A 55,000-nucleotide genomic window follows, 5' to 3' on the forward strand; every position below is an offset into this window, starting at 1 on the left:
CAGTGGACCCTGTCCTATGACCCTTAGTTCACCAGATGTAGATAACTATAAGGATCTTGGGGTCAAGGTGGATTCCTCCCTAAAGTTTCATTTGCATGTAAGAGAAATCACTGGCAAGGCTGGAGGCATTAGTTACAGCATTTTAGAGGGTACCCTTTGCAGATCTCCTGATTTCATGAAGACAGTTTTATCTCGCATATTCCCCCTATCTTGGACTTTGCCTCTGTGGTTTGGTTCACTGGTTATACAGGAGACATTAGGCTTTTAGAAAATGTTCAGAGGAGGTGGACCAAGAAAATTACCGGTTTCCATGATCTGCCATACAGTGAACGTCTCGCTAGATTGAGTCTTTATTCCATTAAAGGAAGATTAATTAGAGCTGATCTTATTATGGTGTTCAACATTCTGAAAGGGTTTTGTCCGAATCAAGGTCACCTCTTTGTTAGAAATTTCAACAGAGACATGAGAGGCCACTCCTTTAAGCTTTTTGTTCCTCGTTACAATACTGATGTTCGAGCTCGTTTCTTCTCTGTGCGGGTCATTAGCATTTGGAATAATTTACCAGAATCAGTTGTTGTGGTGAATTCTGTTAATGCTTTCAAACGGCATCTCCACACTTCTCTCGGTTATTCTTTTGGGTATCAGGTGAAATCGGCGCACGGACGAAATCTTGGCTTAGTGAACAGGAATGAACTCGGCGCACGGCGCACGAACTCGTCGCAATCGGCGGACGAACTCGGAGCAAAAACTTTGGACTCCCATATCTCAAAAAGTACTGGTGCAATCTTACTCAGATTTTTGACAGTAGGTAGACAGACATAAGTAAGCTAAGTAAGAGGTGCCTCCATACCTGAGTCGGCCTCCTCCTCGCTCTCCTGACAACAATGTATCCCAGACGTTTCCAAAGTGTTTCGGGAAGCACTTGAGAAACAACTTGGATACATTCAGCAAATAATTGAGAAACATTGAGAGAGAATGTGTGTAATTCACAACGGATTGATCAAGTGTTGGACTCGTAATCACCAGCAGGTACCCTCCCGACATGAGCAAGTGCACTTTAGCGTCGATCTGTGTGTGTGTGTGTGTGTGTGTGTGTGTGTGTGTGTGTGTGTGTGTGTGTGTGTGTGTGTGTGTGTGTGTGTTCCTGTGTGTGTGTGTGTGTGTGTGTGATTTTCAAGTCTTGATAGTAAAGTATAAACTATTTTTATATTCCAGTCAAATTTCATTTATATATTTATGGATGAGAGAGAGAGAGAGAGAGAGAGAGAGAGAGAGAGAGAGAGAGAGAGAGAGAGAGAGAGAGGGGCACACCCTGACCGCTGGGAGTGACGTCCCTAAGGGGTGCGGGGAGAAAGACATATCCCACACTTCTCTCACGGGGAAAAGGGATTGGGATTATAATTATCATTCATTCACATACTTCAATATCTAGCTAATTATAGGTGTGTGTGTGTGTGTGTGTGTGTGTGTGTGTGTGTGTGTGTGTGTGTGTGTGTGTGTGTGTGTGTGTGTGTGTGTGTGTGTGACTCTCTCTCTCTCTCTCTCTCTCTCTCTCTCTCTCTCTCTCTCTCTCTCTCTCTCTCTCTCTCTCTCTCTCTCTCTATATATATATATATATATATATATATATATATACACCCACACCCACAGACACCCCCCCACACCCGCATATACGCGCGCGCGAGTGCAGGACCGCCCACACCAGGAAAGTTTGTATGGTAACTCAGCTTTGACATTTCGAAGGTGTTAATGAGGCTCGTAAAAGGATCTCTGCCTGTCAGATTATAGCTGCGGGCTGATGTCTCTCTCGTAGGCATTGGCTGATGGGAGCTGGAATGGCTTTTCTGTGCCTGGTATCGATTCGTTGTATTTTGGGAGCCACCGTTCGTAATAGTTCTTCAAAATCAGTGGTTGACCTTCCAAGAAAATTATTAATTAATTAAACCCTGCTCCATTAACTCTCGGCTCCGCCAAAAGTAAGTCATTCTGTAATGCTCAACTTTCTATAAACTACCGCACCCATACGCGTTTCCTTGTCTTCTTGCTCTCCAGTGAGTGCAATAATAAGTAAAACACCGACCACGACCACCACCACCACACAGAGAGAGAGAGAGAGAGAGAGAGAGAGAGAGAGAGTTCCTATCCATAATGATCTCCCCTCCTCTTCCTCCTCCTCCGCCTTCCAACAACGAATCGATACCAGGCACAAAAAAACCATTCCAGCTCCCATCAGCCAATGCCTACGAGAGAGACATCAGCCCGCAGCTATAATCTGACAGGCAGAGATCCTTTTACGAGCCTCAATAACCCCTTCGAAATGTCAAAGCTGAGTTACCATACAAACTTTCCTGGTGTGGGCGGTCCTGCACTCGCGCGTGCGCGTATATGCGGGTGTGGGGGGGTGGCTGTGGGTGTGGGTGTGTGTATATATATATATATATATATATATATATAGAGAGAGAGAGAGAGAGAGAGAGAGAGAGAGAGAGAGAGAGAGAGAGAGAGAGACACACACACACACATACACACACACCTATAATTAGCTAGATATTGAAGTATGTGAATGAATGATAATTATAATCCCAATCCCTTTTCCCCGTGAGTGAAGTGTGGGATATGTCTTTCTCCCCATACCCCTTAGGGAGGTCACTCCCAGCGGTCAGGGTGTGCCCCCCTCCCTTCTCTCTCTCTCTCTCTCTCTCTCTCTCTCTCATCCATAAATATATAAATGAAATTTGACAGGAATATAAAAATAGTTTATACTTTACTATCAAGACTTGAAAATCGCACACACACACAGGAACACACACACACACACACACACACACACAGATCAACGCTAAAGTGAACTTGCTCATGTTGGGAGGTACCTGCAGGTGATTACGATACGAATCCAACACTTGATCAGTCCGTTGTGAATTACACACATTCTCTCAATGTTTCTCAATTATTTGCTGAATGTATCCAAGTGCTTCCCGAAACACTTTGGAAACGTCTGGGATACTTTGTTGTCAGGAGAGCGAGGAGGAGGCCGACTCAGGTATGGAGGCACCTCTTACTTAGCTTACTTATGTCTGTCTACATACTGTCAAAAATCTGAGTAAGATTGAATTAGTACTTTTTGAGATATGGGAGTCCAAAGTTTTTGCTCCGAGTTCGTCCGCCGATTGCGACGAGTTCGTGCGCCGTGCGCCGAGTTCATTCCTGTTCACTAAGCCAAGATTGGGCTATTTGGGCTTCAGATAACACGGCATGGCAGAGCACAGGCTTGGTGGTGTCTCCCAACTTATCAAAATACTTGCAAATTAATATTTTTTCTCCTACTTTTTCCTCTTATTCCACCTCCTTTACCTCATGCAGAGGGTGAGGAGGGAACGGGGATCCAGGAGAGCGAGGAGGAGGCCAACTCATATATGGAGGCACCTCTTACTTAGTTTACTTATGCTACATTAAAAAAATCTGAGTAAGATTGAACCAATGCTTTTTTGAGATATGGGAATCCAAAGTTTTTGCACCGAGTTCGTACGCCGACTGCGATGAGTTCGTGCTCCGAGTGCGATGAGTTCATGCTCCGAGTGTGACGAGTTCGTCCGTGCGCCGATTTCGACTGTATTCAAATTTTGTATGATTTTGATTGACTTTGGGTTGTTGAGTATCTCTTTAACTTGTAAACTTGTGTCCTGACTATATTGTCTCGGCACTTACTCAAGAGTATTATGGAAGTTGTTTGTGTGGTCTTGGTGATGCCACATTAGCCAACCATCAGAACATCTAAAGGACAATCTACTTGCTGTCTTGGTTAGAGGCGTCACCTGATTCTAGATGGGGTTCTCCCTATCTAGGTAAGAAATCTAGGTAAGAAACCATCAGAATCTCTAAACAATAATTACCTCAAGTAACATTCTTAAAGTCGCGTTACCTATATTACTTGGACAGGTGATGATCCTGTGTGCGATAATGGTGCCTTATAACACTGGGTGAATAAACTACTAATTTTACTCTGTGGTTTAAATGATCAATAATTAATTCTACTTTGAGGTATAATGAACCTACATAATTAATTAAAAGAGTGCCCATGAACGGCACGACAAAATGGTGGCAGCGGTGGGATGATTTACTTTGATGGTGTGAACAACAGGCTCGGGACGGGCTTCACTTGTTGAGAATTGGTGTCAGTAGAAATTAAATTAAATTGTCAACATGTCTGGAGACAAGGTAAAACTTGAGTCCTCAGAGGCAACAGGAGGACCCCAAGAGCCAGAAGTGAGGATTGTAGAATTTGAGAACAAATTGAAAGAGCTGGGGGGTATTATTATTGCACAGGGGGAAATTCTTAGCCAACTAGGTAATGAGACCCTTGTCAAGACAGAAGTAGGAAGCTCACCTCCACCCAAAACTATTTCTTCTAAGCCCAGGGACATACCCATCCTGCAGTTACATGAACTGGATGATTTAGAGGCTGCAGGGAAACTCAGTCTCTGACCTTGTCGAACAATGTACCACCGAGGATGGGGATAGAATGAAGGTGGCTAAAACAAGAGTTAGTTTAGATCTTGCCATGCTCATTCATAATCAGCAGGGGAAAAATAGTTGCCAGTCTTGGGAGGACCTGAAACAGTTCCTAAAAACCCAGTTTGCTGCTGAGGTGACTCCATCATGCACATGTCCAGTCAGGTCACTTAGGTCAAAAGAAAACCCTCACCACTGCAGAGTCTCTATTTTTCTGGTGTAATATGAAGACTGATGTATGTAATTATGTTAAAACCTGTTCCACTTGTCAACAACTGAAACATTCTGCAGGCTTACAGCAGCAGTGGCAAGAAATGCCAGCAGTAGATAAGCCTCTTGAAAGAGTCAGTATGGATGTAGTTGATATGGTAGCAGGTACACAAGGCTTTAGGTATGTATTGACTGTATTAGATCACTACAGTAGGTACACTAAATTATTTCCCCTGAAGACTAAGGCCACAGAGGGAGTATGTGAAGCTTTCTCGAGTTATATTGCAGACTTTGGAGCTCCTAAGGCTGTCCTGGTGGATAATGGTGGCGAGTTCAGTTCGGCCTCCTTCCAAAACCTCTGCCGCACTAACCATATCACCCTGTGCCACACCACCCCATATACCATCCCCAAGGAAACAGCATCAGCGAGCGCTACCACCGAACGCTCAAGTCTGTGTTGGCCACCCTATGTCAAGGACACCCTCTTCGGTGGCCAAGGTTGCTCCCAGCATGCCAGAAGGTACTGAACATGGCAGTGCACACCACTACGGGTGAGCAGCCGTACTTTGCCTTCTTCTCGCGTCGTCCGCCATGCCAGGTGAGTGTTCGTCTCCCGGAAATTGAAGGTACAGAGGAGGGTATAGCAGAAGCTCATGCTATCCTCAGGGGGAGACACCAGAAAATGGCAAGGAAGTTTCGGGCAGTAGCTAACCGTGGGCGCAGAAATCAAAAGGTCGGTGTGCGTTCTCTGGTGTGGGTGAAAAGAGAGGGTAGCCTACCTGGTACTTGTAATAAACTTAATCTGAAATGGTTGGGCCCTTACAGAGTGGTTGAAGTGATCAGGGATGGTTCTGCTTATGTACTTGAGAATGTTTTTGATGGACGAATACTGCAAAGAGCTGCAGAGAAGGTGAAACCTTATTGTGGTAGTGAGGAGTGGATCACCGCTCCCAGAGAGATAATAATCCCTGAAGAAACTGAACCTGAACCTTTACCGCCCCGAGTGCGTCGACCACCAAGGCGATATGTGGAGGAATGTTGTGTCCATAGTTCATAAACTTGTATCTGTGTTAGCTCAGGATTTTTACAATGGTACTACAATGTATGTTTTTTTAGGATTTTGGGTTGTACAAGGTGTTAGCCGGATATGTCGAGGGGGAGGGGTTGTTCATTGAGGGACACCTAGGCAGGATGGGTTAAGCTCCACCTCTCCCTTACCCTTCTGCTGGTATTACACATTCCAGCTTGGTGTGGCTGGTGTCTATTCGTGGGGGATGATTTGTAATTGGTTGGGAAGGAATGCAGTATAATGTGGATATTTAGCAGAGGGGGAACACCTCACTTGAGATCAGGTTTTAAGTTGTGCCGGCGTGGATGCTAGTAGGCACGTATGACAGATCCCCGTGTGCAGGACCTGGTAGTATCTCTTCATGAGGCGTCAAGCAGGCTCTCGGTTATATACCTATGGGTGCATTTCCTGCTGCGGAAACGGATGAGTTGTGTGATTAGGAAGTATGTCTGGGGGTTGAACGATTCTGTTTCTTTTCTGGATTTTTTGGGGGCGGATGTTGCGTGCTAAGCAGGACCCCTTGGTGCCGTTTCCTGTCTCTGAGAGAGGCGAGTTTGTCCCTGTTGCGGACGCTCATCCAACCTGTTACCCAAGAGGGATACTGGGACTGGCAGCTCAAGTCGAGGAGGGGAGTAGTAAGGTCCGTAAGGGACGCTTTTAGCAGAGTCTAGGCAGAGAAACTGTTCTCACGCAGTGGGCGGAGGCAGTATTTGGAGTACACCCTGTAGGAGCCGATGTTGTTAATGACTCCTGTTTGTGGAAGTTTCCACGTCCTTTGTGTTTACCTGCCTACCCTAGATGATATGAATATTGAATACTGTGTTGTATTGCAGTTGTTGCTAGCCTTGTACTCCCATGGTAGGTGTGTCACCAATCTCCTGTACTTAGTATTATTTCTTATATCTATGTTCTAGATTTACTTATGGGAAAAAATACCAAATCGAAGAGGAAGGTCGTGTAATGGCCTGAAATGTACTACAATTGTAATGGTATTTTTCCCCATGTAAATAGAGTTAACCTGGGGTGTTTGCGCAACCAGTTATATATGTATGTGGGTTCCTCATGAGAGAGAGAGAGAGAGAGAGAGAGAGAGAGAGAGAGAGAGAGAGAGAGAGAGAGAGAGAGAGAGAGAGAGAGAGAGAGAGAGAGAGAGAGAGAGAGAGAGAAGGGAAATAAGGAAGTACACAAGAGAAGGAGAAAAGAATGACAAGTATGGGAGAGAGAGAAAGAGAGAAGCTTGAGAGAGAAGGGAGAGAGAGCGAGAGAGAGCGAGAGGGAAGAGATGGGTGTTGAAGCAAAGAGGCCTGTTGTGCTCCCATATCTCTCCTACAATCTGTCGTGTCAACAAAATTCAGAGGTGTCAGGGGTCAAAACAGGGTATCGCCAAAAGTGGTCAATCTGCATTCTTTTAACTATTAAGAACGTAAATATTTATTATGGAAATTTAATACCAGTGACCTTTTATTGATATTGGACTCCTCAAGGATATATATATATATATATATATATATATATATATATATATATATATATATATATATATATATATATATATATATATATATATATATATGGCTGGGTATATATATTTATATATATATGCATGCATGTATAGATGTATGTATGTATGTATGTATGTATGTAAGCATGTATGTATGAACAGTCTTCGCCTGCACAACCTAGGCCATCTCAGCTAGCTTTGCTTTTCAAATTTGCTGATAGGTGACATCTGCCACTTCCCACCCGATGACAGCTGTTCTCCTGCTGTGTTTGGGTAAATCTCCTCAAAACGCGACTTAAAAGCTCCGCCCGCGTGACCTGCCCCATGCCCTCTCCTTCCCCTACTCATGGCTTCTCTCTCTCTCTCTCTCTCTCTCTCTCACACACACACACACACACACACACGGCCCGGTAGCTCAGAGGTAGATCATCTGGCTCACAACCTGAAGGACTGAGGTTCGATTCCCCGGCCGGGTGAAGATAAGTTGGGTTTATCTTCTTTCACGCGTAGCCCCTTTTCACCTTGCAGTGAGTAGGTACGCGACGTCATGCGAGGAGTTGTGACCTCGTTGTAGCGGTGCGTTGCGTGTGAGTGGTTTCAGTCCTACCCAAAGATTAGTACTACGAGCTCTGTGCTCTTCTGTAGGGGAACGGCTGGCTGTCTCGAGAGAGACCCACAGCAGACCAAGAGGTGGATTACACACACACACACACACACACACACATATATTTTGATAATGCTGAGCTTCAAGTTCAGATCTGGCCATGTTTAGTAATACGTAACATTCCATCCCTATCTGCTCTGAGAACCCTACTTAACTCTCAGGCAATTTTTTTATAGTGGCGCCATTTATTCTTGGCTCATGCTGCCCCCCGGAGCTCATTCCTGATTCACTTGGATGGTTTCTTCTAGAGTCCGGTTTGATGAGTGGTCTTAGGCACTCGGCGGTGACTGAAAAATCCCAGGCGGTAGCGTGGGGATTCAAACCCGCATCGTTCAGCATGAGGTGAATGCAGGGCCTGCACGCTAACCATTCAGCCACTGCCTACCATAGCTGGGCACAATTACAGAAAACCTTATTCCCGATAACCGATAACTGATAATGGAAAACCTTATCGGTGATAACCGATATTCGTTAACTGGAGACACAAATATAGGCAATAACTGATAACCGATACCCGATATAAATCCACAATTCCGATAGGCGAAAACGATATTATTGATATTTCAAATAAAAAACATAGATGACTTCAAAATTTCATTATCTGTATTTTAGAAAACTTACAAAACCTGAAAACCACACATTGACACATACCTATGGACAGTAATACTAGAAATGCCTGAACCGGTGTTGTGTTATTTGGTGTCTCCACCGTTAAAAGCTGGCGCTTTTGTTTACAAACACTGGTCTCTCGTGAACTGCGCATGCTCAGACCAGCAAGCGTAGACCTGTACAGTCTCACAAAGCTTTTTAACCGTAATTAAGAGTTGCTGGAAGGCTGAATCAGACATACAGTACCACTACCACCATCCACGCTGTTACTAGAACGACACTCTGTACGAGTTGTATTTATATGTACAGAGTGTCATTCTAAAAACAGCGAGAATGGTGGTATTGTTTGTCAGATTTAGCCTTCCAGCAACTCTTAATGTGTTAAAAAGCTTTGTGAGACTGTACAGGGCTTCGCTTACTGGTCTGAACTTGCGCAGTTCACGAGAGACTAGTGTTTGTAAACAAAAGCGCCAGCTTTTGACGATGGGACACCAAATAACACAACACCGGGTGCCTTCAATACCATGGCATGCTCACAAACGAATATGGAATATCAAATTTGAGGCAGTGAATAATAATTTTTTGGGCAAAGTTAAATGATTTTTCTCTTTGATATATTGATTTTTGAGTCTAACATAAAAAAATAACCTAGTGTTTTAATGATGATCTAAGTATGAAATGAAGAAGTTAAAAGTAGGAAAGGCCCCTGGAACTGATGGCATAACAGCAGAAATGTTGAAGTATGGAGGTGTAGTTGTGGAATGGATATTATGAATATGTAGCCTAGCATGGGAACAGGGTGAGGTGCCAGAGGATTGGAGAAAGGCTATTGTTGTGCCACTGTACAAAGGGAAAGGGAGCAGAGGTGATTGTAATAGTTACAGGGGAATAAGTATAACTCAATGTGGCAGGACAAGTGTGTGGAAGTGTTTTAAATGAGAAGATGAAGAAAATGACTGAGATGAACAAGGGGGCTTTAGGAAAGGGAGGGGTTGTGTAGACCAAATATTTGCACTCAAAATGTTAGTTGAAAAATACCTAGAGAAGGATAGGAAGCTGTTTGTTGCTTTCATGGACCTGGAGAAGGCATATGACAGGGTTGACAGGAAGGGGTTGTGGGATGTTCTAAGGATATATGGTGTGGGAGGGTGTTTGCTGGAGGGAATCTGATTCTTCTATAAGGATGCGAGTGCCTTTGTATGCGTGAATGGCGAGTTGAGTGAGACTTTCCGTGTTGGTGTGGGTGTGAGACAGGGGTGTGTGATGTCACCATGGCTTTTTAATGTGTACATGGATGGTTGTATGAGAGAAATGAAAGCCAGAGTGGGGGAGCTTGGTTCAAGGCTGAAAGTGAGAGGTACTGAGGAGTCATTGGTTGTGGGCCTGTTTGCAGATAATACAGTGTTGTTGGCAGAGAATGAGGGGATGCTGCAGAGGATAATGGATGAGTTTGACAGGGTGTGTAAGAGGAGAAAGCTGCGAGTGAATGCTGGAAAGAGTAAGGCCATGGTATTTGAGAGGACAAGAGAGCAGGTCACTGATTTTACAAAGCCTTACAGAGTTAGAGCAGAGGGTACAACAAAGTGTAGGATAAGGTTAGGAGAGGAGAGAATGAAGGAGATGACTGAGTTTAAATATTTAGGGACAGTTTCATGTAAGCATGGCAGTATGGAAGGTGAGGTGAGGGAAAGAGCAATGAAGGGCAGACAGGTGGTGGGTGCATTGGAGAGTTATGAAAGGAAGAAGTGTGAGCATGGAGGTAAAGAGGGGAATAAGGAACAGTATTATCCTGCCAACTTTCGCATATGCATCAGAGACATGGACATGGAATGCAGCACAGCAATCGAGAATATGTGCAGTGGAAATGAGTTATATAAGAGGTGCATGTGGTGCGCAGTGGCAGTATCGTAACCAATGAGGTTCATCCGAGGTGCGTTTTGGCTGCCTATGCGTAGAGCTCCCTTGTTTAGGGTATTGGGAAAGGAGCAATACAGCTACCTTCTGACTGGGAAGGTAGCCTACCCCATCCTCACCTTCACGTGGTGCGCACTGTTAGTATACCCTGCAGGGTAGAACCAACGGGGAGGGGGGCAGTGACCATCAGCTGCTTTGTTTTAATCCTTTTAGCCTTGACAAGGAGCAAGTCTCCATAACACCACATTGGACTGGCCACCAATGATACTTTTATAGAGTTTTTAGAGGCAGGAGCAATGGCCAGAGGGCAGCAGAAAAGAAAGGAATGTATGAGACTGGTGTCTATTAATGTGAATGGTTTAGGTGGTGAGGAAAAGAGGAAAGTGATGATTGAAAATTTTGTAAATGGTAGAGTGGATGTGTTGGGAGTAAGTGAAACACATATTCGAGGAACTGGTGTGAGTGATGGTAGAGAGGGTACGTGGGAGGGTGTGCCTGTGGGGGTTGTATGGACGGGGATGGATGAGAAGTATAGAGGCAGGAGTAAGGAAGGATTGTGATGTCTGAAAGAGTGTGGAATGGTGTGACTGATTATGGTTGGAAGGGATCAAGAATTGTGTGGGTGAAAGGAAAAGTAGGTTTAGTAAAGTATGCATGAGTGTGTATTTATGCACCAGTAAATGTGAAAAGTAAAAAAGGACTGAGAGAAAGGGAAGCTTTTTGGGAGGAAGTGAATGCATGTTTGAAGAGTTTTGAGAAAGGAAACTTATTATGATGGGAGATATGAATGCTAAAGTGGGTGATGAATGTGTGATGGATGTGGTGGGAAAATGGGGGATACCTGGGAAGAATGAAAATGGAGAGTGCCTGGTGGATGTCTGTGCTGAGAGGGGAATGTTCCTAGCAAACACCTTCTTTCAGCACAAGAATATCCACCGATACACATGGAGGAGGGAAGAAGATAATGAGCAAAAAGGATTGATTGATTATGTGGCAGTAGATGAAAGGCTTAGTAAAGAAATTTGTGACGTAAAGGTAGTAAGAGGAATGTTCGATGGATCTGACCATCTTGCAGTGCTGGCAAAGTTAAAGATGAAAGAAAAGTGGGTGTTTGAAAAGAAAGGTGAAGTAAAAAAGGAAATACTGAAGATAGAAAAGTTACAGGAAAAAGATATAAAAGATGAGTATAACCATGAAATGGCAAAGGCCATAAGTGAAAAATGGGAAAGTGTAAAAGATAATACAAATATTGAAAAAGGTTTTGGAACATGTAAAGAAATAATGGTAACTACAACAAAAAAAGTGTTAGGGATGAAAGTGGTGAGAGATGGAAAAAGAAAAGGAAATTCATGGTGGACAGAAGAGATAAGGAGGAGAGTAAAAGAGAAAAGGGAACTTTTTAAGAAAACTCAAGAAAGAAATGTGTCTGAACAAGTAAAAAGGGAAAGGAAAAAGAAATATAGAGAATGAAAAATGAAATTAAAACAAGCAATAAAAGAAAGTAAGAAGAGAGTTGATGAAGACTTTGGAAAAAGACTAAGTGAAAAATATAAAGGGAACAGGAAATCATATTGGAAAGAAGTAAAAAACGACAGAAATGCAGAAAATATCTCCTCAAGTAAAATAAATGAAGTTATGGATGAGAATGGAAAGATTTTGAAAGATGGGGAAGCTGTGAAAGAGAGATGGAGAGAATATTTCAAAAACTTAATGAATTTTGAGGATGGACGTCCAGCAGCTGTAACAGCAACAGTTTTGAGTAGAGGTAGAGGAGGAGTTTATAAAGAAAGAAGTATAACATATGAAGAAGTAAATCAGGCAATAAAAAGATTAAAAAATGGAGAGGCAACAGGAATTGATGGAATCACAGCAGAAATGTTGAAGTGTGGAGGAGATGTAGTTGTTAAATGGATGGTCAAGATATGTGAAGTAGCATGGGAGGGGGGGAATTGGTGTCAGCAGACTGGACGAAAGCCATCATTGTCCCAGTTTACAAGGGGAAGGGTAGGAGAGGGGAATGTGGGAGCTATAGAGGTATAAGTCTCCTGAGTATACCTGGAAAGGTATATGGAAAAGTCATAATAGAGAGGGTGCAAAGACTTACAGAAGAGAAAATCAGTGAAGAACAAGGAGGCTTCAGGAAGGGAAGGGGATGTGTGCATCAGATATTTGCCTTCAGGATGGTAGTAGAAAAAATAATAGCAAAAGGAGAGAAAATATACGCTGCCTTCATGGATTTGGAAAAAGCTTATGACAGAGTCGATTGGATTGCATTGTGGGATGTTTTAAAGATTTAAGGTGTGGGAGGAAAACTGTTTAGTGCAATAAAGTCTTTCTATGAGGATGCATCTGCATGTGTCAAAATTACTGGAGAAACAGGTGAACATTTTGAGATAAAAGTGGGCTTAAGACAAGGGTGCATCATGTCATCATGGTTATTCAATATTTATATGGATGGTGTCATTAGAGAAATGAAGGGCAAAGTTGGAGAAGTTGGAATAAGACTATTCGATGAGGGAAGGAAGTGGATACTGAATTCGATACTGTTTGCTGATGACAAAGTGCTCATTGCAGAAAATGAAAGTGACCTACAAAATTTGGTCAGTGTTTTTGATAGTGTCTGTAATAGGAGAAAGCTGAAAGTAAATGTCAACAAAAGTCAAGTGATGGTTTGTGAGCGAAGTAGAAGTGAGGTTGTAGATTTGGCATGCCCATTTAGGGTGGGAATTGAATGTGAAAAAGAATGCAAAATAATTTTGAATGGTGAAGAAATGGAGGAAGTCAATGAGTTTAAGTACCTTGGATCAGTTATGTGTAAGCATGGTGGTATGGAGGGAGAGATAAGAGAAAGGGCATTGCGAGGAAGAAGGGTGGTAGGGTCTTTGGGACGAATCATGAATGGCAGAAGTGTGAGCATGGAGGTAAAGAGGGATTTGAAAAATACAATAATAGTACCAACCCTCACATATGCAAGTGAAACGTGGGCCTGGAATGAAAGTCAGAGGTTTAGAGTGCAGGTAGTGGAAATGAGTTATTTGAGGAGTGTTTGTGGTGTGAGTAGAATGGATGGAATGAGTAATGAAAGTGTGTACGAGCATTTTGGAATGTATCACAGGGGTGAAGGGAAGAAGTGTGGAGTGGTGGAAGAAGTGAAGCGACAGACCTTAAAGTGGTTTGGCCACATGGAGTGAATGGAGGAGAGTAAGATGACCAGAAGGGTGTAAGTGAGTGAGATAGAGGGAGGGAATGCTAGAGGATGACCTCCAGTGAAATGGAGGGATAGGGTGCAAGAGTATGTTGGGGAGAGGGGGGAAAGATCTTTGAGAAGCTTTGAGCAGGCAAGGAGGGAGTGTCTGGATAGAGAAAGTTGGAAGCTCTTCTGCTGTGGCCATCCCCTGGTGGGAGCTCCTAGGAGCAGGCGTCGATGAAATGATGATGATGATGCATGTGGTGTTTCAAGTTGGGATGGAGAAAGTAATGAAAGCGTGTACGAGCTGTTTGGTATGGGTGTGACAGCGAAAGGAGTGGATTGTGGAGTGATGGAGTAGGTGAAGATTGGTGCGCTGAGATGGTTTGGACATGTGATGAGAATGGGGGAGAATGAATTTGTGAAGAGAGTGTATGTGGGAAAGATTGAGGAAGGGGGAATGGGAAGACCACCTGTGATCAAAAGGGTAAGTAAGTATTGAAGTGAGAGATTTGGAAGTAGCAAGGTTGAATGTGCTGAGAGGGAGTGCCAGAACAGGGAAAGATGGAGACACTTTTGCCGTGGCCACCCCCTGGAGGGAAGTTCCTGTAAGGGAGCAAGGCGACGGAGATATAGATAGATAGAAGGGAGGAGAGACTTATTTACAGTTTTACATAATTGTATTTAATTAGAATCCTATAATTTCCAATTTGATTTCATAATCTGTAAGATCTAAAAAATCAACCATAAAAATCAGTGAATCCAGAGCAATTCCATAATAAATAAATAAAAAAATAAATCAACACAGAAATTATTGTACTTGTAACTAAAATATATGTATTCTGTTCAATAAGTTAGAATGTGAACTGACAGAAAATCTCACTCTCTATACACCAGAACAACACAAACCAGTCATCATGAAGTTGAAATTTAAAACCAGAATCCAAACTGAAATCCTAACACAAATAACCTATAACATGAACTAATAACATCAACAACTGATCATCTAACTACTGCGTGAAGAAGCTAACTAAAAACCTCAATTTATACACACAAATACAGCATAACATAAACCAATCTATCCTGAAGCTAAAATTCAAAACAGTCTGAACTTAAATAACATCAACTTCTAACACAAATGACAAATCAACATCTCATTACCTAACTCAATTCTAATCCAAACGAATCGATCTTATGAAGCAAAACTAAAACAATCTAAACTGAAATAACAACACTAACAAACACTAACATGAACTAACAACACACAAATGATCACCTAACTACCGCGAGGAGATGCCAAACTTGTTATTCCACTCCTCGTACATGTGAAGGTCCTTGTCCGACACACTGGCCTTGATGCAGCTCAGGGCCTTCACAAAGTCATCCACCGTTATCGGCCGAACCTGAGGAAGAATAAACAGGAAGGTGACCAGAACAGCAGAATAAGAAGAACCACCAACACCATCATCAACACCTTTATCCTCATCATCGTGACATCGTCCATACCTAAGCAAGTTCTGCACTAATAATAAAGTAGGTTTTAACATTTATCATCATCATTAGTTTCAATGCCTCTGTTATTTCCACTCCTTATCCTCCCATATCATCATCATCTTCTGTTCAATGTCAGGTATTCCTGTAATCTCTTATGACTTCAACCTCCTCACTCAGCACTGTATTCACCTCCTTCAATCCAATGATATTCACAACAATCTGAATATGTTGTGAGGGTGCCATAGCTCATCTACCCTCTTCAGAAAACAAGAAGGAGCAGGAAAGATTGGTTTTGCTGTGCAGTAATTACAGGAGCAGCACCAGCAGGCTTATTTTTGTTTCTTTTTTTCATTCAGCTGCCTTCTTTCCTGTACAATACATAATAAGTAAATGCTCAATGTCACTAACCTGTTCAACTGAGATATGATGGATGTCGTCGAAGCTGATGGAGCGGATGGGCCCAAGAGCAGCTTCCCGGCAGAGGTTGGCCATGTCAGCGCCGGAGTAGCCTTCCGTCATCCTGCACACACGCTGGATGTCGCCCAGCTCCAGCGTGTGGCTCTGCTTCACCATCAGCTTCTCAATGATTTGCTGCCGAGCCTGGAATAGAAGGGGTTTTGTTAATAAAAAAAAAATAAAAAATAAATAAAAATAAAGTTTGCTAACCATTGCTCCTGCAAAAGCAAATTGAATTGAATGGCCAAAAGAGAAGGTCAGTTTCGGATGGAGAAGTGTTTTGATGCTTCCCTCTTGAAAGGTATCAAACAAGAGGAATAATAAATAGAACATAACCTTTTCTATTATACAAAACACCAATAAGAGTACATGCTGAGATGACAGTATAGAAAAATCAACTCATAGTTTACCAGGGGGAATACACAATTACTAATTTCAAATGACAAATATCCATAAGAAAAAAGTAGACAAAAAATCTAAGTTCCCTTTAATATGAAAAACAATGTAGACTTTTTTATTTGATAAAGATATGTAAATCAGCAAATTGAAAGCTAATATTCATCAGGAAAAATAACATGTATGGATACTATTGATATATGTGCCAGAGTTAATTACTGTCATAGCAGAGCTACATATTTACCTGTTCATCAGGCAAGGGGATGTAGAGTTTCTTGACAAGCCGTCTTCGCGCAGCTTCATCTAGTTCTTGGGGTCGGTTGGTTGCCCCGACAACCAACAGCCTCTCCTCATTCTCGGTGGTGGCGCCATCCTGGAGAAAATAAAGATACTATAGTTAAATGTGCATATATGAACACAAGGGTTCCAGCATGACCTCTACTGGTATCACAGAGAATGGTGGAATCAGCTATTCTATGAACTGTAATTAAACTCTTATATTCTTATCGATACATGAGTAGTATCAACATGACATTCACCAGTTGTATGAGGAATTCTGTTTTGATGCGCCTGGAGCTCTCGTGGTCTGAGTCTGAGCGCTGCGTGAGAAGGGAGTCAATCTCATCGATGAAGATGACAGCCGGCTGGTGGCACCTGCAACATGAAGCATCAGATACAGGTCCACACCAAACAACATGAACTTCACAAGAACCTTCAAAATAAAATGGGTTTGTCTGTTGAACTACTACCACTAAGTAATGTTTTCATGTGTGCAAACTATACATGCTGACAGTGAGGATGAAAACAATACAAGCTGATCAATGAAGAAGAAAGAAATTGTTTTGTTACATAGAAATGGAGTACACTAACACCAGAAAGAGAGAGATGGAGAATATTGGTAAAGAACTAGTAATGGCTGAATAGAATAGGATTGGAGCAAAGTTTTATTAGATTAGATTGTACAGTTTTATTAGTAACACCAGAGAGAGAGATGGGGATGTTGGTAAAGGACTAGTAATGACTGAAGAGGATGATGATTCTTAAGAAGATGAAGCTGCTGAGTGACTTGCCTGGCCACAGCGAACATTGCTCGCACCATCTTCTCTCCCTCGCCCACCCACTTGGAGGTGAGGGAAGAGGCACTGATGCTGAAGAATGTCGACCCACTCTGAGAGGCGATACATTTACCTGTAATTAAAGAAGTATATATCCCTCTGAAAAGCTACAGCCAGCAATATTATCATGAGGGAGAGAGTAAGATCAAATAAACATAGACAAAAGAGAAACCAGGAGGGCAGAGTGCCGAGGATGGTGAGGGAAATGGAGGTACCCAGAAGGAGACCACCAGTTGGAATACCAAGAACACAGAGAGGAACGATGACACAAGACTTGGAAGAGTTGGAAATAGAGGAAGGATTAGCACTGGGCCGAGGAAGATGGAGGGTCATTGCAAGTCCGACCCCAAGAATGGGAGTTGATAGACTATAAACAAAAAAGAAGAAAAGAGAAACCAAACAACAAACAAAATCTCTTCACCAAACAAAACATTTCTACACACTATTTCTCAACCTTTTTTTTTTTTTTCCAGCACAGAGAGCAACTCAAGGGCAACAAAAAGATGTAAAAAAAAAAGCACGCTAACTGTTGCTCTCAAATAGTGATAAATATAGAGTGGGCAAAAGAGAGGTCAATTTCAGATGGAGAGGTGTCTTGATACACTCTTCTTGAAAGAGGTCAAGTCATAGGCAGGAGGAAATACAGACAAAGGAAGACTGTTCCAGAGTTTACCAGTGAAGGGGATGAAAAAATGGAGATCCTGGTTAACTCTTGCATAAGGGGTTTGGACAGTATAGGGATGAGCATGAGTAGAAAGTCGTGTGCAGCGGGGCTGCGGGAGGGGGGGAGGCATGCAGTTAGCAAGTTCAGAAGAGCAGTCAGCATGAAAATATCGATAGAAGATAGAAAGAGATGCAACATGGCGGCGAAATTTAAAAGGTAGAAGGCTGTCAGTAAGAGGATGAGAGCAGATGAGACGAAGAGCCTTAGCCTCCACTCTGTCCAGAAGAGCTGTGTGAGTGGAGCCCCCCCGACACGTGAGATGCATACTCCATATGAGGGCAGACAAGGCCCCTGTATATGGAGAGCATCTGTGCGGGGGAGAAGAACTGGCCGAGACGGTACAGAATACCCAACCTCGAGGAAGCTGATTTAGCAAGAAACATAAACATAAACTCACTAGCATAGCAGAATGGTATCACAAGCCTACCACAGTCACAGGTGGACAGAGACAGCACTAGCCTTTCCATTAGACCAGTGTGTTAGTAGGACCCCATGGAGATATTGGAGGGGTCCATCCCAAGGGTCAGTATAATTTAATTTTGATTCAAGTTTCATTCATTTTTCGCCAAAATATCTATTTTGTTTTACCATTTGATAGCTTGATTTATTTTGGCTTCACAACACATCTAATTGGAAGGAAGTTAAGTAAGTAATCCTCGCCTTCCCCTTGAAATCAAAAAATAAACAAAAAAACACAAAAACAACACAAAAAAACAAAAAAGAAGGCAGTGGTGTTTTTGGATTTTTGCAACTTTGTACCGATGGATGCTGGCAGCCATACACCGCCATATTCAGTTGTTGCTGCTGTAGCTTGTGAACAAACGGTTGTTGCTTCTGCTCCTCTTTTGTAGAAAATAAAATCATTATGACAACAAAAAAAACAAACAAAAAATTATCAATGTTCAAATTAGTATTAGCAAAATAAAAATAAACATTTATTTTGAAGATAATATAGTATAAAAATAATTAAATTTCAGTATATTATGACCTAACATGACCTGCAAACACAAAGAAAAAAAAATAATATAATAAAGGTCCTACATGAGTAATTTTAATAAAAGGGGTCCGCTGCACAAAAAAGTTTAAGAAACACTGCATTAGACCTACCAATCATTGTTTTCCCTGTTCCTGGTGGGCCGAAGAGCAATAGGCCCTTGGGTGGACCTCTCAGCCCTGTGAAGATGTCGGGACGCAGCATGGGCCAGACCACAATCTCCTGCAGAAGAAACATATATTCATCATTAACTTCCTTCCTCTTACCATTATTTTCACAATCTGTCCTAAGTGGAGTAGAATTTGGCAAAAGTTGTGAAGGAGAAATTGAAAAAATAATTTACCGTTTCTTTTTTTCAAAGTAGGAATAGCTATTAGTGGGGGGGCCAATGTAACAGATTTGGATTTCCGTTGGTTTTGCACGTTAATTTTTTGCAACTGTTATGAATGTGTTCTTAGCATTGCCAGGAAGTGGAAAAATGTTGTCGCCATTTTTTCCTTGGACCTTCAGTAACCTTGACACAGCGTCAAAGGTGAAAGGTCATTTTTTTACCCAACGCACTGTATTAATCACGCTTTGTTTCAGTCTGGAGTCCCAGAATGTCTCATTGTGTTTTATAAAGTGTTTCTGACAAATATTCAATCTGAACTAACAGTGTCTTCATTACAGAATGTCTGTTCATTCTGTTTATTATCATACAACTAACTTCTTGTTGAACTTTGCAGCCACGACCCATCCAAACCAGCATATAATACGGAGATCTCACTTTCTCCTCTTCAGAAAGATGCAATGATCCACATCAGCTAACTTTTGCAAGATAGTTAAGGCCTTAGAAATAAGAAATAAACATCTACATTCACCTTAAATGTTGTGCATGTGTTGCAGATTGAAATACATGAGCCATTAGGAGTAGTTACACAAGATGGAGGCCAATACCAGTGAGAAACCAAAATAAGAAACTGATTTCAAACTGTGTATTCAGTGTCAGGAGCCTGGCACTGGTGTCCTAGTGTGTGAACCATTCAACCATCAGAGGAAGCCTACTCAAAGTTCATCCAGTTTGTGCACGAAAGAGGACAGTATGGAGATGCTGATTATGCACAGGTCAGTGGGCGATTGCATGGGTACACTGCCTACAATCTAAAAGATATGAAAGCAAAGTGGCACAGAAAATGTTATGCCTACTTGTCATAGTGGTTGCCTTGAGCGTGCTAAGGCACGATACCAGAAGGCCTAACAACTCCTTTCAATGTAAAGCAGTGTTTCTTCTGCCAAGAAGACAGGAAGGAGCCAGTTCATGAGGTGTGTACATTCAGTGCAGGGAAACAACTGAAAAAGGCTGTTGATGAATGCAAGAATAAAACTTGGAAGGTGCAGCTAAGTGCTGCCATCACTGAGGACGATGCTCGTGCCATTGATGTAAAGTATCACCTCTCATGCTGGGTTCAGAATGTCCAGCGTGGTGTAGACAGCAGCAGTGAGGACAATGCGTATACACAGCAAGAAGTTAATGTTGGTAAAGTAGTCTCAGACACTGAGTTTGTCAGCCTAGTTCGCACTCTACTCCAGGCTGGAGAAGTTGTCACCATGACAGACCTCAAGTCTCTAATATGCTTGAATCCAACGGTGCACACATGAAGCCATCTACATGAGATATCAAGGAGAAGATCACCTCTCACATCGATGATGTTCATTTCAGAAAATCAAAATGGTGGAATGAGTCAGACCGTGTGTTCACAACAGCTGTCCGTGATAATACTATGGAGAATGCTACGGCAAAGACTACTGAAAGTGACATTGGGAAACTGTTCGAGAGTGCTTCTATACTTTGAGCTGCCATTCTTCTTGCTCTCTTAACTGACTCTTGGTCATCCTCTCTTAGCCGTTTCGGTGAAACTTTCTCTGTTGCGCTAAACATATTGAAAGCCTTCGATAGAGTCTGGCACCAGTCTTTGCTTTCTAAACTGCCCTCTTTCAGATTCTATCCCTCTCTCTGTTCCTTTATCTCCAGTTTCCTTTCCGGCCGTTCTATCTCTGCGGTGGTAGACGGTCACTGCTCATCCCCTAAACCTATCAACAGTGGCATTCCACAGGGCTCTGTCCTATCACCCACTCTCTTCCTGTTATTCATCAATGATCTTCTTTGTTATGTCCATAACAAACTGTCTTGTCCACTAATACACCAACGACTCCACTCTGCATTATTCAACTTCTTTCAATAGAAGGCCATCCCAACAGGAAGTACACGACTCCAGACTAGAGGCTGCAGAACGCTTAACTTCAGACCTTGCTATCATTTCCAATTGGGGCAGAAGGAACCTTGTGTCCTTCAATGCCTCAAAAACTCAATTTCTCCACCTATCAACTCGACACAATCTTCCAAACACCTATCCCCTATTCTTCGACAACACTCAGCTGTCACCATCTTCAACACTAAACATCCTCGGTCTATCCTTAACTCAAAATCTCAACTGGAAACTTCACATCTCCTCTCTCGCTAAATCAACTTCCTCGAGGTTGGGCGTTCTCTATCGTCTCCGCCAGTTCTTCTCCCCCGCGCAGTTGCTATCATATACAGGGGCCTTGTCCGCTCTCATAAATTATGGAGTATATGCATCTCACGTGTGGGGGGCTCCACTCACACAGCTCTGCTGGACAGAGTGGAGTCTAAGGCTCTTCGTCTCATCAGCTCTCCTCCTCCTACTGATAGTCTTCTACCTCTTAAATTTCATCGCGATGTTGCCTCTCTTTCTATCTTCTATCGATATTTCCACGCTGACTGCTCTTCTGAACTTGCTAACTGCATGCCTCCCCCCCTCCCGCGGCCCCGCTACATACAACTTTCTACTCATGCTCATCCCTATACTGTCCAAACCCCTTATGCAAGAGTTAACCAGCATCTTCACTCTTTCATCCCTCATGCTGGTAAACTCTGGAACAATCTTCCTTCATCTGTATTTCCTCCTGCCTACGACTTGAACTCTTTCAAGAGGAGGGTATCAGGACACCTCTCCTCCCGAAATTGACCTATCTTCCAGCCACCTCTTTTGATTCTTTATTTGGGAGCAGCGAGTAGTGGGCTTTTTTTTATTGTTTCCTTTTTTTGTGTGCCCTTGAGCTGTCTCCTTTGTTGTAAAAAAAAAAAAAAAATTAAAAAAAAATGTCCAGAACAAGCACCCATGGGAATTCAAAGGAGAACTGAGCAAGAGCAATGAAGATGCTGAACAACATGTTCCAAAAGCACTCTATGCCTTCATGCGCTGGTTGGTTGCAGGACCCGCTGCAAACATTGAAACAGACACAGTCCGTTCTGCCACCATTCATCGAGATGTTCTAACCATCAGTCAGAACATTGTGACTGCTTCAAGTCAAAGCGCCAAGTCACATACAAGCCAAAACAACCAGATGCTCCATTCCGCCATCGTGTGAAATGGCCACAACTGCTCTCTGTTGGCATTGCAGTTCATCAGTCCACTAGGAGCAAGAAGCTCCTTGAATTCCTGCATGGATTAGGCCTCTCAGTAGATTACACAAGGATCCTGAGGCTTGCAACCCAACTGGCCAATGCAGTCATAGAAGCAACTCAGGAACAAGGAGAATATTTGCCAGCAAAAATGTGCAAGGGGACATTCATTTTCTTTACCATCAACAACAGTGACTTCAATCAGGACACACCAGATGGGAAGCGGACCCTACATGCAACAGCCACCGCACTGTATCAATGCAAAAAAAACTTCTATTGACCCACAGAGCACAAAGAAGTTAAGGCTGATTGACCAAAAAAACAATGACCCAGATTTCATCTGCTGCCATGCACCTAATGCAAAGGCAGCTGAAGATACTATCTTCGCTGGATACCCTCCTGGAGGAAATGGGGGAGCAATTAAACCCTATTCTGCACGAGACTCTGTGTGGCTACTTTCTAGGGCAATCATGCGCACTACTGAAGCCAGGGACATTCAGGCCATGGATGTCGTCACACAAGACAATCAAAATGCGCCTCAGGATGTCCAGGCCATGGATGTCGTCACACAAGACAATCAAAATGCGCCTCAGGATGTCCAGGCCATGGATATCAGGCACTCTTAGGAATTGAAGAAGATGAAGAAGGAGATTCTTCCATCTAACTATGAACACAAACACTAAATGAACATTGAAGTTCATCCTACATTAGCTGACCAGAACCAGCCAGATGGCGGACCAAAAGAACTAAATAAAGCATGTTTGAGCTATGAGATTATCACTGGATGTACAATTTAGAAGTTAGGAATAAAAAAAGTTTGAGTTGTTGAATGAAGAGTTTTTTCTTAATTATTATGTTACTTTTAGGAATATATTGGGTGTTTGCTTTACAGACATACTTTATTTTGGGGTAATATAATCTAATTATTTAGCACAATTTGGGCTGAAATCTGAAACTGAGAGACAAGTATAAAGAAATCACCAAAAAAATGGCGACATCATTTTTTGGAAAGTTTAATCCTTCCAGAACACAGTCCAACCAGTGGCCAAAAATTAACATTTCAAATCAACGGGAAAACATTGGCCCCCCCCCCATTATATGTAGAGTGGTAAGGGAAGCAGTGTTTGAAGGAGCCCTTATGGTCTCATAAAAGACGACTATTTATAACTCCTGTCAACTGGCTAATAAATCACTAGCCTTTTATCAAACAATCATTACTTTGTCTACAGCATCTGACAGAGAGGATCCAAGAGAAACCATGTAAGGCACTGTTAGACTGATAGGTACATACTTAGCGGGTAAAAACAACTGGGTAAATACCCTGTAGTCAGAGGTTCCCAAACAGGGGTACTCAGACCCCTGGGGGTCCAGAAGGCCCTAAGGGGTCTGCAACACAAGGAAAGAAATTAATATTTTTCATCTTTCCAGAAAAATATATATACAGTAAACCCTCGATATAACGGACTAATTGGGGGGAGCTTAGTCCGTTAATGCTGAAAGTCTGTTGTAAGCGGGGGGAAAAAAATAAATAAATAATACCGACAACCTAATAAACGTTGGTATATATATTTTTTTATTGTGTATGTTGTCTGCATGTTACCTACATAGCCACACTTGACGATGGACTGCGGGGCACTCAGGCCACCAGAGGTTGGCAGTGGGGCCCTGCGGGGGGCTGCATTGTTACGGGTATACATAGGTAAAGTTGCGCCAATCTCGCACTGGTAGGCGAAACTTTTTTTTGTAGTTTTCGGGGCGTTATGATATAATCTGATAACTATTTCTGTCACAAATCATTAAATGATTGACTTTTCAATGCCTGTTGTACACCCGCCACAGCCCGCAGCTGTATCGCAAAATAACTCTCAGAGAGATGTTTAACTTGCTTACAGTTTCTACATTTCACTCACCGCTCACAAAGATCACAAGTGGAGAACAAAACCAGGCAAATCAATGTTTTTTCTGGCGTGTTTCCTCCTAGTGCGCATTTGTGGTGGAGAGCAGAGCAACTTATTTCTGCGAGGAAGTATTTCTTGTAAAATCGGCCGGCAAATAGGCGCACCTAACATCAACAAATGTGAGGTACAAACTTGGCGGAGGGACTGTCTTTGTGCCGCCATTGGCGGTAGTGGGCTAAAGAGTAGCCTATCCAGATATTTTGTTTATTTATTTATTAATGATCCAGATAACAAACATTCTAGAGTTAAATCAAAGTATGTGCTTATCTTTGAATTCATTCATACACACACTGGTAATATTTCTGAGGTGTCTGATTCACTTATTTGAGTGAAATTTCATTGTGATAAACAGCCACAAATTCGTGTCACAAGTAAAACTGAAACTAGTAACGTAAGTTTTGTCTCCATGACATATACACAAATAGATAAATGTGAAAGCTCACAAAGTCACAATAAGTGACATAACCTGCTTTGCGCAGTAAAAATATGCTTATTTAATGTAGCTGATACCCGCAAAATGTCATGCGCTGCTACCTCGGCCCACAGTTGTCGTATAAATTATGAACGTATTTTCATATTATTGTTCTGTTGTTTATTCAATGTTTTGTTCAAGAAAAAGAATACTCATAATTTTAGCTAGTTTTTGGTTATATAGTTAGTTTTTGGTTATAAGGATTCTTTACAAAATACAATTATAACATTACCACCTATAAGTTAGGAAACGTACTGAATCCTGGATCGGCTATGGTGATTTTAGGTGAGCCTACTGGACCACGCATGTCGCCGCAATGTACCCGTCCTGTGCTGCATATTTCCACGCCCCACACCGAGTTTCCTTTCTGACCGTTCTATTTCTGCCGTGGTAGACGGTCACTGTTCTTCCCCTAAATCTATTAACAGTGGTGTCCCACAGGGTTCTGTCCTATCTCCCACTCTTTTTCTGTTGTTCATTGATGATCTTCTTTCCAAAACGAACTGTCCTATCCATTCCTACGCCGATGATTCCACTCTGCATTACTCAACTTCTTTTAATAGAAGACCCACCCTACAGGAACTTAACGACTCAAGGCTGGAGGCTGCAGAACGCTTAGCCTCAGACCTTACTATTATTTCTGATAGGGGCAAGAAGAACCTGGTGTCCTTCAACGCCTCAAAAACACAGTTTCTCCACCTATCCACTCGACACAATCTTCCAAACAACTATCCCCTATTCTTTGATAACACCCAGCTATCACCTTCCTCAACACTAAACATCCTCAGTCTATCCTTAACTCAAAATCTCAACTGGAAACTTCATATCTCATCTCTTACTAAATCAGCTTCCTCGAGGCTGGGCGTTCTGTACCGTCTCCACCAGTTCTTCTACCCTGCACAGTTGCTGTCCATATACAGGGGCCTCGTCCGCTCTCGTATGGAGTATGCATCTCGTGTGGGGGGGCTCCACTCACACAGCTCTTCTGGACAGAGTGGAGGCTAAGGCTCTTCGTCTCATCCGCTCTCCTCCTCATACTGATAGTCTTCTACCTCTTAAATTCCGCCGCAATGTTGCCTCTCTTTCTATCTTCTATCAATATTTCCACGCTGACTGCTCTTCTGAACTTGCTAACTGCATGCCTCCCCCCCTCCCGCGGCCCCACTGCACTCGACTTTCTACTCATGCTCATCCCTATACTGTCCAAACCCCTTATGCAAGAGTTAACCCGCATCTTCACTCTTTCATCCCTCACGCTGGTAAACTCTGGAACAATCTTCCTTCATCTGTATTTCCTCCTGCCTACGACCTGAACTCTTTCAAGAGGAGGGTATCCAGACATCTCTCCTCCCGTATCTGATCTTGCTTTTGTCCACCTCTTTTGTTTCTTTTTTAGGAGCAGCGAGTAGCGGGCTATTTTTTATTATTGTTTTCTTTTTTTGTGTGCCCTTGAGCTGCCTCCTTTGGTGTAAAAAAAATAAAAAATAAATAAAAAATAAAAACTACCTAACTGGGGGGCTTAGCTGTCTCGACCCCCATAAGCTGAGTCAGTACCGACACTAAAAAACACTTGGCCATTTTTCCATTACCTTTACGTCCTGGATTGATGCATAAGATTTTCTTGTGGTATAAATACATTCTTCATTTGAATGAAAACCACGAGGAGGAAAATATTTCATCAGGTGGGATAAGAAAAGACAACAGAAAACAAAGGATAGGACACCAGATAAAGGGAGAAGGGAGAGGTGGCCAGCAGACGCTATTATAGTTACCGGGAGCGAATGGTTCAAAAACTATTCTCGGTCGGTCCCTGTGGATTTCTGACTGTCTGACCTTGTCCGTTATATCCAAAATCCGTTATAAGCGGGTCCGTTTTATCATGGGTTTACTGTATCACTAATTCTCCATCATCCTAGTGTTGGTAGTATCAATATTTTGGTGTGCTAGCAGCTAGCTTGCTGTATCATTATAATATCATTATTTATATCATAAGCTTATTATCAAGTTCAATATGATATAGCAATTCCCATCAGTCGCCACCCAAACCGTCACTCTCGTGAGTCTCATGACTCTGGTCCCAAGTCCAGTAAGATCTGGCTTGTCCATCTGTCTGGTTTCTACGTATCGTTCTTATTGACGGACGGTGCGTTTTTAGTATACCAACTGTAGCGCAGTCATACCAGTGGCAGGGCGGCAATAGCGGTTTGCCAGGCAGGGATTCATCAGCCTGCCTGTGTTGATGCTGTGCCTGTTCTTGTTTATATCTACCTCAGTATATAGACTTTACCTGACTTTGTGAGTCATTTTGTTATTGAAAAGATTTTATTTATTTATTTATACTTACTTTGTTCAGGAATAATTAAATATTAAATGTACTACGTTGTACTGGGTAGTACTGGGTATCCCGGTATGGTAATGATAAATTTTGTTTGGTTGGGAGTCCTCGGCTCAGACTCATCACGTCTGGGGGTCCTTGGTATGGTCAAGTTTGGAAACCTCTGCTGTAGCAGTAGCGGTAGCAACAACTAACAAAAGAATAATATAAGTAAAGGTAATAGAAATGCAGCAAGAGTAAAAAGATATGAGAAAAAAAACTAAACAGAGGCAGTAGTAGTAGAAGTAATAACAGTATTAGTAGAAAATTTGAGTATAGCTAGTTAGATAGAGATAGATGGACAGATATACATAGATAGAGAGATTAATAGATAGATAGATACAGATGGATGGACAGAAAGACAGACAATCTGATAAAAAGATAGAAAGGCAAATGGATAAAGAAAGACAGATACCTGAATGGTGGTCTTGGCAAGCTTGAGGCCAGCTATGTCATCCCACGTCACATCCAGCCCGCTGTCCATTATCTCATTCATGATCAGTTCCACCATCTTGCCGTCTATATTCTGTGGGGTGAAGGTGGAGTGAGTGTTACGTTTGAAATTTCCTAAAGTAGTAGTAATAGTAGCTAATGAAGGGATAATGTGTATTAGTGTGTGTATATAGAAAAAAGAGAGGTACATAGATAAGTTGAAAGATAAGTAGATAGGGACATAGATGGATAGATAGAAAAACAGATGGCTAGTAAGAGAGAAAGGTAGATAGATAAAGAAAGACAGAAAGAAGGATAAATAGATAGAAAGAAACAAGGTTAGAGATACATATAGATAGATGGATAGAGAGAAACAAAGATAAAAACAGAGGTAGACAGAAAGAAATGAACAGCACCAAAATAACTATTCACTGGACCAAGGCAGTTTCTAGCAACCATCAGTAGTACCAACACATACCACAAAACCCAACTCCACTGAAGCCTTTACGTACAACTATCAAACAAAAGATATAAACAGCAGTAATGAATTGCACGGTATTCTACTAGCCTTCTACTTTCAAATTAAAATGACCAATGATGACAAAGTCCCTCACCGCCAGTCTTGGGTCAGTCAGCAACTCTGCATAGGGACTGTCCTCGGCTTCTCCACCCCTTCCAGAGGCCCCTTGAGGAAGGCACCGTCGCATAATCTCGCCACTACCACCATATCTGAAGGGAGAGACAAGACATTACATTCATTACTCATCCTCATCTTTGTTTTCCATATAATTTTCTTATGAGGTTCAACAAATTAGAGTAAAAATAATAGAAGGAATTATCTCACCACTACAACATATAAAGGCAGAGGAAGGACATGATATTAAATTTTAATATTACTCATCAACTTCATCATTTCCTTTTGTTAAATGTCAGATTTTCCCATTATGCCACTTTTACAACTTTTACCAAACTCATAATATGTATGCCTGATTTGAAAAGATGTAATAATAAGTGATCTCTTCAATTTCCCTTACACAATTGTCACCAAACTCCCTAAATTCCTAATATGAAAAGAAAAAATATCCTTTCAATTTTCTCCTGCACAACCTTAACAAAATGCCACATATTACAAATTTCAAAAGAGAAAACATGGCCAGTGATTTCTTGTACTTTCTCGTATAATCTGAACAGAAAAAAATGCCACTGAACTGAAAAAAATGCCATTCATTTCTCATATGAGGCATCTAGAGCCAAAGGGGTGAGTGTGCCAAAACGTAGTTGTGAGTACAGGTAACTCTCTATTTACGCGAGTTTGGTTTACGCGTTTTTTTAAATAACACGGGGTCCAAAATCCAAATAAATGTTTAATTTACACCTTTTTTCACTTATACGCGATATTTTAAGGAGTGGCCACCAGATGTCTCACGCAACTGGACTCACATGGCGCCGCGGCCACACAGTTCTTCCCGCGCGCCATTTGAACAACAATACAGTACCCACGCTGCCACGCTACTCAACAATAGCGGTGGGAGTCACCGGTACCAGTACCGGTACTAACGGTACCAGCTATACGGTACGGTACTGGTACCAGACTGCTCGGTACCAGTACCAATACTAGCCAGTCGCTCATGGTGTCCCTCATTTCTTCCTCACACGAGTGAGGCTGAGACTGAGTGCCTGAGTGGATATCTCGGTGATATGGATACTCTCTCTCTCTCTCCACTGAATGAAGTGAATATTTATTTTTCGAAAGAAACCTACCTCTTGTTTGATCTACATTGTTTTGATTTACGCGACCTTTTCAAGGACACAATACTTGTGTAAATCGAGTTACCTGTAATGAGGCATTTAAGTTTAGCAACGATGCCGTTTTGTTATTAATAACTGTACTGATCCCTCTGTACACCAGTTATATGGTCGTTTTTTGCCAGAAAGACGATTTTGTCTTTTAGAGGAGGATTATGCCTATCTCGCACAAGCCATAACTCAAGAACGTTAAAAGGGCGCACTCGCCCCTTTGGCTCTAGACGCCTCACATATCCTCGTCAACCACCACTTACTCATCCTCTTTCCGCACGGGGGGCACAAACCTATTTCCAACACCCTTCCGGATCCCCAGTGAGCGGGTTCCCGAGCCATACGCTGCTGCTCCCACACCCACTCCACCTCCTCCTCCTCCACCTCCTCTGCCAAACTTCTTCTGCTGATCCAATAACTGCAAAGAGTGCAATGAAACTGTGTGTTGTAATGCAGCTTCTACAGATGGAAATGTTGTTTTAGCCACTATACAGACACTTATAAGATCTAGACAGGAAATCCTTACGATTAGATTCATATTGTTCCTGCAGTTTCCCTTCTCTACCACATAACAATCAATCGATCAGTGGGGGCATATGCCAGGGGGCACATCACATTGCCCACCCTATGACGGCAAGCTCAGGGGTTCCTCCGGGCAAGTCTTCATGCAGGCCCCATTCTCAACCTAAGTACCTCCTTATTTTACAAAAGAACACCATACTACATAACGCTTACAATTTCTTACTTTTACCTTGCTTGCTTTACCTTACCTTGCTAACTGAATGCCTTCCCCACTCCCGCAGCCCTGCTGCATTCTACTATCTGCTCTTGCTCACCCCTATACTGTCCATATCCCTTATGCAAGATTTAACCAGCATCTTCATTCTTGTATCCTTTCTGCTGGTAAACTCTGGAATAGCTTTCCTTTGTCTGTATTTCCTCCTGCCTATGACTAAACCTCTTTTAAGAGAGGAGTGTCAAGTCACCTCTTCTCCCGAAATTGACCTCTCTTTTGGCCCCTTGTTCTGTTTTCTTTTGTTGGAGCAGTGCTTGGCAGGCCTTTATGTTGCTACTTTGTTTTAGTGCCCACTTTACTATATACATGTGTGACAGATATGAGCACCAAGGCCATGCACAACTTTGCCTTATGCCCCCAACTTTACCTTTACCTCTATTTAGACACCAAGAGAGAAATTAGTAAAAGAAAAAGTACCATATTAAGAAAGACTGTATATATATTACCAGCTGGTGAGAAGCAGTCTTGAAGCAGGACGTTCTTGCATCTCCACCAACTTGTGCAGACTCCCCGGCAGAGTATTCCTCACCTCTGTTCCATGAACCGCCTCCTCGGCCTCAAAACAAACAGAGAAAATTAGATACAAATGTAATAATAAAAACAAAATGTAATATTAGCCTACTATTTGCACTACACATTCATCCTAAGAGTTACCAAAAGTTTCACTCACATAAATATTAACTTAATCATACCTGGCCAACTCACAACTCCTTCCTTTCAAAAGTGAAGAAAATCTATGATAGCTGCTACAAATTCATTCCCAGAGCAACCAAAACTTTCTTCACTCCATTATCCGAAGCACCATCATCATAACTATTACCATCTTCACATTGGCGGATCCAGGGGGGGGGGGGGGGGGGGCCTGGCCCCCCTCATGGTCCTGAGCAGATACAGGAAAGCTAGCTCAAAAGTGCGCTGCAGCTATAACAACAAAACTTGTGGGATATTCCACATTGTGTGTTGGGCAATTTCGTCGGACACTTCAACAACAAAATGGATACTCGTTCTTCAAGACCAAAGTGGCCAAGAAGAGTAGTGATGGTGACTGTGACGGCAATGAACCCGAGCAATAGCCAGGCACTTCGACATCGACAGCTAACGGACCTGACACCGAAGCCAAAGCCGTCGCTGAGGAGCAGGAGGGTAGGCGGTGGCTGAACAGATAGCAAGACGGCCCCGCGTTCAGGAGGACACAAGTTCAATCCCCGCCCGGTGCCACCAAGCTGGGATTTTTCAGCCGCCGCCGAGTGGCTTAAAACTACCCACATGCTGTCCAGAAGACCACCTATCAACCCGGACTCTAGATTCTAGGATTAAAGATGAGCTCTGGGAGGGCAGCATGAGCCAATGCAAGATGGCGCCACTATAAACACTCGCCTGCGCCAGAACGGGCTGAGCCGACCATCAGGACCCACCGGGAAGAAACCTTGGACCGACCATCAGGATCCACCGGGAAGAAGCCTACCGGTGCAATAGGCCAAGACGTAAAAAAAAAAAAAAAAAAAAAAAAAAAAATCTTCATCATTACCAACTCACCTCCTCTCCCTCTGTTGCCCCAGTTACCAGCTCTGCCACCATGCCTCTGACCCCTCTGCCACTCCCTGTTCACTTCCCAAGGCTTACTGGAGGGGGGGGCTGGTGCACTAACACTTCTCCTTCCACTGGCAAAATCACTGTTATTTGTGTTCTGTGGTTGTCCCAGTTCTCCTCCTCCTTGCCCGACTCTATTCCACGGGTATTTTCCTTCTCTTCCATTCATGACGCCTCTGCCCCTACTGCCTGAGGTGCCTTGTTTGGGTCTCCTGTGATGCTGATCTGTAAAGGAGAAGAAAAGAATATTTATACTATGTTAATAAATATTTGGAGTAGACATACAGATGGGTGGAGAGATACACTCATAATATAGACAGAGAGATAGGTAAATAGATATAGAGATAGATATTGACAAACTTGAAGGTAAAATTGCAATATGAATAAGAAAAAGTTACATAATCATTCTTACCATATGATTCTGGTGGCTGGGAGACAAAGGCTATTGATGGATGCTGGAAGAAAAATAAACTATGGGTAACATTTATCATCATCATTTCATCGACGCCTGCTCCTAGGAGCTCCCACCAGGGGATGGCCACAGCAGAAGAGCTTTCAACTTTCTCTATCCAGACACTCCCTCCTTGCCTGCTCAAAGTTTCTCAAAGATCTTTCACTCCTCTCCCCAACGTACTCTTGCACCCTATCCCTCCATTTTACTGGAGGTCGTCCTCTAGCATTCCCTCCCTCTATCTCACTCACATACACCCTTCTGGTCATCTTACTCTCCTCCATTCATTCCATGTGGCCAAACCAATTTAAAGTCTGACGTTTCACTTCTTCAACCACTCCACACTTCTTCCCTTCACCCCTGTGACACATTCCAAAATGCACGTACACACTTTCATTACTCATTCCATCCATTCTACTCACACCACAAACACTCCTCAAATAACTCATTTCCACTGCCTGCACTCTAGACCTCTGACTTTCATTCCAGGCCCATGTTTAACTTGCATATGTGAGGGTTGGTACTATTATTGTATTTCTCAAATCCCTCTTTACCTCCATGCTCACACTTCTGCCATTCATGATTCGTCCCAAAGACCCTCCAACCCTTCTTCCTTGCAATGCCCTTTCTCTTATCTCTCCCTCTGTACCACCATGTTTACACATAACTGATTCAAGATACTTAAACTCACTGACCTACATTTCTTCACCATTCAAAATTATTTTGCATTCTTTTTCACATTCAATTCCCACTCTATATGGGCATACAAAATCTACAACCTCACTTCTACTTCGCTCACAAACCATCACTTTACTTTTGTTGACATAAACTTTCAGCTTTCTCCTATTACAGACACTATCAAAAACACTGACTAGATTTTGTAGGTCACTTTCATTTTCTGCAATGAGCACTGTGTCATCAGCAAACAGCATCGAATTTTGTACAGGTAACTCTCGATTTACGCGAGTTTGGTTTACGCGTTTTTTTAAATAACACAGGGTACAAAATCCAAACAAATGTTTAATTTACACGTTTTTTCACTTATACATGATATTTTATGGAATGGCCACCAGATGTCTCACGCAACTGGACTCACACGGCGCCGCGGCCACACAGCTGAGCTCAGTTCTTCCCGCGCGCCACTTGAACAACAAACAGTACCCACGCTGCCACGTTACTCAACAATAGGGGTAGGCAGGTACCAGTACCAGCTATATGGTACAGTACCGGTACCAGACTGCTCGGTACCGGTACCAATATTAGCCAGTCACTCGTGGTGTCCCTCATTTCTTCCTCACACAAGTGAGGCTGAGACTGAGTGCCTGAGTGGATATCTCAGTGATATGGATATTTCTCTCTCTCTCTCTCTCTCTCTCTCTCTCTCTCTCTCTCCACTGAATGAAGTGAATATTTATTTTTCGATGGAAACCTACCTCTTGTTTGATTTACATTGTTTTTGGTTTACGCGACCTCTTCATGGACACAATACTCGCGTAAATCGAGTTACGTGTACCCACTTCCTTCCCTCATCGAACATTCTTACTCCAACTTCTCCAACTTTGCCCTTCATTTCTCTAATAACACCATCCATATAAATATTGCATAACCATGGTGACATTACACACCCTGTAACATTTACACACAAAAAAATAAATGTGTCATATAGAAAAGTTATTACTACAGGTAACTCTCGATTTACGCAAGTGTAAATCAAACAAGAGGTAGGTTTCTATCGAAAAATAAATATTCACTTCATTCAGTGGAGAGAGAGAGAGAGAGAGAGAGAGAGAGAGAGAGAGAGAGAGAGAGAGAGAGAGAGAGAGAGAGAGAGAGAGAGAGAGAGAGAGAGAGAGAGAATATCCATATCATCGAGATATCCACTCAGGCACTCAGTCTCAGCCTCACTCGTGTGAGGAAGAAATGAGGGACACCATGAGCGACTGGCTAGTATTGGTACCGGTACCGAGTTGTCTGGTACCGGTACCGTAAAGTATAGCTGGTACTGTTAGTACCGGTACCGGCCCACCCCTATTGTTGAGTAGCGTGGCAGCATGGGTACTGTATTGTTGTTCAAGTGGCGCGCGGGAAGAACTGAGCTCAGCTGTGTGGCCGCGGCGCCGTGTGAGTCCAGTTGCGTGAGACATCTGGTTACCACTCCATAAAATATCGCATATAAGTGAAAAAACGTGTAAATTAAACATTTATTTGGATTTTGGACCCCGTGTTATTTCAAAAACGCGTAAACCAAACTCGCATAAATCGAGAGTTACCTGTATACATTGCTACTCCAATACACATAATTGTGCCAAAGTACAACATTTTGAGACGCACTTAGAAATACATGTTTTACTAATATTAACCCGTAAAGCATCAGAGATGTAAGAGATACGTCGGCCGCACTCAGACACTTGGGTGTCGGGGACGTAAGAGATACATCACCCTCCTCCCATCCTTTTCCTGTTAAATTACATCCTCAAAATGTCTCCATTTACTGCTCTCATACATTACACGTACTATATATGCTGCCTCCTTGACCCTGCTAACATGAATATCGTCTTATTTTCCTTTTATTAGTTTTCAATTTTGTAGCGGTTTCTGCTCCATTATTTTTGTGGTACAGTAGTTGCCTTATGGCGCTTCGACCCCGCTAATAAGAAGACAGTCTAATCTCCATTACTTTCTCTCCCCATTTCTAGTGTTTTTTGGTGCGTGTTGTGTTGTGGTAGTGAAACCTTGTACAATATGAATTATGGTATGCCATTCGTTTTGTCGCATGGAAAAGAAATATATATTATTAAAAAAATATTTGCACTCTGAAAGACAACACTCAAGGAGTATCTGGTGGCTGCCATCAGTTTGATTTTTAAACACAAACACACACACACACTCTCTCTCTCTCTCTCACAGACACACACACACACACACACACACACACATTCTTCACCTGCACAAAAACAATTACTCAAAGCCAATCACATGGGAAAGGGCTTTTTTCATAACTGTATAATTTCTTGAAACTAAAGTATGACATGTTGTTTTCCTCTCAACACAGTAATGATGTTATGCATGTCTCCAACTCATTGCTTGAAGTGTGAGAAAATGAGGAAGCGAAAAAACTATATACATAAGGTTTCGCTAAGCCGCTAACTCTAGTGCGGAATATCTCGTGCGGCGTAATACCACTTCCACTCAGTTCTGGGCACAATGACTGTCATTTCCATTCCTTTCACATCATTTAAGACTGGTTTTGCCAAGAAAAAAAAAAATCTGAGATGTGGCCGGCACAGGCCTAACCACAAGGTTTCATATTTGTCGACGCTTTACGGGATGAACTGCATTGGAGAACACAATCACAATCTAACTATGTCTTCTGGAAATAGATAATGTTCAATGAGATTTATCAGCCTTTTCACCTGCCTTAGAAATATCCAATGCATAAATAAACAAGTACTTTAATATCTCTCATATTATATATGTATAACAAAAAAATATAAGGCTACTCCAATACCTGATTTCTATTGCTTCCTGGAGTCCACTTGGAAGCCTCCACATGATCTGGTCTCTCTTCCTTGTGTTCTGGCAATGCTTGGGATCCAGATCTCTTCCTACGAAGCCTCTCCCCCTTTACACTTTGCTCCTTCCTGTCCTCTGCCTTATTCAAGAGGTCTGCCAGATGCTTGTACTCTTCTTGTGGGACTTTCTTCACCTCTAACTGAGGCTTCAAGTACTTATTAATGACTTCCTCTGAGCTCAAACTTGACTTCCAGTATTTGCTCTCTGAAAGGTGATTTTCAGTATGTATAATGGGAGTCAATACCACAGTTATTAATGATAAACAAGTAAGATAAGGTAAAGTTGGGAGCATATGATGTAGCTGTGCATGCTAATAATAAAATATGACCGAACAGTAAATAGGTACAGGTTAGGCAAGTTTAAATTTCACATAAGTAAGAGGGAGCAACATGTACTTAGAAGAGCTGCAGAGGTGGAGGTAGAAGGGAGGAGACCAGCTGGAAGACCAAAGAAAACCTGGATATGGTGTGCAGAGGAACACATGAGAAGGAGGAACACCTGGGAGGAGAGAGAATACAATCGTCAGGAGTGGGAGAGACTCATAGCCCGGCCAACTCCATAAGGGAAAATGATAATGGTAAACTAAAAGAAGAGGAAGAAGAAAAAAGAAGAAAGAAAGACATGGAATATTCATTATTAAAAAAAATTATAAGTAATGAAGAAAAATAAGAACAAGAAGAAGAAAGACAGATATAGGACTAATAACTAACTAAATAACTAACTAACTAAAGTCTGTTCAGAGCATGAAGGCAGTTCAGGGTGGAGCTGGTATCGTCGTTTACCTCTAGCCATGGTGCCAAATCAGCCTTCGTACATGCATCTTTTTCTCTTATTTGCCATCCATGTGCTATTTGAAAGTGATATTTTATATATTCTGTATATAGTAAAGGAAGCTACATAGTACAATGAGTGTCGATGTTTAGGATTATAACAAGGATTTGTGTAAATTCTATGACATGTGGCAGAGATTTTTTCCCATGTTGCCATGTTGTGGTGGTGGTGGTTGGTGTGTCCCCCTAGGTCCCTCCCCCAGGTCGAGAGGGAGAGAGAGAGAGATAAACAGGTGGGTTGTGGGTGGGTAGGCCGGGAGAGAGTGTTAATCTGATAATTGGCGGTCGAACTGGCAGCGCTGCACTCATGGGAATTCTGGAATCTGCCACACCTTGAACCGCCTTCATGCTCTGAAAAGACTATAATGGGGAATATATGCTGAGGGCCTGTCACTTCACTCACCAAGTTTACAATAATCCTCACCATTTTTGCTCTTCCCAATGAGAGCAAGGATGGGCTCGCCATAATTGTTAAGCCCGCCTTCCTTCTCTGGCCTGTCCATCAGTTTTCCATACTCAGACAAGAGCTCCTGAGTCTTGCCAGCCACAGAGACGTCATTGATCTCACTGAAACGATATGAATATAGATAGAGAGACAGGCCAGCACCAGCATAGCTCCTCTCCCGTATACCACAACTAGGTAAATACACTCACCTGATGGGCTTCCTGACCCCACAATCCACACAATGAGGAGGGGGCAATGGGAAGCCAGCACTCTGCTGATGTGCCAGCTCACAATAAATAATTACATATACAAAAGCAGGTAGGTAATTGTGAAAAAGCTAGATAGTGCATCAAATGCAGTCAATTTGTAATGGAGATTATAAAATTAAATAAAGAGCAATAGGCCAATCAGTGGTATTCTAAGTTTGTCCCCAAGATAGATAAAGACTGGAGGGTGACTAGGGATTCTGGGAGGGAATTCCACAAAGATATTCCTCTGACACAAAAGGACCTCTTCCCTAGTTCCAACTGATCCCTAACAAGTGCTGTTTTATAATGGTGGTCTCTAGTGGGTAGATCAGGAGTTAAAACAAATAGGTCTGAAGGAGAGATTGCACATATATTATGAAAGATCTGCCAGTACTTGATTGTGTCGTGATGGAGAAAATGCCCGTGTACTGAGAAGTTCAGTGATTTTAACCTTTCAAGATAATTTGAATTTTCTAAACCCCTGATGTTCATTCTTCAACGCCTCTGAACTGACTCTAATAACCTCAAATCTCCAATACAGCCTGTGTTCCATGCAGCAGAGGAGTATTCCAACAGGGGGTGCACATGAGTAGTGAAAAAGGGGATCATAAATGAAGCATCACGATTAACTGTCGCTTTGAGATATTCAGCAAAACACCTTCAGCTTTGTTAGCTATATTAGCAACGTGTTGATGGAACTTTAAAGAGCATTCCACTGTTATCCCCAAATCAACAGCAATGTCTTTTATAGGAATAGGTGTGTTTTCCATGTAGTAAAGTCCTGAGAGGCCTAAGGCTTCCAAGTCTATCTGACATCATCATCATCATCATTTCATCGACGCCTGCTCCTAGGAGCTCCCACCAGGGGATGGCCACGGCAGAAGAGCTTCCAGTTTTCTCTATCCAGACACTCCCTCCATGCCTGCTCAAAGTTTCTCAAAGATCTTTCACCCCTCTCCCTAACGTACTCTTGCACCCTATCTCTCCATTTCACTGGAGGTCATCCTCTAGCATTCCCTCCCTCTATCTCACTTACATACACCCTTCTGGTCATCTTACTCTCCTCCATTCGTTCCATGTGGCCAAACCACTTTAAAGTCTGTCACTTCACTTCTTCCACCACTCCACACTTCTTCCCTTCACCCCTGTGATACATTCCAAAACACTCGTACACACTTTCATTATTCATTCCATCCATTCTACTCACACCACAAACACTCCTCAAATAACTCATTTCCACTGCCTGCACTCTAGACCTCTGACTTTCATTCCAAGCCCACGTTTCACTTGCATATGTGAGGGTTGGTACTATTATTGTATTTCTCAAATCCCTCTTTACCTCCATGCTCACACTTCTGCCATTCATGATTCGTCCCAAAGACCCTCCAACCTTTCTTCCTTGCAATGCCCTTTCTCTAATCTCTCCCTCCATGCCACCATGCTTACACATAACTGATCCAAGGTACTTAAATTCACTGACCTCCTACATTTCTTCACCATTCAAAATTATTTTGCATTCTTTTTCACATTCAATTCCCACTCTATATGGGCACATAAAATCAACAACCTCACTTCTACTTCGCTCACAAACCATCACTTTACTTTTGTTGACATTTACTTTCAGCTTTCTCCTATTACAGACACTATCAAAAACACTGACCAAATTTTGTAGGTCACTTTCATTTTCTGCAATGAGCACTTTGTCATCAGCAAACAGTATCGAATTCAGTATCCACTTCCTTCCCTCATCGAACATTCTACTCCAACTTCTCCAACTTTGCCCTTAATTTCTCAAATAACACCATCCATATAAATATTGAATAACCATGGTGACATGATGCACCCTTGTCTTAAGCCCACTTTTATCTCAAAATGTTCACCTGTTTCTCCAGTAATTTTGACACATACAGATGCATCTTCATAGAAAGACTTTATTGCACTAAGCAGTTTTCCTCCCACACCATAAATCTCTAAAACATCCCACAATGCAATCCAATCGACTCTGTCATAAGCTTTTTCCAAATCCACTGAATGTTGGTGGGGTGCTGGAAACTACGGAACAGATGTGGAATATACTGAGGCCAAAAGTTCTGACATATCCTCGGGGTCATGAATCTTCTCCATCAGCTGCCCTGAGGGGGCCAATGCTGGGTTTGCCAATTTTTTTTCTTACTTATATAAGAATTAAATGCTTTTGGGTTTTGAGTTAAGCTCTGAGTTAGGGATGCCTCGTATTCATATTGTTTTGATATTGAAAAATTTCTGGTAAATATGGAGTCACTACGTGCCTCCAATATTGCCCCCACAAGAAAAAAGGTCAACTCTGAAGAAAAATTTACACAGTGTTCCAAAGCACCACACAACAACAAGGGTTGGATTCAAGACCAGCTAGACTCCTTGGAACATCAACTGATAGAATCTCATGAGGAAGAGAGAACCAGAGATGAAAGAAGGGCAGTGTCAAACATCAAGGAGAACTCAAAATACTTCTTCACGTACGCCCGGAAAAAACTCAACGGACACGTCCCAGTAGGCCCTCTGATAACGGACGGTAATGAGACTGTGAGCTGCCCAAAGGAAATGGCCGAACTGCTCTGACAACAGTACGACAGTGTCTTCAGCACCCCACTGCCAAGCAAGATGGTAGCAGACCCTATCTCCTTCTTCCAAGCCCCAACACAAGAGGATCACCAGCTTCTCACCGATATAGACTTAGAAACCGGGTACATTGTAGCAGCCATCAACAGTATTGCACCGGACTCAACAGCAGGACCAGACGGCTTCCATGCCAAACTGCTAAGAAACTGCTGGAATGAACTGGCAAAACCACTCCAGCTACTGTGGCACAAATCACTAAGTGAAGCAACAGTCCCATCACTACTAAAGACTGGGATAGTAACTCCCATCCACAAAGGTGGCAGCAGAGGACAACCCAAGAATTGCCGTCCTGTGGTCTTAACATCACACCTCATTAAAATAACAGAGATGATCATCTGCTCAAAGCTCATCGACCATCTAGAAAAGAAGAATGCCTTAAACGAGGGACAGCAAGGATTTAGGAGAGGTTGTTCCTGTCTCTCACAGCTAATGAAGCACCATCAGGGAATACTTGAGGCAGTGAGGGAGGGTAGGAACACAGACGTCATCTACCTAGACTTCGCCAAAGCCTTCAATAAGGTGGACCATGGGCTACTGTTACACAAACTCAGGGCTCATGGTATCAGTGGTAACCTAGGAAAATGGATCCACAGTTTTCTCACAGGCCAAACTCAACAGGTGTCAGTCCAAGGCAGTTTATCTTGACCCAGCCCAGTCAACAGTGGCGTTCCTCAAGGCTCGGTGCTGGGACCACTACTGTTCCTGGTCATGATACAAGACATCGTCCAAGACCTCCAGCACGCCCAGGCCACATCCTTCACAGACGACAAGAGGACCCTTAAACATGTACAAGCCCACAGTGACACTGCCCTGCTACAAGCTGACCTAGACTGAGTGATAGCTTGGGCAGAGGAGAACAACATGCTGCTAAACAGTGACAAATTTGAGGCACTTAGATATGGCCCACTGCAGGAGCTGAAAACCACAACAAGTTACATCTGCAACCAGCAAACCATCGAAATCAAACACCACGTCAAGGATCTTGGTGTGTATGTGAGTGATGACACCACCTTCACATTGCACTACAACAAGATCACAGCAACAGCCCGAAGACTCACTGGTCCGTACCTTCAGAACCAGAAAACAGGAGTGTATGCTGACACTGTGGAAATCCTTGGTGCTCCCAAGGCTGGAGTACTACTGCCAGCTGTGGTCCCCACACAGAGTAGGAAATATATCAAGGATAGAGGCAGTGCAGAGAACATTTACTGGCCGTATTGAGGGTATGGAGCAACTCAACTACTGGGAAAGGCTACAACACTTGCATCTCTACTCATTACAGCAGCACCGAGACAGGTACACCATCATGTACGTGTGGAAAACTCTCGAGAAGCTGGTACCAAATGCCGGCCTCCAGGAGCACCATCACCCAAGGTGCGGAAGGCTGTGCTAAATCAAGAGGACTTAAGGTGTGTCCTCAAGAGTAAAAACCATCGTGCACAACAGCTTCGCCCACACTGGAGCATGCCTATTCAATGCAGTGCCTCCCAGCATAAGGAACCTGACTGCAGTAGCACTTGACACCTTTAAGTATCACCTGGACAAGTGGCTGTCAACAGTGCCTGACCAGCCACCAACGCCAGGTTATCCCAGTGGCAACGGAAATGGTCTCCAAGGCACAAGAGGAGAGGAGCCAGCGGGTAGCAATGGAGGTCCACCTCAGCTGTCTCCGTAGTCGACAAGATTCAACAAAGTAAACAAAGTAAATCAGGTGAGAAAACAAGAATATGTGGGGTCTAACAGGCAGAAAAGGAAGAGAGGAACTGCCTCACACACACACACACACACACACACAATTGAGGTGGTGGGAATTGGAGAAGGTGCATAAAATATATGAAGGAGAGACAGAAAGAGAAAACAGGGAGGTGTGATGTTGATGGTAAGGAAAGGCATTAAGGTGGAGAAGGTGACTGAGGGTGAAGGCTTGGCAGAGGTACTGAAAGTGGAAACTGTGGGTGCTGAAGGAAGGAGGCAGTATGTAGTAGGGTATGTGCCACCAAGAACCAATGCATGGAAGGCCCAAGAATATGAAGTAATGATACAAGACACAGTGAGTTGCTTGGATGGAATGTTAACCCGTGGGCTTCGGCTATGGGAAAGCCGAGAAGTGGCCGAGAATCGGCAATATTACACTACATTTTGAGACTAAAAAAATAGCATGGAACGTATATCAGCGTACTCCTCTCATAACCATAAAGCCGTTAAAAATATTTACTCATACTCAAACTCCATTCTTTTTGGGTGGTGTTTGTTACAAAATAAACAGTCTCGTGACACGTGGCATCTAGCCGAGAGTTGCTTGTTGTCTACTTTAGAGAATTTGACAAGTGATTACTGTATGGATAGCTAATTCAGTCTGCCATGACCTTACAGCACCACCTATGACAAATAAGCCCACCTCAAGATCAATCACCCACCACAATGATCCAGGGAATGCATGGTGGGTTGCTCTATGCCGCCACCGCCTACAATTAGCTCGAATAAGGCGTTTTGAGCCGAGCCCCATACGGGGTCCGCCGTTTCAGTGGACCGACTCGCGGGAGCCCAAAAATGGGTCCGTCGACGCTGCCGGGTTAAGGGAGAGTGAGAGAATAATTTTGATGGGTGATTTTAATTGCAAAAAGATAGAATGGGAGGATTGGCAAACGCAGGGAACAGAAGAGTCGTGGGGAGGAAGACTCCTGCAACTGGCAATGGAACATGTGCTGACGCAATGGATTAAGGAACATACTAGATTCGGGAAAGAAGGAGAGGCATCAAGATTAGATCTGGTTTTTAGCAAGGAACCGGAAGTAATAGAAAATATTAAAATAGACTGCCCAATAGCTAAGAGTGACCATGCGATTGTGGAATTTGAAGTAAAAGAAAAGAGAAGGATTGACCGAAAAGAGGATCATAAAATAGGGAGAAGAAACTACTCTAAGGCAGACTTTGTTAATATGAGAACTTTTTTTGAGAATGCAAATTGGAGTGGGCTGTACAAAGCCAGGAGTACGCAAGACAAGTGGGAGGAGTTTTTAAAGCTGTACAAAGAAGCCGAGAATAGATATCTCCCAAAGGTAACCAAAAAGGATGTTGGTAAAAAGGATTGGTTTAACAAAAGATGCGAGGCGGCTAGAAAAAGAAAGGAGGAAGCCTGGAAGGGATGCAGGAGAAGAGGAAGAATCAACGCGTGGAACAATTTCAAACAAGCAAGGAATGAATATACAAAGATTAGAAGAGAAGAAAAACAGAAATATGAAAAAGATATAATCGACAAATGCAAAGACCAACCTAAATTATTTTATAGACATATGAACGGCAAATTAAAGAATAGAGAAACAATCGATAAACTGAAAATGGATGGAACTACATATGAAGACCCAGCAGAGATGGCAGAAGTGATGAACAACAGCTTTCAAAAAGTTTTCACAAAGGTAGACGAATTCGTACAACCACCGGGCCAGGAAAGAGGAAGGGTTAGGCAGGAGATACAGTTAATGGTGCAGGAGGTCAAGGAAAGCTTGAACAAGCTGGATGTAAGAAAGGCAACAGGGCCGGATGAAGTATCAGGGTGGATCCTGAAAGAATGTAGTGAGCAACTTGCAGAGAAACTGTACTCCATAATGAGCGCCTCCCTGAGTGAAGGAAGGGTACCAGAAGATTGGAATAAAGCAAACATAGTACCAATATATAAAGGACGAAAGGGAGAGGACCCATTAAATTACAGACCGGTATCACTCACTAGTGTGGTTGTGAAGATATGTGAGAGGCTAGTTAAGAACAGGTGGTCGGATTTTTTAGAAAGGGAGAGAATTATCTCGGATTGCAAGTTTGGATTCAGGAGAGGGAGATCTTGTGTCACCAACTTGTTATGTTATTACTCAAATGTGACAGATTTAATACAAGAGAGAGAAGGCTGGGGGGATGGAGTGTACCTGGATTTGAAAAAGGCATTCGACAAAGTACCGCACAGAAGACTAATTTGGAAAACTGAAAATAGGGGCGGAGTGGGTGATGGACTTATTAAGTGGCTGGAGGACTTCCTAGCTAACAGGGAAATGAGGACAATAATCAAGGACAAAGTTTCCAACTGGTGCCCAATGAGGAGTGGGGTCCCACAAAGTTCAGTGCTGGCACCATTAATGTTTGCTGTTTATATAAATGATATGGTGGACAGAGTGACCAGCTATGTGAGTTTGTTTGCAGATGATGCAAAGCTATTGAAACGAGTCAATGATGTGAAAGACTGTGAGGCATTGCAGAGGGACCTGGACAAAACATGGGAGTGGAGTGGTACATGGTAGATAGAGTTCAACCTTGGGAAATGTAAAAAAATAGAGTTTGGCAGGAGTGGTAGAAGATGTGAATATGATTATAAGATGGGAAGTGAGATAATATGCAGAGGAGTGGAAGAAAAAGATTTGGGAGTGACTATCTCAGAGAACATGTCACCGGACAAACACATCAACAGGATAATGGGACAAACTATGAATTTGCTGAGGAACATAAGGACAGCATTTGTGTATTTGGACGAAGAGATGATGAAGAAAATAATAGTTACAATGATAAGGCCAAGGTTGGAGTATGCAGCAGTAGTCTGGTCTCCTCACAAAAAGAACATAAGAAAGCTGGAAAGAGTACAGAGAGCGGCAACCAAGATGGCACCGGAACTTAGGGATTGGACTTACGAGGGGAGACTCAATAGCATGAGTCTCACAACCCTGGAGAGAAGAAGAGAAAGAGGAGACCTGATAGTGGTGTACAGGGTGGCGAGCGGGGTGGAGAATCTGGACAGAGAGGACCTGTGTGTGTGAAGCGAGCGAGAAACGAGAGGACATGGAAAGAAGTTGAGGGCGACCACGTGTAGGTGAGATGTGAAAAAGTTTAGCTTCCCAAACAGAAGCATTGAGATATGGAATGGACTGGAGGAGGAGGTGGTTTGTGCGAGAAACATTCATGATTTTAAGGAAAAGTTGGATAAGAGAGGATATGGAAACAGGACAGCGCGAGCGTAGCTCTTTTCCCGTATGTCACAACTAGGTACACACACACACACACACACACACACACACACACACACACACACACACACACACACACACAAACAGGTAAATCCCTCACCTGAATGAATTCTTAACGAAACTGAGCTGCGCCAGATTGAACCTTATTGTCTCTGCCTTTCCTGCTCTCTCGTATTTCTCACTCTCCAGGTTTCTTTTCTGCCACAGGTGAAGAAACACATCCCTGTCCTTTAATCCCTCCATCGTCGTATTTCACAAACTTAGACGTCCTTGTAATAAGTTAAACAGGTAGGGAAAGCAGAGAACGTCAGCCACTCGAGTTTGTTGTGGTTTTTGCTTCCCGCCCTCTTGCTCTTGCTCTTGCTGGACAGGTGACCCGTTGTAGAGTCAGGCCTTCGTATCGGCACACCCTGTAAAAATAAAACAACACAAGCAGTATATATCCATTACAAATCTTCCAATTCCCTATTTCTTGCACACCACATCTTTTCCAGAAAACTCTTCATGGCTTCTATAATTCTATCATTTGCTTCATCACTCAGTCCCAGCAGCAGCAGCATCCATTCCCTCTCTGTCCTTGCAATCCTCCCATTCACATCCCAGCCCATCTCACTCAGTGCCACCCTCATCATCTCCGTCCTTTCTCTCCGGTACCTCCCACACACCAGTATCACATGCACGACAGTTTCATCCACACCCCTGTCACACATCTGACACACTTTGCTGCGGGACTCAGACCACCTGTAATTTCTTGCATTCACATTCACCTGGGGGGAAGTGGGGGATATGAGCCTAAAATATAAACACGACTGACTGACTGATTAATTGATAACTTAAAGTATTGCAATATATAACAAAAAGAGAAAGAAAATGTTGATGATATGGATACTTAGCGTTTTGATCTTGACAGAAGTCGAGTCGTCCCTGAAGCTTGACAAGCTAGACCTAACAAAGGACTCAAACTCCATGGCACGTGCCAGAGCTTCCTGCATTGATGTTGGCTTAGCTTGGTTCATTTGTATCTTCAGCTGAGGGCTGTCCAGGGCATCGATGAATTGATCACGCAGCAAAACCGTCAGCAGGTCAGGGGTGGCACCTGGGTATGCCTTGTGTGCCATGCTCTCAAGGTCCTGAGCGAGTTCCTGAAGAGACTCGCCGCGCCTCCTGTTGCGGGTTCTGAACCTAACCCTGAAGAGCTCGTTCTGGTGCTTGGTCCCATATCGTTGCTCCAGCACCTGTGCCAGCCCGCTGTAGCTGCCCTTTGTCGCATTGTCGAGCTGAGCAAGGACCTCCAGCGCCGCCCCTTTCAGGCTAGTGGCCAGCTGTACCGCGCACTCTTGGTCATCCCATCCGTTCCGCGCTGCCAACAGCTCAAACTGAGCGCGGTAAGCCTCCCAGGAGACCTTGCCATCAAACTCCTGAGGCTTCTTTCTAACAGGCGAACCCAGCAGACTCATGGGGCTGGCGAAACTTCTTGCGGGGATAAACTCAGGCGAAACAGGGCTCAAACTACCCCGGACTTGCGTAGGAGAAGCATTTTGGATACAACTAGCCCCTGCAGGCACTGGCTGTCCGTTTCCAGCCAAGCAGTCTTCAAGGGCCTTCACTCTGTCACTTACGTCACAAACTGCCTGTTCAGTACGGTTCACATTTCCCTGCACTTCTATATTTCTTTGTGTGTCGTCTCCTGTACCACCTCCATCTCTTGTTGAAGATTTGTGTGTTCTTTCTCCACTTCTATCAGGCGTTGTCCTAACTTCGTGGTCACATCAGTCATTTCTCTTCGTACTGACTCACTTCCATCTTGTACTACTTGTAGCTGTTGCTGTAATCCCGTGAAGCGATCTTCTAGCTGTTCTTTGAGTTCTTGGAGTGTTCCTTCTTGTTGTTGCTGTGCTCTTTCTTGTTGTTCTTTGAGTTCTTGGAGTGTTCTTTCTTGTTGTTGCTGTGCTCTTTCTTTTTGTTCTTTGAGTTCTTGGAGTGCTCTTTCTTGTTGTTGCTGTGCTCTTTCTTGTTTCTCCCCCTGTAGTCTCAAAGCTTCCAAGAGTTCAGTCAACACGTCGTCCCTCTGGGCAGCTTGGGAACGAGTCTCCATGGCGAAAAAACAAATGCCTACACTCCTGACGCCAATGTTATGCCGGACGTGTTACTTGGGTTCCGTGTCGCCGTCAGGAGACTCCGTGGGAGGGAGATATGTAAACACTTTGCACAGCTTCTGTAGTTTAATATTCTTCCTTAGTAGTACACTTCACTCTGACTCTTCACTTACAACTAGCTTCCTATGACTGGGACTGTCTCCTCTCGCCCTCTTCTCCTATATATATATCCAGAACAGTACACTCTAGAATGTTACAGTATATTTTAGATCATACAAGAACATGTAGCAAAAATATGTGCGAGTTGGCAACACTTCCCACTTGGCACCTGGCCGCGCCCCGCGGGGCGCGGACGGCTCGCCTTGTTCCCCGCCCCCCCTGCTCGCTCCTCCCGGAGCCTTCTAGAGGCCCATGGACGCCGGGGGAAGCTTCCAGCACAACAGTATTTAAAAGTTTAATATTTTCATATCTTAGTAGGAACGTTCGGGGTGAATTTTTACCTGTGCTGCATTATTCAATTTTCACTGTCACCCTGCAAACCAGAGACACCAGGATTAGTATTAAAAGGCAACGAATAAATAGTCATTAGTTACGGCCATGCAGGTAGCGACCCCCGACAACTCTTTTAATTTCCACGCCAGGCCGTCCGTACCCTATTCCTCCCCCTCTCATACCCTCCGGTTAACACGCTTTTTTGTACGAGAGTCTCGAGACGTGTTATAAGTCTCGTAAAGAGACATACACGTCTCGTACAGATACGCACAACGCAGCGACACACCACTTCTCGCCTCCGGTTAGTTGCCGGCTCTTAACTGTGAAGGTATCACTATGTCGAAGTGGAAAGGTTCCCATGAATCTGGTCGTACTTATTACACCAAGTGGAAACAAGAATTACGAAAACATATATGTTATATTATTAGTTTGGTATTGGAAAAGTTAAGCTGGTATTTAAAATTGAAGTATTTGGTATCAAGTCCCAGAGTAGACCTGGCAACCCTGACCCCATCTCAGCTATCATTGCTTTGGCAAGGGTGCCCAATATATAGGCGGTGCTGCTTTAGCGGGGTGTTTACCGTGTAATGTGTATATTATAATGTACATGTGTATGTATGACTGTACGTGTGGCGACACCCGGTCGGTGTCGCACAACAGGATGTCTAACAACACGTCGTGCTTTTGGCCGTGGAAAGCTGTGATGAATTGACACTAGGATCAGCAAATGATGACTTTCATCAGCCGTCATCAACCGGAACCCACACCCTTCCGGGCGAACAACGCGGAGAAGGGAGAGAAGACGGGTGACGGGCAGAGCACCGCTCGCCTTCCGTTCGTCCGGAAGGGTGTGGGTTCCGGTTGATGACGGCTGATGAAAGTCATCATTTGCTGATCCTAGTGTCAATTCATCACAGCTTTCCACGGCCAAAAGCACGACGTGTTGTTAGACATCCTGTTGTGCGACACCGACTGAAGTTACGGTTGAGAGAGAGATAAAAACAACAACCGGGGTGAACCGTGCGATGCCGAGCACTTGCCGGGCACGTATCGGGCACGTACCGTCCTGGTACCGTGTTTTGCCGTGCGAGGATTGGCCAAGACCGTTGTGGTTTCCGCCTTCGCCGGGGGTTAGTTCTTGGGACACCGTGCTCGCATCGCCTGTCACCGAGGGAAAAGGAATACTGTGCATATGTACAGTACCTTGCACCTTATATATACTGTACTGTAGTCGTCAGGTCGGTACTGGAACCTAGGGGTGGGCAGGTACTAGTACCAGACTGCTCGGTACCGGTACCAATACTAGCCAGTCGCTCATGATGTCCTTCATTTCTTCCTCACACGAGTGAGAGGCTGAGACTGAGTGCATGAGTGGATATCTCGGTGTTATGGATATTCTCTCTCTCTCTCTCTCTCTCTCTCTCTCTCTCTCTCTCTCTCTCTCTCTCTCTCTCTCTCTCTCTCTCTCTCTCTCTCTCTCTCACACACACACACACACACACACACACTGAATGAAGTGAATATTTACCCAACCGCCACCATGAGATTTTCCCCCTCGGAAAAAAATCCAACCAGGCAACTCTGCGCTCGTTTGGCCAGGGAAGACCACGAACCGCGTCATAGACGGTTTTATGAGCGTGATCTGAACATACGTTTCTGAAACCATACCGCGTCATAGGAAACCGCGCCTTACGAATCCGCGTCGTACGCGATTTTACTGTACTTCCATTTCATATTTTCATATGTAGAATATTCAACATCACTAGATGGGCCACCACCGCCCCCGTCACGAACTCAAAAGTTAACTTGGATTCATCTCTGCCTGGGCCGACGGAGCTTCACGTGCGGGCCCGGGTGGACTCCGTTTCCCACTGTCCCCTCCGTCGATGACGTCACTGACGGTCGACGGATCCGTGAAAACGGTGGGAACCACGCCTTAAGCCGCGTCCACATTAGGCCTCACGAGGCGACTCATGAGGCGACTCGTGTATGTCCCTGGACTCACAAAAACAATAGAATACGGACGGGCATGAGGCCGCTGCTGGCAATGGACATGTTTCCGGTTCTGGGAAGAGCCTAGAAATGCATTGTGCCGCGTACCAATGATAACGTAGTGCACATATTACGTCCTTTAAATCGCTAGTTGACTGGATATTGGAGAGATATCACAAATTCTTCTCATCTCACGGGGAGAAGCCACCATTAGCTCGTGACGTCATCAGGCTGAAGCGGAGTACAGCAGACGACAGTACTAGTGTTGTGTCCATTGTTTTTTCATGAGCTATGGCCACTCCAGCTCCAAACTGCGCCCAACAGGTATGTTACAGGTGCTTACAGAACACCTTAAGAGTGTTGAAAATATGCTATATTATTAAAATGGGAGTGAAATCAACCGATTCGCCTCTGTTCTGCAGAAAATAGTTGAGTTCATGGTTAAAAGCTAGTCCGAGGGGGAACTATAGAAAATAATCAAGGTTGAATTTATATTAGTATTATGGAAATTTACCTATAGCCTAACCTAGAGAAAACAATGGTTCTGGAACGTCAGAGAGAGAGAATCAACGCCTGAAGATGAATAAGAAGAAAACGAATGCAGACCAATATTCTATAATCAGAGGACGTGACAGTAGATTTACATAGATTTACATAGAAAATCAGACCACACAGACCCCATGGTCCAGACTAGGTGGTCTGTCCTTAAACCTAAGTGATTTTACATTAATCAGAAGGCTCCTAAACGTTGCATTTCTACTCTAGTTGATATTAAGTTGAAGGAAGTGACGGTCGAGCTTATTTTTGAAGGAGTCAATCGTGTTACACTGGACCACTGATGGTGGAAGCTTATTCCATTCTCGCACTACAACGTTGGTGAAGAAAAATTTGGTGCAGTCTGAATTTACTTGTCTACATTTGAGTTTTACGCCATTGTTCCTCGTGCGCAAAGTGTCATCGATCATAAACAATGTTGATCTGTCTACATTCGTGAAACCATTAAGTATTTTATAACATTCGATCAGTTTTCCTCGGAGGCGACGTTTCTCAAGAGAGAACATGTTAAGGGTAGAAAGCCTTTCTTCGTAGGATTTGTTGCGCAAGGAAGGGATCATTTTCGTTGCCCGACGCTGAACACCTTCTAATTTAGCAATATTCTTTGCATGGTGGGGAGACCAAAACTGTACCGCATATTCCATGTGGGGTCTGACTAAACTATTGTAGAGCGGGAGTATTACATCTTTATTCTTGAATAAAAAGTTTCTTTTAATGAAGCCCAACATTCTGTTCGCTTTATTTGCTGCATCGATGCATTGCTGTGAGAATTTGAGGTTTGACGCGATTTTGATCCCCAAGTCCTTGACGCATTGAACGCTTTTGAGTTTAACGCCGTGCATTTCGTAATCGAACTTCTTATTCCTCGTTCCAACTTGAAGGACCTGGCACTTGCTTACGTTAAAGGGCATCTCCCATCTATCCGACCAAGCTGAAATTTTGTGTTGAGTTGTAGTTGAGTTCACGATGAAAAGTTAGTCCGAGGGGAAACAAACAAAAAAAAATACTGCAGGATTCACTAGCACAAATATTTTGTGGAGTACTTTTGTCCGTATATATATATATATATATATATATATATATATATATATATATATATATATATATATATATATATATATATATATATATATATATATATATATATATATATACTCTTGCACATTGTCACGAATCACCAACGACTGCGGATTACGTCTCCAGGCATTGCTAGCCACTAGAAACATACACTACAACACGAAGTCTCGGAGTAACACAAAATTGGCGGCCTGCTGACTGCATCGTGACGTCACGACCAATCATCTCCCGTTTCCAGGTCACGTGATTTTTCCTCAACTTTAATCCATATTTTATACCACATTTACTATTTTACATGAAGAAAAAATAGCACCATAGCTGAATTTAGGGCCTATTTTATCCATACAGACAGAATTTGAAATAAATATGTTGACCGGAAACATGTCCATTCTGGCGAGAGGTATTTTTGGGGCAGGAGGCGTGAACGTGGCAACATCAGCTGCGTGCTGCTCTCAGATCAAAGTTGAAAACGTTGAGGACAACGTTGAGTGAACTCGGGGCAACACTCATGTGATGATTGATATTCTGAAACTGCACCCCTGCATCTGACAGGTGAAAAATAAACATTACAAGAATAACAATGACTGGCGAGGCGGTGCAAGAGTCGCCTCGTGAGGCCTAGTGTGGACGCAGCTTTAGAGTCGATAGATTACGTCACTATAGTAACATATAGCCTAGTCATATTCACATACATGAATTACTCTAGTTAGAAGGTAAAGCCTTAGATTATATAGAAATGCGTTTGTCCCTCCCTCACCAGGTACAGCGGTTAGTCGGTTTAACTGGGTTAATGGAGTGAGCGCCAAGTAAATAAAGCTACTTTGCGCCTGCGTGTTTCGTTCACGATACCTTACCAGGATTAAATAAATCAACGATCAATAATTATCGCTTAATATAATAAATAAATACGCTTATTGAAGAAACTATTTTGCAACTTGTATAAAAATAATTGTAAGAAGTGAGTAGTGAGGTTACAAAATGTCTGCAGTAAGTAGTTGCCATGACAACGTTGACCACAATTTTTTTTAATGTGATCGGTGATTGGAAGTTAGTTTGTGAAGTTCCGATCTCCACAGTCCGATTACCTTTTGCAAAAATGATCCAATCTTTGCATTCCGATCGCCAATTGCTGTTCCGATCAGATCGGAAGATCGGACGATCGGATTGATGATCGGATGTGCCCAGCTCTGGTCTTAAATCAAGGTGGTCGCCAAGAAATGCTATTTTTTACGGTATAAGTTAAGTATTCCCATAATAATGTCATATTAAGTCATCAATCTGCCGTCTTTTGCCATTCTTGGGGACAATTATAAATGAATCTTCACGAATAACTGTACGTTTACAATCAAATGGAAACACCAGAGTCTTTACAAACTCAAAAAAAAAAAAATTAACTTCAGCAAAGTTTGCGATATAATATCAGTCATAAAAATGTTCTAATACTTTTCAATATATGTCCTTCTATAATAACAAATAGAACACTATTTACTCAAGAAATATACGAAGGAAAAGCCGAAGATGTCCCTCTACCTCGCGGAGTCAACACTTTTCCCATCCCATCCGCACCCTCACGGGGTAGCATAAAGCAACCCCAACTACATGGGAAAGCTTTACACTACGGTTTATGGCCACGGGTAAGGGATGGGATGGGAATGGGGAAGTCCCGACAACCTAAGATTTGGATGCCATTATTGGCCCTGTTTTCGCCGCGCTTTTCAAACGCTAGCACACGCTCTCTTTCGTATTTCTGTTTCACAGCCAATGAGTCGTCCAATGAAACTGAGCACACTTGTGTCAGATCTGCACACCTTCCCCTAACAGCCAGCAAGGAGCCAGCAGCCAGCAAGCTCTGGGAAAATAAATAAGAGACGGTATGTGTCTACATCAACAGGTATCGCCATCCCACCATTACGCCCTTATACTTTACCATAATTAATTTGGTCACCACCCAGCAAACATCGAAAGTCCGGGCCGATACCGGCAAATAACGGAACTATGGCAGAAAGGATTTCGTTTATCGGGCCAATATAAGGGCGATATAAATATTCTGCAATCGGGCCATATAAGAGGCAAATGTACATACATCGGGCCAGTATTAAGTAGCCTACATTACGTCTTTTTGTTGTAGTTCGAGGATTTTGTTTAACGGGCCAATATAAGGGCGATATAAATATTCTGCAATCGGGCCATAAGAGGTAAATGTACAGACGTCAAAAAAAGTATCGGTGCACTATAAGTACGAATCATTCTGACACCACGGAACGAAGGACGATGAAAAGAAGTGGCCGACTTGATACACGTTGGTAGCCCTGCTGTGAGGTGAACGCCATAAATCACCAGCCAGCGTGATATTACATACAGGTTCACATATGTGGTTACGTTAAACGGCCTATCTGCGTGCGTCGATAATGTAACATAACACTGTCATGTGGTTTTTACCGTAACACTTTACATGTGGAAAACCCTAACTGCACTTCACCTATGAAATGGGGTATGTGAACTATACAACATGAAAGTCGAATACGGGTCATGCATATATAATAGCTGTTATTACTCATAGTAATTATGTTGTTATAATATTACTAGTAATATGTTTGCTGTTAATACTACTTTTAGGAGAAATATAACAACGCGTGTTTCAAATTTTTATTAATATATTAATAAGCCGTATAGGCACCACCTGCTGCTAAGACAGCATTCAGCCGTTTAGGCATGGATGCCACCAACGCACTAGTCATTTCTTGCCCAAGTGGACGACGGAGGTTCTCCCATGCTTGCAGTGCACTTCTGACGACAGCAGCACGGTTCCGTCGCCTGTCCTGCTCAGTAGGGATGGGCAAGTACCGTTAAATTGAGTACCAGTAGTACCGGTACCGAAAACTCAGGTACCGTTGGTACCGGTACCGGTACCCGAAGGAGTTTTTTTTTATCTTAATGACTTCTGATGAAATTCCCAAATAAATTTCCTGTAAAGAAAACTCTCTCTCTCTCTCTCTCTCTCTCTCTCTCTCTGAATCAGGGGCGGATACAGGGGGGGGGCCCAGGGGGCCCGGGCCCCACCCAAATCTCCGCCCCCCCAGAAAATCTCGAGTGTATGCGGATAGTGGGTACAGAACTGACTCGCTTATAATGTGCTGCAACTAAAATACGGAATGTGTCGTCGGCTGTAGGCATATGCAGGCGCGGATACGAGGAAGGGGGGGAGCCAGATGGCCCGGGACCCCCCAAAAAATATTAGGATAACTAAATATTTGAGATACCCATGAATTTAGAAAACATAAAATATATTTAAGATACCCCTAAAAAGCAAGAGAGCTGGGGAGCGAAGCCAGCCGCCGCTAGATAATTCGATCTGGACGCTGTCCTCCAAACTTTAAAAAACTCCTCCTCTATGGTTCCTTGGGCTTTACTATGCGGAGGTGGACGGGATGCTCAGGCAAGATTAAATTTTTTTTCGGTGTCTGATGTAATTTTTCACTCCTGCAGGGCCAGGGCAGAACGGGCACGTGCCCAGGGCCCCGCGCTCTTATGAGCCCCGCACTCGTCTAACAATCTATATACTCGTACAGGGCCGTAGTGCGCCGTACCCAAGGGGTGAGGGGCCGGAGGTGTCGGACGACCCCCCCAATCTGCTAAAATGTCCACTTTCCGAGAGTCAAAACGAAAGCTGGTACCTTTCTGTTGCATTTCTGGAGAACTCAGGATTTTCTTTATTTATTTTCAGTATTTAAGTTACGGAATCGTATATTGAATATTATAGAGCAAGATTTAAAGGCCTAGGAAAAAATCTTTGTGACCTCATTCCTCACATGCAGCTTGACGCCACCGTTGGGCTCCTTCTCATCGCCATACGTGA

The 55,000-nt window shown here is 43.2% G+C and overlaps 1 protein-coding gene across 5 annotated transcripts; it reads right to left on the reverse strand.

Moving 5' to 3' along the window:
• Window positions 1–7,465: 7,465 nt before the first annotated feature.
• On the reverse strand, window positions 7,466–46,916 carry LOC126980193 (fidgetin-like protein 1). Of its 5 annotated transcripts, XM_050829823.1 has the most exons (16): window positions 45,033–45,180; window positions 37,003–37,145; window positions 36,144–36,246; window positions 35,684–35,952; window positions 32,137–32,179; window positions 31,671–31,949; window positions 30,581–30,690; window positions 29,602–29,756; window positions 28,156–28,270; window positions 27,525–27,635; window positions 18,956–19,064; window positions 17,080–17,197; window positions 16,549–16,663; window positions 16,254–16,382; window positions 15,566–15,757; window positions 7,468–15,066 (listed from the first exon to the last, which is right to left on the reverse strand). In XM_050829823.1, the coding sequence occupies exons 2-16, from the start codon at window positions 37,042–37,044 to the stop codon at window positions 14,944–14,946; spliced, it is 2,013 nt and encodes a 670-aa protein (XP_050685780.1). In that variant the 5' UTR covers window positions 37,045–37,145; window positions 45,033–45,180; the 3' UTR covers window positions 7,468–14,943. The 5 variants fall into 5 exon arrangements, with proteins under 5 accessions (XP_050685781.1, XP_050685780.1, XP_050685779.1 ...); XM_050829822.1 differs by lacking the exon at window positions 36,144–36,246 and having other exon boundaries at window positions 7,469–15,066; window positions 29,632–29,756; window positions 36,982–37,145; window positions 45,033–46,916; XM_050829820.1 differs by lacking the exon at window positions 36,144–36,246 and having other exon boundaries at window positions 7,469–15,066; window positions 36,982–37,145; window positions 45,033–46,903.
• Between the last annotated feature and the right edge of the window lie 8,084 nt (window positions 46,917–55,000).

This window comes from Eriocheir sinensis, chromosome 43 (assembly GCF_024679095.1).
Source record: "Eriocheir sinensis breed Jianghai 21 chromosome 43, ASM2467909v1, whole genome shotgun sequence".
Lineage (NCBI taxonomy): Eukaryota > Metazoa > Arthropoda > Malacostraca > Decapoda > Varunidae > Eriocheir > Eriocheir sinensis.

Bases quoted from the DNA above. Each gene is read 5' to 3' on its own strand.
- LOC126980193 (XM_050829820.1), bottom strand. From the start codon at position 45,175: ATGGAGGGATTAAAGGACAGGGATGTGTTTCTTCACCTGTGGCAGAAA. The intron at 16,664-17,079 runs GCAAGTCACTCA...TTCATGTTGCAG, and splicing joins GCAATGTTCGCTGTGGCCAG to GTGCCACCAGCCGGCTGTCA. The intron at 16,383-16,548 runs GTGAATGTCATG...TATTTTCTCCAG, and splicing joins CAGAATTCCTCATACAACTG to GATGGCGCCACCACCGAGAA.